The 72,089-nt window shown below is 39.4% G+C and overlaps 1 pseudogene; it reads right to left on the bottom strand.

Moving 5' to 3' along the window:
• Positions 1-13,455: 13,455 nt before the first annotated feature.
• LOC133784965 (peroxidase N1-like) lies at positions 13,456-70,182 on the bottom strand (annotated as a pseudogene).
• Between the last annotated feature and the right edge of the window lie 1,907 nt (positions 70,183-72,089).

The raw sequence follows: 72,089 nt of genomic DNA, 5'->3' as shown, positions 1-72,089 counted from the left end.
GATTGATTTCTCTCAATCAATCTTGGGAAAAATTGACTTCTCTTCTCAAAGAAATTTTTTCACTGTGTAGTAAATATCTTTACTTTGCATTCATTTGCTCGTGTTTGTTTGATTCACTCTAGAGACTCATCGATGTTAGTTATGCTCAACAATAGAGTTTCCTACTCGACTAGTGATACATGCTCCACTGACCAGGGAAGTTGTATCTCTCCTGACCAGGAAAACGTTGCACCTGATCAGCTAAACCTTGTACCTTGCCAGTAGTTTACTCTTTTTTGTTGTGAAGACAATTGTTGCTTAGCAGCTTTGATATCTTTCTCGTACAACCGAGCTGTTGGCATTTATACTTTACTTTTCTTTGTTAATTTAAAACATTCTAAGTCTTTTTTAGACTTAAAAAGTTATAAGTTTTTTGAGAATAGTAAAGTCACTCTGATGTATGCCTTATATTTTCGCATGAGTACTTAGTTTACTAACTTAGAAACTCTAGACATTTCATAAGTCCATACTAAGTATACTTTCTCACACTCTTATTGTTCTAACATTTTATGAGCATAATGTTTATTTTCATACAAATATCTGCTCCTAACTTGAAATTTAAAAAAATTCCAAGTTACTTAAGCTTTGTCAAACAAGTTAGCTTAATGGCCTTTTTGGACTTCGAAAATTTACAAGTCAACCTAAAAACAGATAATATTAACTCGTGCTCTTATTGCCTATGTTAAATTATATACCAGTATACCCCATGTGCCCCCCAGGTGATCGAGGGTTGAAAGATTCTAGTCACTTGCTATTTGACCGAATCTATTCGAGCAATTAATTGCTCGTGAAATACATAGAATATATGGAAAATATTCGAGCAGTTGAACACTACTTGAACGTATCGACCAGTTGAACACTGTCCGATTTTACCGACCAGTTGAACACTGCTCGGATAACTAACACACATGCATATTTGTAGCAAGAATCGACCACGATGCATGTAGTCTCTTTTATTACTCGTAAATTAAAAAAGACAAAACATGTCTAATAACGAGTCTTAAACAACCAAAATTGTTCAAAAATAAAATGACTGGTTAGCAAATAACCAGCTCATAAACCAAACTTAAAGTATAAGTCAAACAACTCGAAATCAAGCTACCACTCTGAAAGCGGTATTTAGAAATAATATATCCTTCGGTGCTCGCCACTCCAGTGGTTTCTGATCCTAGCACTCCCGCTCAGCATACTTCTCCTTTGCTTCGTTGCTTTCCTCAGCCAAGTGTGGACCTCCACATATAGTGTCTAAGGTAAAGTCCACAGGTCCGGGCTGCAAGGGTGGAGATCTTTGTCACTGGAAACCAGAGTTGCTGCTACCTCCTTCTCCTTGGGGTGTCTCTGCCCGGTACTTCCTCAACTTGCCCGACCGGAGAAGAAATTCTATCTCGTCCTTGAGGTGATTGCATTCATTCGTGTCATGACTATAATCTCCATAGAAACGACAAAACTTATTCATATCTCTCTTCCTCATCTCTTTCCTGATGGGTGGAGGCTTCTTGTAGGGAACCTCTTCATGACTAGCAAGATATATCTCTGCTCGGCTGGTTGAGAGAGTGGTGTAGTTAGTGAATTGAGGCTCATACTTGGTTGGCTTTTCACTTGAACTCAACTTTGCTTTCTTTTCTTCATGGTGGTCAGACCCGTTATTTCCACGTTTCCTTCCACCAGAGTCACTTAATCCACCCGGATTGTTTATGTCATTCTCCTCTTTCTCTATTGCATCATCCAATTTCATATACTTGTCCGCCCGGTCAAGAAATTGTTGAAGTGTTGAAATTGGATTCCTATGTATACTGTCCCACAAAGGGCTCCGATAAGTTATCCCAGCAGATATGGCAACCATCTTCCCCTCGTCTCCTATAGCAGTTGATCTATTGGCTTCTCTCATGAATCTCTGTAAATAGTTCTTTAGAGACTTATCTTTTCCTTGTTTGATATCTGCCGAGTGGTTGGCATAAACTGGTGGAGTCCGGGCAGTGCTGAATTGTCTACAAAAATCCTTCCTGAATGCTTCCCAAGAGGTAATGGAGTTTGGATTGAACTTCCAATACCATTCCTGGGCAGTATCCGTCAAGGTAGTCGGGAAAACTCTACACCGATAATCGTCACTTACTCCAAGCAGCTCCATCTGATCTTCGAATTTCCCTATGTGCCTTATCGGGTCTGCCTTTTCTATATATACTGGCAGTACCAGTGCTTTGTACTTTATTGGTGGCTGGGCTGCTCTAATTCGAGCACAGAACGGGTTGCCACTACTGTGGTCTACTGGATCGATCGCAGACCTTAAAACCGATGTTGTTAGCATATCAAGCTGGGCTTGGATGGCTAGTGCAACTGATGAGGTTCCAAGGTCTTGACCGCCTGGTCGGGCATTACCATCTTGCGCGCCATCGTCAAGTATTTCTACTTGACTGGCAGGGCGCTCCAGATTTTGCCCTTCGACCGGGATAGTCCTCCTCTTGTTGGTGATAACATCCCTTAGATCCTTCCGAGAAGCATGCTCTCCTGCCCGATCGAACATCGTACTCTTCGATTTCCCAGAGGGCTTACTACGCGGGACTTCCTCTCTCCTACTACGTTGCTGGTCGGGGTGCAGTGGAGGCCTTTTGGTATGTCCTGGGTAGTCTTTCCTTCCTTGTTGGTCGTTGCCCCCCTTTTCCTTTGACTAGTCGGTGTGATGACTATTAGCCTCATCGCGACCATGCCCATCTTTGAATTGTGAAGTCCTCTTCTCTCAAGGAGCTTTATTTTGCTCCTACCCAAGTGGAGTCTTCTTACTACCCAATCAGTGACTTCCTAACCTCGAAGTTTCTAATTGGTGGCTCCTAAAGGGGGTTCTAGAGTGCTCCCTTTGCGTTGAGGCAGTTCTGGACCGGTCCCCATCATCTTCCCGACGAGGGAGGTTACTCCTGCTTCTGTCCGGTCCACGAGAATTGCCTCTGTCAGTGGTCCTCCGACCAGCATCATTATTTCTTGCTCCTGGGGTGGTTGCTCCTCGTGCTGCAGCTTGGGCATTGGCTTGGGCCAATTGGGTAGCCACTTCTAGAGCAAGTGCTACTTCACGATGTCTCTGGTTGACCTCCTCCTGTTGTTGTCTGAGCTCTTCGCTTCTGGCCTCCATATCGCGCCTTTGCTGCTCTGACGCGGCTTTCTGCCTGGCCATCTCTTCAGCGAACGCCTCCTGTCTGGCGTTGAACTGTGCCATCTCCTCCTGGAAGGTGCTCATGGCTTCCTGGAGCTCTTCAACTTCTTGAGTCACATCCTCGAGCACGACTCTAGGCTCAGTTTCACGGTCTTGAAGGCTAGGACCTTCTGATCTGGCAGGCTCTTTAGAGGAGCCTGTCTTCTTGGAGGCCGCATTGATGTTCTTAGGTTCCATAATACTTCAGGGAACATCTGTCTTTCTCTTCAGGCTCTCAATGAAAGCACCAAAATGTTGACCGCATTTTTGGCCAACGACGTGAGAACATCAAAAACGACAAAAACCTTCAAGAGAAATAAACGACACAGACGATTTTGAAAAGAAAGTAATTTTTATAGTGGTTCAGCCCTAATATGTTGGTAATAGCCTAATCCACTTAGAGTTGTGATTATAGATCTGCACTCAAGATCAGATGAACCCGAGTCAACTAAGTTTCTTCAGTACAGATTACAAGAATACAAGAATTCCCTCAAATGCAAATACTTTCTCTCTAGAAAATAAGAATTCAATCAAAAGTCCAGAAGCCCATTTTATGATGCCATAAGCCTTGTATTTATAGGCTCAGGATTGTACAGTTGATATCCCCCATAATCGGGATATTTCATTATCCTCATTATATTTAAATTACATTAATATTCAAAATGCAACAATACACTAAATCTGTGGGATAAATTGAGAGATTCTCGTGTATGCCAAGACCGATTCTTGTTGAAGTCGTTTTGGGAATCTTGACGTAGTCCTCCTCTATCTGGTCGACCCATATTTCATGCAAGCTTGGTCGAACACACCTTCACTGGGCAGTCACGCACTTGGCTGGGTATACATGCACTTAATTGGGCAGACATGCACTTGACTGGGCAGACAGGTCATGACTGGTCGGACATGGTCATGACTGGTCGGACAAGGTCATGTCTGGGCAGACAAGGTCATTCCTGGGCAGACAAACACATGACTGGTCGGACAAGGTCATGCCTGGTCGGTCATGACACTTCTCAAGCCACTCAAAATTCTTCAATGGCCTACTGGGCTACTCCTAAGCCAGATTACTTTATCACAACTCTGAGGAGCCAATATATTTATTGACTATTAATGTATCTTTTATGGACCATGTACTGCCACTTGTCACCTCTATTGCCACGTCATCGATCTCCAATTTTTGGGGATAACACATATATTGACTCATTTTGTGTAGTGAACCAAAGAAAATTGGAGAGACTCTAGCAAAGAAAATGTAGAGAGTAAGAAAAGAATGCAAGTTTACTTACCCTGGGAGACTTTCAAAAAAGAAAGAACTTTGAAAATACATTATTTTTTCTGTTTGTTCTTTTTTTTCTTATGTTTCTCTCTCTCTTGTTTTCTCTTGTTTGCCAAAAATCAATCTCTCCCCCTATTTCTATACTTCTTCGTTGCTCTTTTATAAGCTGATTTGTTTTATTTATTTATTGTTTTTTATTATTCTCAACCACTTTAACGTAAAAGTGAGGAGAAGTGGGAAAGTGGATAGAATATTTCCTCATCTTTCTCTCATTTTGACGGACTCTTATTATTATTTTTTTTTAAAAATTATTTCTTTTTATTTTGTTTTGTACGTTTTACAGAATAAAATAATAATTTATTTATATATTTTTTTGTTCAACATATACATAAAATAAACTAAAAATATACTCAATTATTATTTTTCATTAATCTCAGTCTCATTAATAACTCTACAAAATAGAGTTATTTTGCCACATTTTGTAAGCTAATTGTTGCTTAGTTCTTGAGTTTTTAATTAATTTGTTAAGTTTTTTAGTCATTTTGAATTTATTAGGTTTATTTTATTTTTATAGAATTTTGTGTGTTTTTATAGTTATTTTGTTGTAGAATGTTGTAATTTAATTATTTGAATTGTTGTGGTGTGATTAGTGGTCAAAATGCACATTTATTGATCTTAAATGTCAAATTAAATTGAGTCTTAATTAATATTTTCAAGAAATTATTGGAATAAATTTTACAATTGAAAATATTTAGTTTATATTTAATTTGATTTATTTTTGTAGGAATTATGTTGCATTTTGAAAAGAAAGAGAGAAATAATTAAAACTAAAAAATGAAGTGAAAATTTGGTATTTTTGCAAGCCACCAGCCTAGAGAAGCAAGGCCCACCTCTCCAGACCCAGAATGGGCTGCCTGTCCTTTGCAGCCAGCACACCACCTGGCGCGCTCTCCTCCTGACACGCGTCCTCCGGCAGCCCCAGCCGACCTGTGCCTAACCCAGCCGAGACCCGACCCGCTCTGCCTAACACCCGCTTGCCAGCCGCATGACGCGCCAACTGTTGTCCCCTGCCTCGCGCTTCGTGCATGCATGCAAGAACTTACCCTTCACGTCTCTCACCTGGAATAAACAAAAGGAAGCACACATTTATATATAGGGTCATATATATATATAGGATGTTTATATATAGAAAAGGAGAAAGACACAATAATTATGATAATATAATAATAATATTAATGACAAAAGTATATATAATGGTGAAAAAAAAAGGCAGGGATTTAAGAGTTGTCATTTATATTATTATTATTATTTAATTCTTTTAATTATGTTTTAGTCTTTTTTCTTTTGTAACTCTTTAGTTTTATATTTTATGTTTTAGCCTATTTCTCTTTCTATAAATAGGATTATAACTTCACTAATTCACGACACATTCTCTTAGACCATTTTCAAAACCCTCTATTCTATTTATCTTTTTCTTCTTTTTGGTCATTTTTTATGAATTTTTAAAGGAAAAATTTGGGGGTTTCTCCTTCAAATTTTCTTATTTATGTTTGTAATTTTTTTGTTTGTATTTTCTATTATAGTTATAAGTTTCTAATCTTTTTAAGATTATTAAGGTGATGATGAAACAATATGTAACTAGATAGTGTTTATTTTGTATGTTGATTTCCTATTTTGTACAATAAAGTTTATGGATTTTCTTCTTCAAATATTTTCTTTCATCTTAAATATCATGTATTTTGGATTGTTAGCACATATTTACACTTTGTTCTTCATTAGTGCAAAAAAATATAATATTCTTTGTGTAAGATGTGTCATTAAATTGTACACATCCAATGCTTAGAAGAAAAATATTATGTTTTGCCTTATAAATAATGTTATTTGATTTTTTGTTGTTTCATTAGGTTGATTCACATTAAATACTTTGAAATTATACATTTTGAAAAGTAAAGAAAAATCATATCTTTTTAGAAGTAATTTGTGCTTAAAATTATAAATCTATTTGGAAAATGATAGTTAGATTTATTTTAACTATCACTAAAACTTGGGAATCAATGTACTTATAAATATTATTGAACTTATGTTTTGTGGATTCGAATACCTTAATAATCTTCTTTTACCATCTTGATTTCTACTATTAATTTATTTTTATATATTGTCTTTAATTTCTTTATTATTGTCTCTTATTTTATTTTTTTGTCACAAATTCTTATCAATATTTGGAGCTAGGTTATAATTTATTAATTTTTGTTTAATATAGTTTTCTTTTCGATTTTAGACAACTCATTTGGGTTCGACATTCTTGCTTACACGATCACTATTCTATATGAACGATTCGTGCGCTTGCAATTTATAAATATTTAAAAGGGAAATTTGCGGCATAAATACCCATTTTGTTCATTTTGTTGCTAATAAGTACCCAATTTTTAAAAATTGCGGCATAAATACCCATTTTGTTCATTTTGTTGCTAATAAGTACCCAATTTTTAAAAATTGCTGCATTAATACTCAAAATTCCACTTTTTAGACTCTGTCGTTGGTACCCACTTAACAGATTTACTATTAAGGACATGTGTACTGTCCTGATAATTCTTCTTTTTTTTCACCTAATTAATTAAGAAAATACAATAAGTACCATCAATAATGTGTCTAGCTTTATTTTTAGCCCGATAAAAAGTCCAAGAGGAAACTTTAGAGTACTTACTATCAGATGTCATCTCTCTGTAAGACTTTAGAGTACTAATTCAATAAAAGCTTGATAATTGATTTTTTTTAGAATAAATAGCATTTTTGCCCCCCGAACTATTAGCACTATCTGATTGTGCTCCCTAAATAATTCGCGATATTTTAAATTCCCCCCAAACTATTCCCGTTACTGAGTTGTGGGACTTCTGATACTTTCTGTCCTATGTGGCTAACATAGAGCAGATTTGGTATTTTTTGGCACTGACGTAACAGTGCCACGTGTATAATTAAAATTTTAAAAATATTTAATTTATAAAATTAAAAATCAATTTTACTAAAAAAAATGCTATTTATTCATTAAAAATATAATAAACATATCAAAAATAAAAAAACATTTTAAAAAACAATCAAAACCTATTTTTTTTTATTACTTTCTTCTTCTTCTTCTTCTCTCCACTGTCGATTCTCCCTGTGGATGCAAGCATCTGTCGATGGGTGCCAGGAAGCTCAGGCGACATCTGGGTTGAGAAAGGTGATATGGCCCGTAGTTGGATTCAGGAGCAGATCACGTGGTCAGAGATTCGGATTGCAGCAGGCGAAGGTTGGGCCAAAGAAGAATCTGTAGCGATTGGTTGAGGGACTCACGACAACCGACGACTATTGGCTGAGGGATTGCGAGAAGCTTGGGCCGACGACGAATCTACGGCAACCACTTCAGACTACAGAGGCAAGCAATAGCGAGAGGCACGACGAGTTGAGGATGGGCACTGGAGTGATAGATCTGTTCATTATTTAACCCATCTTTGAAATCTTGATATGTTTAAGAATCATTTTTAAACTATTGTTCAAATCTGGTTTGCAGATGCTTTTTATTTGATATAAATCAATCACCAAATCCAAGTTGGTTTTTTTGTTTTTGATTAAGATCTGAATATTGATTGGGGATCAGTTGTTGAGGGCTATAAAACTGAGGCAAGGCTTGAATTCAGTTGTATTTTAGTATGAAATTTGTTTCCGTAAATTGTAAAGCGGCTGCCCTCTCTTTCTCAATGAACATATCTGATGACCAAAAACTTTATATTCAATCTGAGATTATTTTTTCTTTGTATATGTTTGTATAATTTTTTTATAGGTGAGATGTAATTTTGAATGAAAAGGTTTGTATAATTTTGGAAGAGACCTAGTTTGAATTTCTTCTGGTCTAATGATATAAATATATATATAAATATAATTTGTGATTTGGATTCATAATTGAATAAGAAATCCGAGTTTGGGCTAAAGAAGATAACAGTAAACACATTACATAATTTAGCTATTTATATTTGATTTTGGGGGAAATATCGAAGGTGAGTAGGATGAATAAGAAAATTGATTTTCAATTAATTATTTAATTTAAATTAAATTTTTTAGTAAAATTGATTTTTAATTTTTTAAATTAAATATTTTTAAAATTTTAATTATACACATGTCACTGTTATGTCAGTGCCAAAAATGCCAAATCTGATCTCTGTTAGCCACATAGGACATAAAGTAACAGAAGTCCCACAACTCAATAACGGGAATAGTTCAGGGGGAATTTAAAACATCGCGAATTATTTCGGGGGTACAATCAGACAGTGCTAATAGTTCGGAGGTAAAAATGTTATTTATTCTTTTTTATATAAAAAAAATTATTGGTGTTTAATGATTATTTTATATTTTTAATGAATAATAATTAAATGGAAAATTAATCAATTTTTTAAAACATAGCTCTCACTCTTCTCTCAGCTTGTGCTGGCGCCATGGCGGGGAGACCGAGGGTTTCGAAGAAGAAAGTCACAGTGAAGAAGAAGAAAGGTCCATCATCCTCAGATCCAGTAAAGAAACAGAAATCTATGAATGAAATTCTTGGAGTGGAGGCCATAGATTTCAACCTGGACTCGGCAGAGGAGGCAGAGGATGAGATTGCCGATATCGCTGCATCTGAAGCTCCAGCCCGCAGCGAAACGCCTGACTCGGAGAAGATCCTGGAACAGCATTCAGAGGTGAGATCGACGCTGAAAGATTGGGTTAGTGCGTTGAAAGGGGCTTCCGTTCCATCTAATGATACAGGTAAACCCAAGCTCATCCCGATTCTGAATCTTGATTCAGAGGATCAGATTGGAAAATCAGGGGAAGTTGTTGATTGTGTGCAAATTGAGCCAGAGGACATAGAGGATGAGATCCTATACTGGAGTACAGCAATAGTTTGCTATGTGTTGGGTTCTAATCCTCCTATTTCAGTAATGGAGGGATTCTTTAGAAGAATTTGGAGGGGGAAAGGAGTGGAAAAAGTTGGTTTATTAGCACCAGGTGTGTTCATGGTGAGGTTCAATACTCTGGAGGAAAAAGATGAGATCATGAATGGAGGCTATCATTTTTTTGATAAAAAAACCATTTATAATGAAGAACTGGGATCCGAATACTAGATTTACTAGAGAGGTTGTTCTGAATGTGCCACTTTGGGTTCAATTATGTAATTTGGACTTAAATTTTTGGGGAGAGAAGGCTATGACAAAAATTGTGAACTCTGTGGGTAAGTATATTCGGCAAGATAGAGCAACTTTGGCTAGAAAAAAATTACAATATGCTAGGGTGTTGATTGAAGTAAATATCTCTCAGGAGCTACCGAATGTGATTAAATTTAGAGATGAAAATGGAGAAGCAGTGTATGTAGACCTTTATTTTGAATGGAAGCCAGACCGGTGTGCTAGCTGCAAAGGATTTGGGCATAAGCAAGAGGTATGTAAGAAGAAGAAACAAAACGTTCCTGATAAAGTCTGGAAGCCAAAAGTCATACCAGATGCTAGTACAATGCCAGTTCAGTTTACAAAGGAAGAAGGATCGCAAAGAGGGGGGAAGGATAAAGTGATTGATGCAGAGGGTTTTGAGAAAGCCAAAGGTAAAAGAGTTCAGATTGGTAGCATACCACCAGTGATCGTTGGTAATTCTTTCAATCTTTTGAAAGATGAGGCTCATAGGCAGGGGCAGGAACATGGTGAAGATCAGGAGGAAAGGGACACTACTAGTGGAGGGGGAGCTCCTCTAGTAGTAGATGGATAAGTTGTTGGGGTGGAATGTTAGGGGACTTAACAAAGTCAATAAACAACGAGAAGTTATGAAAATGATTTCTAATTATCATGGGGGCTTTGTTAGTCTCCTAGAAACAAGGGTTAAGGCTGCCAAAATGGGAGCCTTATACCTCCATATGTTTCAAGGGTGGTGTTTCACTACTAATTTGATGAATCATCCAAATGGCAGAATTATTGTGGCTTGGAATCCTAGAAGTTTTGATGTGAGTATTCAAGGAAGCTCAAGTCAATGGATGCATTGTATTGTGGAAGCCAAAACTGGTGAGAAGTTTGAACTCACTTCAGTGTATGCATTCAATGATGTTAAAGGAAGAGAGAGCTTATGGAGTGATTTGAAAAAAATTAAGCTTGAAGTTAAATTCCATTGGCTTGTGTTGGGGGACTTTAATGCTATCTTGTCAGCTGAAGATAGACTTCGTTACACTGGAGATGGCTCGGATTTATTTCCTTTTCAGAACTGTGTTCAGTATTGTGGCCTTGAAGATGTTAAGTTTTCTGGTTCCTTTTTTACTTGGAACAATAAACAAGAAGGAAAAGCTAGAGTTTATGCAAAGATTGATTGGGTTTTAGCTAATGATCACTGGCGTGAGCTGTTTGAGGCTGCTGAAGTGAGTTTCTTGCTGGAGGGAGATTTTGATCACTGTCCATTTGTGGTAGCAGTCTATCCTCAGCAGGAAGTTAGGAAACCGTTTAGGTACTTTAATTTCTGGAGTACTTATACAGATTTCCATCAGAAAGTAGCTCAAAGTTGGGAGGAAGAGGTTCATGGGAACCCAATGTATAGGCTGGTTGTGAAATTGAAGAGGTTAAGAGCTGTTTTGAGATTGATTAATAAAGAAGGGAAAGGTGATGTGTTTGTTAAAGAGACAGAGTCCTTTGCTGAGTTGATCAAAGCTCAAGAGAAGATTAGAGAGCACCCAGGTGACATCTCCTTTATCCATGAAGAGATTACAGCCAGGAAAAAGTATGTTGAGGCTCATGAGGATATGTTACAATTTCTTAAGCAGAAAGTGAAAATTCAGTGGTTGAAAGAAGGGGATCAAAACACGAAACTGTTTCATAATAGTATTAGAAGCAGAAGAATTCAAAATGCAATCTATTCTACTTGGGATCTTCAAGGGAATCGCCATGATACTCAAGATGGAGTGAGCCTTGCTTTTCAAGAGTATTATTCTGACTTGTTGGGAATGAAAGTGGCGAGCAGGAAGTCTGTGATTGCTAGTATTGTTCAAGAAGGGCAGGTTATTTCGGAGAGTCAAGCTGAGTTCTTGGTAAAGAGATTTACCGAAGATGAGGTCAAGGCTACAGTGTACTCGATTCCAAATGATAAGGCTCTAGGACCTGATGGGTACAGCAGCGCTTTTTTCAAGCATACTTGGGATATTACAGGTGAGGATTTGGTTAAAGCAGTTCTTTCTTTTCTTCACTCGGGGAAAATTTTAAAAGAAATCAACTCTACTACTATCACTCTCATCCCTAAGATGAAATGTCCTCAAAATGTGAGTGATTATAGGCCGATTGCCTGCTGTAATGTAGTGTATAAAGTGGCCACTAAGATGATTTATGCTAGGCTGAGAGAGGTTCTGCCATCCATCATCTCAGAAAATCAAAGTGGCTTTGTTAAAGGGAGGTTTATAGCTCACAACATCATGATTTGCCAAGATTTAGTGAGACATTATGGAAGGAAGAGTGCGCGTCCTGCTTGTTTGATGAAAATTGATCTTCAAAAGGCTTATGATACCCTTGACTGGGACTTTTTACAAGAAATGTTAATGGCGTTTAAATTTCCCAGCAAGTTTATAGAGCTAATCATGGCTTGTGTGACAACTCCTTGGTTTTCCTTCATGATAAATGGATCCATTAATGGTTATTTGGCTTCTAAGAGGGGGTTACGTCAAGGGGATCCAATGTCTCCTCTGCTTTTTGTTATTGGGATGGAGTATCTTTCAAGAATCCTTGTCAAAGTGACTGAGCAATAGAGATTTAAGTTCCACCCAAGATGTGAGGGGTTGAGACTTACTCACCTTTGTTTTGCTGATGATCTATTATTGTTCAGCAAAGGAGATTTTGATTCAGCTCTTTTACTGTTAAAAGGTTTTCAACTTTTTTCAGATAGCTCTGGCTTATTGCAAACAAAGGTAAATCAGCTATATATGGAACAATGATGCAAGAGGAGACTTGGGTTAGATTGACTGGAATGACTGGGTTCAAAAGAGGTCTCTTACCATTTAATTATTTGGGAATGAAGATCAGCAACAAGCGTATCACAAAGGCGGATTGTGAATGCTTGGTGGACAAAATGATGCTAAGAATTCGCACTTGGAGCACTCGAAACCTTTCGTTTGCTGGCAGGTGTGTTTTAATTAACTCAGTCCTTTTTTCTATTAATACCTACTGGTCTTTAATAGTTATTCTTCCGAAGGCTGTTGTGAAAAGAATAAATCAGCTTTGCCGTGCTTTCCTTTGGAAAGGTACAGCTGATTATGATGGGCCTGGTCAAGTGGCTTGGGAGGAGACTTGTAAGCCTAAAAAGAATGGAGGTCTTGGCTTTAGAGATGTTGGTTTATGGAATAAGTGTGCAGTTGGTAAATTTGTTTGGGCGATTGAAAAAAAAGAAGATAATTTGTCGGTCAAATGGATTCACAATGTGTATTTGAAAGAGGAGTGGTGGAGCTATTTGCCTCCCCCTACAAGCAGCTGGTATTGGTCTAAAATAGTTAGAATCAAGGAGGAATTTCGAGCAGGTTTGGTTGTAGCTGAATTCCGAAAGAATACCTTTAGTATAGCTGCCTTGTATAGTAGATTGAAGAGCTTGAATGAGACCAGATGGAACTTCACTCTTATATGGGATAGGATGAGTATTCCCAAGCATAAGTTCATAGCTTGGCTTGCTCTCAAGAAGAGATTACAAACAAAGACAGATTGCTTCGTTTTGGTTTCAATATTGATACTTGCTGTGTGTTGTGTGGGCAGGTTACTGAATCTCATGAGCACTTGTTTTATGGCTGTGCCTTTAGTACTAGGTGCATTCATGAGGTGTTGAATTGGCTGGGTATTGGGACTAATTTGTGCCAGCTTAGGGGAATAGTGAACTGGGTTAGGCGTTGTGGTCATTCCAAATGTCGAAGGCGGGTGTACTTATGTGCGATAAATGCAAGTGTATATCATATTTGGTGCTCAAGGAATGATGCTTTATGGAACTCTAAATCTCCAATAGTCACAAATGTAATTAGAACTTTAAAAAGAGAAATCTGTAATAGATTTACTTTCATAGATACAAAAGGAATTAGCAAAAAGGATATAGATTGGGTGGGGCAATTACTTTGTAATTAACTGATTGGTGTTTGTATTTGGTTTTGTGCATAATACAATTTTGAGCTGATTTACCAAAAAAAATAAAATAATAATAATAATAATAATTAAATGTTTTAGCTATTAAACACTTGCATGAGTTAGCTCAATAGTTGAGTGGGCCTGATCTTTCCTCATTTCATGGGTTTGAACCTCAGTACTCTTTTTTGAGCCTATACACACATCGCCATGTGGTTCCGTCCCTGCATGGTATTGTTCTACCATAACTAAGGACAATTAAACGAGGGATAAATTATTATACACTTGAGAGGCAAATGACGGTGTCATATATATATAATATATAATAGAAGTATAGATAGTTTGGGTAGTGATAATAAAGACAAAAAATTTCATTATATTCATATCTACGAATATGGTCTTACATCATAAAATATACATTGGTGATTTGACTTTTCCACTCATTGCTTATTTTTATTTTGTCATTGATTTTCCTTTCTATATTTATGACACCTATAAATAATAATGTCATTATATTAAATAATTAATATTTATATTTATTAAACCTTTAAACTTACTAAACCAATCAACTAAGTTACCCATTCTTATCATTTCCCCTTTTTTATATATTATATTGAGTAATGATATGTTCACTCAAAATATGCACCCAAATATTACACACAGTGACGTGTCACTGCTTTTTAAAACAGTGCGTCCTAGTTTTAATAAATATGATTGGCTAGTCCAAACTGACACATCACTGTGTGTAATGTTTTGGTGTATATTTTGGGTGCACATATCATTACTCATATTATATTACATACCTTAACATGTAAGCAATCGAATATGATATAATTTCCACGACATTTCTCATAAACATTACTTTCTTATATTCTCTTCTCTCCTTCTCTCAAGTTATCTATATTTGGTTTTCCTTTTCTTTATTGCTTTTCATTCCATTTGTTTTATGTGTCCTTCATTATTGAGATTAAACATTTGCTTGCTGCTGTATCTTCAAAATCTAAGTTAATTTTATAATTATTTGCTATTTAATTACACTATGTTGCATTTATAGCATCTTAATAGAGATCATTGTTCTATCTACATAATATTCATTTTATGTTGAATTGCTGATAATTTTTTGTTTAATGTGTATTGTGTAAGTTTTTGTATTATTGGAGTCATTCGTATCATTTATTGTTAGGTTAAACAAAAAATAATTATTAGCTTGATAGATTGTATCTTGATTGAATCAATTAGATGTTGATGAAAAGATAACTTAGGAAGCATTTTTTATATAAAAAAAAAATTAATAGAATCTCGAAGAATTAGTATTGAAACAGGATAATAAAACTTTTATTTAATTGTCGTAGATGAAGAACAATGGTGAAGAATACACCGGATCATAGTTTTTCAAATTTACGTAATACTACAAACATTAGGACTTCACATAATAAAAGTGATAAGTCAAGTTCTTAAAAAATACAATTTAAAAAAAAATATGATAAAGAGGCATATAAAAGAAAAAGGCTAAGTATGAGTGAAGCTGAAAAAAAAAAACTATATAAAAAAAAACAGAAAGAATATTATGCTAAGAGAAAGAAATTGCTTGTGATACAAAAAAAAATTCTTTTAGATAGCCTTAAAATGCCCAATAAAATTAATCACAATGTTAATGATAAAGTTATATTATCTGAAAGTAATATTCCTTATGAGAAATATGAAATTCTAACTAAACTAACTGAACATAGAATAATCTCTAGTTCAAATATTCATAATAAAACAAAGTACAAGAAATATTATTATAAAAAAACAACAAAATATGACTGAAATAGAAAAAGAACTTGTGCGGAAAAAAAAAAGAGGGAATATTATGCTATGAAAAAAATAGGCCAAATACAAAATGTTAGCATTGGAAAACACCGTGAAGGCATATGTGTGATCTCCTATTATTTTTATTCGTATAGGGTTTTTCATTCGTATTGAGTTTATTAGAGGATTAATAGATCACTCTAGATAAATAGACAGGTGTAATATTTTACATTTTTACTTTATTTAAATAAATACAATTCCATAGCTGATCGTAGTTGGAGGGGGGATGATATCCCTTCGGAACTTGCTTATGTAATTTGCAAGGATTTATTCTAATGAAGTTATGTTTTTGTGTAAAAAAAAAAAAATACAATTCAATTAATTAATATCTTTACGGGTGTAAGTTTTTATATTAGACAACATGACAATCAAATAGAAAGAGATAAAGACATGATTTATTTTTATAAAAAAATAAATTATATATATTATATTTATTAGCATTTAAGGAATCGTATATCGTATAATTTCCTGCCATTTTTCATCTTCATTAATTTTCTATATTCTCATCCCTCCTTCTCTCATCGGATTATAGAGAACTTGGGAAGAATTAGTATTGAAACAATACAATAAAACTATTATTTGATTGTGGTAGATGAAGAACAATGATGAAGAATGCATCGGCTGTTGAAATTTATTAAGTGATAGTACAAATATTATGTTCTCACATAATAAATGTGATGAACCGAGTTCTTAAAAAAAACATAGAAAAAAAAGGCTAAATATGAGTTAAAGCTGAAAAAGAGCTATATGAAAAAAACAGAGTCAATATTATGCTAAGGAACAAATTGATTATGATAAAAAAAAAATGCTTACACAATGTTGATGATGAAGTTACATTATCTGAAATTAATATTCTTAATGAAAAAGATGAGAAATTCCAACTAAACTAACTAAAAATCAAATTATCGCAAGTTCAAATATTGTTAATAAGAAAAGAACTTGTACAAAAGATTAAAAAAGCAGGAAATATTCACTACAATAAAATAGAGGTTTTATGACTTTAATTGGAGACATTGGAAGTCTACAATGTCTCCCACTTAGTGAGACGTTGTTGCTAGGGTCATTGTAGGTATATATCCCACGCGTTGACTTTCCACCTCTCCCATTGGGAGACGTGGGAAGTGAGGCACGTCTCCCAATGGGAGACGTGGGAAGTCCCTAGGAGACATCCCAAGTCTCCCATTGGGAGAGGTGAGTCATGATAACTCTAGAAATTAGAGTTATTTTATCACATTTTTTAAGTTAAAAATGATTTAGTTCTTAAGTTTTTAATTAAATTATTAAGTTTTAATTACTTTTTGAATTTATTAGTTTCATTTTAATTTTTATAGATTTTTATGTCTTTTTATAATTATTTTGTTGCAAAATTTTATATAAATAAATGAGTATTGTTGAACTTAAATGTTAAATTAAGTTATAATATTTTCAAAGAATTTATATAAATTATTTATAATTGAAAATATTTTATCATGACTTAATTTATATTTATTTTGTAGGGAAAATAATGCATTTTTGCTATTGAGGAGAAAGAAAATGAAGGAAATGTGATATTTTTAAGGAAAGAAAGCAAAAGAAGTGGCATTTCTGATAAGCACCTGCCCAAGCTCCATTCGGTCCAAGAGGCCCAGGCCCAACTCCTGCCAGCCGAAGTCCACGCCTGGCATCACAATCAACCTGCTTCCAGCTACTCCATTCAGCCTTCACGCCCGAAGTCACAAGCTGCCCACTCCTTCAGCAAACCACCTTCGGCCAGCATCTTTTCAGCTCCTGAAGCCACTCAGGCCCAAGCTCACATCTGAAGCACACCACACCGAAGCCTCCTTCAGCATATATCAATTTCCTTCTGCCTCTGCACCAGGCCCGGCCCGCCGGCCTCCAAAGCCCAACCCAGCAGCTGCCTTCATTCAACCTCTCCACCTCCACGTGCCTTCTCTGCAGCCTCCAAACATCAACCTGCTTGCTTCAGCCATCAAATTGCCCACGCCTACTGCTTTCCAAAGCAGTCTCCAGCCAGCCCTTCACCTCATTTGGGCCCAAAGTCACCCAAGCTCATGCCATCAACACAACATTCAACCACCAAAAAGCCAAAAAGTCACATTTTTCTTCCTAATATTTTTTTCTTTTCACTCAAATATCAATTCACTATTCCCTATTTTTCTCACCTAAATAAACATTCTTAATTTATTTTTTTTACCCTAGCTTTTCACTAATCTTTTACCCAACCAAACATTTCATCTTTCCAATACTCTTACACTTACTCTATTTATCCTACCACTTCCCAACACAATTAAATTAATCAATTTATTTATTTTAATTTGATTAATTTAATCTCCATATTTTGCCTATAAATAGAGTCTTGTAAGACCACTTGGGGAGCTCTTCTTCTTCATCTTTTTTTTCAACCTCTTCTACACTCCATATTTCTCTCTTCTTTTCACTATTTTCTATCTACCATTTTTCATCTTTTGAAGAGCATGTCAAGTATGTTATTTTGTAATTTTTATTTCAATCTAGTTATGAGCTTCTAATCTTTTTCAAAGGTTATTAAGATGATGATGAAGCAAAATGTAACTAGATAGTATTTTTTATTGTATGTTGATTTCCCATTTGTACAACATTGTTTATGGATTTTTCTATCAAAGATATGCATTTTTCATCTAGTGTTGATTGTTAAAGCATATTACACTTAGTTCTTCATTATGCAAAAATATAATATTCTTTGATTAAATGTTTTTCATTAAATTGTTCACATCTAATTCTTAGAGCATAAGTATCATATTTTGCCTAAACATAATATCTTTGATTTCTTGTAGTTTCATTAGGTTGTAACACAACTAATGCTTAGAAATTATATATTTTATAAGTGAAGAAAAATCCTACATTTTTTAAAGTAACTTGTGCTTGAATAGAAAATGTATCTTGAAAAAAAAATATAGTGTGATTTATTTCAACTATATCTAAATTTGGGAATCAATATACTTATAAATACTATTGAACTTGCATTTTGTGGATTCTAACATCTTAATAATCTTATTTTGCATATCTCATTTGAAAACTATTTTTATCATTAATATTTTTATTACTTGTCTTTTATTTTTCTAAAACAAAATCTCATCAAATATTTGGAACTAGGTTAGAATATTCTTGCTTTGTTTGAAATAGTTTCTTTTGATGTTAGTCAACTCTCATCGGTTCGACCTCGTACTTACATGAACATTATATTCCGAAACGATTCGTGCACTTGCGAGTTTAATTATTAAAACACCCTCTTTTGGGATCAACAAGTCACTTCCCACGTCTCCCAATGGGAGACATTGAAAGTCTCCCACATTTAAAAAAAATAAATTAAATAAATTTATAATTAATATTATTTTAATTTGATTTAATAATTAATTAAATTGAAATAATATTAATTTAAATTGAAATTATTTTAATTTAAATTGAAATTATTTTAATCTAAATTTAAATTAATTTAATAATCAATTAAATTGAAATAATATTAATTTAAATTGAAATTATTTTAATCTAAATTTAAATTAATTTAATAATCAATTAAATTGAAAGAAAAAAATATATTTGTTAGATATATACAAGAAATACAATATTTGTTAGAAATATTCAAAATGAACAAATATTGCATTGTGTATGAAGAAAGAGTTAAATGAAATATAATTAATAAAATATACCTTCATTATGTCCCATATTTTATTTTTATCCACCACACTAACATCTTTCCAACTATTAATGTTGATGGACACAGTTGCTCGAACAACTGATCCAAGCTGTGATGAAACATTACTTCTAGATTCACCCACTAGTTGACCATACTCATTGTATTCAACAGGAGTAAGATGTCCTTCACTCCTTTTTTTGGTGTTTCTAGACATCCATGTACGTCCTCTCACAGATTTATTTTCTTGTTCCACTGACTGAGAATGAGGGCGTTGCTCCCCCTCATCAGAACTACCACCAAAAGGATCAGCCTCCATCTGTGAAACATAAATATCATTATTATAACAATTTTGGACACTCATAATCAAAAGATGAAACAAATTGATGAAACCAAAAGATGAAACTAAGAATTTCACATATCATAAACATATGAAACCTATTAAATGGTACCTCAAGACCCATTTTCATCAACCCATAATCCTTCACCGTTTTCGCGGAAACAAATACAATCATCATCAACTTCGTCATTATCTTCTATTGCGGTGAATGTGACAAGTTCTTCTTCGAGAGGTATATCATGTAAATCACCATCTTTAATGTTCCATTCTCTTGTTTGCGTTGGAAGAACAATTGACCATTGGTTGTCTGACGGATCATTCACATAAAATACTTGTTTCGCTTGTGAAGCTAATATAAATCGATTAGATTTGTGCCCAATTCGATTTAGATTAACTAATGTGAAACCAAAATCTTCATATATTATGCCGCTGTCACTTTTCACCCACTCACAAAAGAAAACAGGTACTCGAGTTGTGATATAATCTAACTCCCAAATTTCATTAACTACTCCATAAAAAGTCATATCACATTGAACTGGATTTTTATCTTTTGTACTAAAGACTTGCACAGTTTTAGCAACAAGGCTAACACCACTGTTTTGTGTGTTTCTGTTGTTATCGCGCTCCCTAGTGTTAAATAGAGTACCGTTAATCATGTATGATGAAAACTTGATGACATTAACCGAAGGTCCTCGAGAAATCCACTTAACAATGTCTGAAACATTATTTGATGTGTTTTGTAATTCTGACACAACCTATCAAATCAACATACCAAAAACAACCAAAAATGTCATCTTGTAATTAAGTACTAATTAATGACAACTTTCAATAATCAACACAATTTACCTTTTGTTCAATCCAAGTACTAAAAGTTCGATAATGTTCGTCTTGTAACCATTTTGAGTTCCTTGACTTGGATGGAAATTTGGTCTTTATCCAATTAAAATGTTCCCTTCAATTATAAATATGCTATTAAGCAATTGAATATATGAAATTACACAACTTAAACTTAATGTATTATATGAATATAACTCACTCGATATAAGGTTGAATTTCATTTATATTCTGCAACACAAGACGATGCGCTTCATCTAGAAGATCTCGACTTACTGTGCATACAACGCTACCACGACGACTCTGAATCTCAACATTTTCAACATCATTTAACCCAATTTTCTGTACACCAGTCATGTATTCAGAACAAAATTCAACTGCCTCTTCTGCAATATAGCATTCGACGATGCATCCTTCCGCCACTGGGAGACGTGCCATGTGTCCCACGTCTCTCAGTGGGAGACGTTGGATGTACCTATAATCACTACCCCAACCTATTTCCAACGTCTTCCACCATTTTTAATGTCTTCTAATTGTAGCCATTAATATACACTTTCAATGTCTTACACCATTAGACATTTAAAACCCCTGATAAGTTTTAATATCTTACACCATTGGTGTAAGACATTGTAGGGAGTCATTGTATATCAAATTTGTTGTAGTGATTATGCTATGAATAAAAAAATGTGCATAATTTAAGTGTGTCTTAATTATTACTCTTTTAAATATAATATCATTTATGCTTTAATATGTGTATATCCCATGGAAAATGTGTATGTGTTAAAATATTGGGAACAAAAAGTTAATATGAATTCTCTATTATATTGTAATTAAAGATAAAATAATTTTACTTAAAAAAGAAAAAATACTTATAAATATATCTAACAATTAATTAAAAAAGGAAAATGACTAAAAATTCTCAAGTAAAGTGAATAATAATTAAAAAAGTCAAAATATAGCTTTACAAATAAAAAATTATTTATACATATAATAACAGCAATAATCTACATTTTATAGGGTTTTGGTAATAAATATTTTGTTGATCATTTGGATTTAATATTATTTTAAGGACTTCTAAATATATAAAATATGTTGTTCAATCCACGGGTTCGTGGCTTAGCCACGAATAATAAAACTAGTATAAATATTTATATATATATAAGAGAATTCTCCTATAGGGGCTTCACTTTAAGCTCTACCAGTGGGGCTCTCAGTGTTCTCGACCCGTGAACAGTTTTCGGCGCGATTTTTTTATGACTGTATATATTGTAGCTATTTAGAGCATCCTACAAATTTTTAGAAAATTCTGAATAGTTTACAATGCCGAAAACTAAGTTCAAACATGTTGTTGCACGTGTGACTAATTTTTTTTTATGCGCGTGGAAAACAACATGTTTGAACCTAGTTTTTGGTACTGTAAACTATTCAGAATTTTCTGAAAAATTGCAGGATGCTCTAAATAGCTACAATAAACACTATCATAAATAAAATCGTGCCGAAAACTGTTCACGAGACAAGAAACACTGAGAGCCCCACCGGTAAGGCTTAAAGTGAAGCTCCTATAGAAGAATTATCATATATATATATATATATATATATAGATTTTCTTAGATAAGGGCATCACTTTTGCGTCCACCGCAGGAGTATTTTTTATTTTTGACACTTATGTGAAATTATAACTTAATTTTTTTTGCATGGTGATGTACATTATAGTTATAACAGACATCCCACTAATTTTTTAAAAAATTTGAATAATTTTACAGTGCCGAAATCAAAGTTCAAACAGTTAGTTGCACTCGTGCCTATTTTTTTATACACATGGAAAATAAAATATTTGAACTCTGATTTCGGTACTGTAAATTATTTAGAATTTCCTGAAAAATCAGTGGGCATGACTATTATAACTATCATGTAGGCTGTCATAAAAAAAATGGGTTATAATTTTATCAATACAAAAATTAAAAAACGTCCCTACATTAGGGGCAAAATTTATCCCCTACCTAAGAAGCTGCATATATATATATATATATATATATGTTTACCTAAAAAATGACCTTGATGACGTTGCAGGATTGACTTACACGTGGCGACTTTAAGTGAATATATCTTGCTCGACCATCTACCAGAAAGTGATGGGTTTATCAAGGATCATGGTTATGCGCGACCAGCCTGGTCGTATACTTTCATTTACTTCCATTATTTACGCAGTTCTATAATTACGCATGAATTGTAATTTCTTTTATGACCTAGAGTTCTATAATTACGCATGAATTGTAATTTTTTTTATGACCTAGATACGAGAATCTTAATGATAATTATGGCCCATCGGCCCATGTACTCTTCTTGAGCCTATAAATAAGAATCAAAGGGCTCAAGGAAGGGATTTTTTTTTAAACTTTTAATCTTTGTACTCTGGGAGAAGAATATAGTGTGTTTATTGACTGAAATTGTAATCTTCTCAAGGCTTGTGAAACTCGTGAACCCTAGTTCATTTATCATAGTGTTGGGATTCAATATCAATAAGAACACTAAGTGGACGTAGGTCATTACCATCCAATTGGGGCCGAACCACTATAAATCGTTTGTGTCATTTGCTTTCCATTTGAATTTCTTCATGTTTTCTTCTCATTTTCTATCATTTATCTGACTCCGTGTCGTTGACCAATTTTAGGGTCAACATTTTGGTTCTTTCATTGAGAGACTAATTCTAGACTTCAAGAAGATCAAATGGCTAAGACATCCAGGAAGACGGGGCAGACTTCTGGCACGGCATCCACCTAGCCTCCTCCACCAAATGTGGCTGAAGATGAGCCACAGTTGGATTTTAAAGATGAGGAAATGGATTCTGAAACCCTGAGGACAACACTGAGTGTGTTGCAAGAAGAGTTCGCCAATCTGAGGGCCAATCAAGAGAATACGGCTGAGACGTCGGTGCCAAGAGCTGAATGAGCAGCAGGCAGACATGGACCGCCGGCAGAGAGACACCATTGCCTCCCTAGAAGCAACCATTCAGTTGGCCCGGGGGCAAGCTGCGGCGACTTCACAATCGGATCAGACACCAAGTGCACCACCACAACGGGCCCCAAACCCAAGTCCTCCGCTCCATCCGGTGAGCCCTCAAAGGCCAGAGCAACCACCTGCTGTTCAACAGGATATCCCAATTCAGGATCCTGAGCAACAACCACCTTCTCACGCTGGTCGAGATAATCCCCAGCGTCAAAGGTAGAATAGGGCCGGCCAGCCTCCCCGATGCCCTAGACGCCCAATGGCTGATGAGCCAAATCCACCGAGCAGGGGACAACGTCCTTCTGCTAACAGAAGGCATGCTAAGTCAGGCTTTGTGGTTAGGGGACCCCCACGTCATAATAATGCCCAGGGACCCACCAACCAACGTAGGCCTCCCACTGACGTTCGGGAGGTGCCAGCTAAGGGGGGAACAGTGCGACCAGCCGCTCGCGCCATAGTCGGTCGCAGTTCAAGGACGACCATGACTATAATGAAGCTGACTCCGATAGGAGGAATGCTGGTTGAGGGCAAGAAGAAAGAGGTGGAGAAAGGAATCCCCCACCAAGAGAAAATAGGCCTGCGAGCCAGAACACTGGGGGCAGCCTAGGCAGGCTCACGTCTTTGATCGGTTGGGAGCTAGCGAGCAAAGGCACATAGATGATGACCTAAGGGACGTGCTCAACGACAGGCATACGATGAGTACGCTCCTCCAGCACCAGTCGCCCCAGCAATCTCGGACGTCGTCCAGGCTCAGATCGATGCACTAAACCAAGCTGTCCAGCAGCTGGTGGGAAGCCGGACATCCCACATCGAGTACGATCAGAGAAGAGGTACTCCGTTCATACAGAGAATAGTTGTGGCGGAAACCCCCAGCAAACTCAAGGTGCCAGTACTGCCAAACTTCGATGGGTATGGGGACCCAGTATCTTACGTGAATAAGTTTGAGATACAGATGGACATACAGAAGGTGTCGGATGATGCTCACTGCAGGATCTTTCTGGCCACCCTATCTGACACTGCTCAGGAGTGGTTCTTTAAATTCCCTCCTACTAGCATAGTACCATGGGAAATGTTCGTGAAGGAATTCTACGGACAATTCTATGCTAGTCGTGTGCACTCGACTGAAGCCAACCAATTGGTCGAGATACGTCAGAAGAAAGGAGAATCCTTAAAGGAGTATGTCCAGCGTTTCATGCGAGCAGCTGCTGGGGCTAAAACAATTGGTGATGAAGGGAAAATGATGGCCCTTACTGCTGGAGTAAGGCGCCATTCCCCCCTCTGGAACAGCTTAAGAAAGAATGGGGTGAAGAGTACTCAGGAGTTTCTTGATCGAGCAGACCGATACATTAAGCTCGAGGATGCCATTGCCAATGAGGGGAAATCGCCTGTGAAAGACAAGGGACCAAAAGAAGATCCCGCTAAAGCCGCCAACGGGTCAGATAAACCCAATGGCAACGACAAAGGCAACAGGAACAGTAAAAACGATGGAAAAGGGGCAAACACTGAGTCGTCGACTTCCGAGAATAAACACCCTAAGGGCAATAGGTACGAGCCAAGGTTCACCAATTATGCGACCCTCATCGAGAGCATAGCGGAGGTTTACCAGGCAACCAGCTCCAATGTCCCTTACAAGCGACCAATGCCTATAAGGAAGGATATCTCCAAGAGAGATACAAAAAAGTTTTGTTGTTTTCACAACGACTATGGTCATGACACTAATGAGTGTAATTAGCTGAAAGATGAGATTGAGTTCCTTATCAGACAAGGATACCTGAGGAGATACGTACGAGCCACGGGAGGTTCTCAGCGAGAGCCTCAAAGAGGCAACGAGAAGGCGCCTGTATGCCAACGCTCGCCACCTTTACAGCCAACTCATGTGGCAGGTACGTTTCTCACCATCTGTGGCAGCCCACACCTTGCATGAGATAGTGGGAAGGCAAGGGAGCGATATGCTTGGACCATACGCCATGACCAGGACATCGAGATACTGAATGTGGAGGAGCGAGCACCCAAAAAAGCTCAAACAGAGGAAGAGTTAATAACTTTCTCTGAGCTTGATGCTCAGCATGTCCGATTCCCTCATTCGGACCCTCTGGTCGTGGACGTCCATATAGCCAACATGATGGTTAAAAGGGTGTTAGTTGACACAGGGAGCTCAGTAAACATCTTGCACAAGTCTTCACTAGAGAGAATGAAGTTATCCGTGAAGGACCTGGAGTCGTGCAACCAAACCATTTATGGTTTTTTTGGCGAAGGGCTCGCACCAACATGGTCGATTAGGCTTCCGGTTACAGCAGGAACTGCGCCCGCGAACAAGAAATTACTCACTACTTTTATAGTAGTTGATTGTCCTTCCGCGTACAATGCTGTAATTGGAAGGCCTATTCTGGTCGATCTGCAAGCTGTAACCTCGGTTTGGCACCTTGCCATGAAATTCCCAACTGACGCAAAGGTAGGATGTGTGTCGGGAAACCAACAAGAAGCGAGGGAATGCTATAATTCCTCGATTTCTAAGGCAAAGATAGGTGGATCATGGGAAGACGTCGGAAAAGAGTTGCAGTCAACTAATGAAATACAAGCCCAATCAGGTGAGTGTGTCACCAAATAGGGTGTTGCCCAAAGGAGGATAGGGATTTGGATCCTCGCTTTGGGGATTTTGATGAACAAGTAGGACCAATCGAGGACCTTGGAGAGGTCTAACTCAATGAAGCAGATCCAACCAGGGTTGTGAAAGTCGGTAAAAACTTCGAGACAACGATCAAACAAAAGCTAGTGGAATTTTTGAAGAATAACCAGGAAGTCTTTGCCTGATCGCATAAAGACATGGTTGGAATTGGCCTAACAGTTATCAGCCATGTCCTGAACATATATAAAAGCTTTCCACCAGTGCAACAAAAAAAAAGGTTGCTCGACAAAAATAGATCGAAAGCTTTAAAGGAAGAAGTTGAGAAGCTAAAGGAGAACAGATTCATCAGGGTAGCGTTTTATCCATCGTGGGTCTCTAATCCCGTACTAGTACTCAAGCCGAATGGCAAGTGGAGAACATGCGTAGATTTCACAGACCATAATAAAGCCTGCCCGAAAGATTGTTTCCCACTCCTGAGGATCAACCAGTTAGTCGATGCCACTTCAGGACACGAGATCCTATCATGTATGGATGCATACTCTGGGTATAATCAAATCGGTATGCACCCACCTAATGAGGATCACTCTAGCTTTTGGACCAATACAGGGATTTACTGTTACAAAGTAATGCCCTTCGGTTTGAAAAATGTTGGTGCGACTTACCAGCGATTATTCAATCACATTTTCAAGGAGCTGATCGGTACATACATGGAAGTATATGTTGATGACATGCTGGTTAAGTCAAAGAAGGCAGAAGAACACATAGGGGACCTGCAAGAATGCTTCAACGTCTTGAACAAGTATCAGATGAAGCTGAACCCCCTCAAGTGTTCCTTCGAAGTTGGATCAGGGAAATTTTTGGGATTTATAGTGAACTCACGAGGTATTGAAGCTAATCCTGAAAAGATTAAGGCCCTGGTCGATATGAAATCACCAAGAAAGATAAAAGATGTTCAAAGTTTAACCAGGAGAATCGCTGCTCTAAGTAGATTTATCTCCAAGTCGACGAATAAGTGCATCCCATTTTTTAATCTATTTAGAGGCAATAAAAAATCCGAGTGGACGGAGGAGTGCGAGCAGGATTTTCAGGCTTTAAAGTCTCATATGTCGCAACCACCGATTCTATCTAAGCCGGTTGAAAAAGAAACTCTGTTCATCTACTTGGCGATCATAGAATATGCTGCTAGTGCTGTCCTGGTAAGAGAGGAGGAAAATGTGCAAAAAGTTGTATACTATGTAAGCAAAAGGCTAATAGGAGCAGAACTGTGATATCCGCCCATTGAAAAATTAGCCTACTGCTTGATTATAGCCTCCAGAAAGTTGTGGTCGTACTTTCAAGCTCACCCTATCACAGTACTAACCGACCAACCCCTACGGCAAATGCTGTAGAAGCCAGAAGCCGCTAGCCAATTATTGAAATGGGCAGTTGAAGTTGGGCAGTTTGAAATTTCTTACTTACCACGAGCAGCGATAAAAGGACAAGCTTTAGCCGACTTCGTCACAGAACTCACTGGGCTTCCAGACAGTGAGCAGACAGAAGAGCCTAAACCTCAAAGCCAAACTCCCTATTGGAAGTTGTTTACAGATGGTTCTTCTAATGAACATCACGCTAGAGGTGGAGTGATTTTAATAACGCCTGAAGGACATCGATTCCACTGTGCAATCAGATTCGACTTCACAGCGTCCAATAACGAAGCCGAGTATGAAGTACTGCTTGTCGGTTTACGATTAACCAGAGACATGAACATAAAGTCACTTAAAATCTATAGTGACTCTCAGTTGGTGGTTAATCAGATTACTGGAGAATATCAAGCCCGAGGTCTGAAGATGGTTTCTTACTTGAACAAAGCAAAGGATTTTTTGGTGCAATTTGAAAAGTATACACTCCAGCAAGTACCTCGCGACCAGAACTCAAACGCTGATGCTTTGGCCAAATTAGCAAGTGCAAAGGATGCTGACACCCTGAATATAGTGTTGGTTGAACGACTAGCCGCACCAAGCATCAAAGCAAAGAAAACCTATCTGGTAATTCAGGCAGCAGATACATGGATGGCACCCTATATTGAGTACTTGACGCACGGAGCGCTGCCGGCAGATAGAAACAAAGCAAGGGACCTCCAGAGGCATTCTGATCGATTTATCCTGGTCGACAGAATTTTGTACAGAAGGGGGTACTCAATGCCACTCCTAAGGTGTGTCTCAAAAGAAAAGGCCAACGAATTAATGCGAGAATTTCATGAAGGTTTCTGCGGGGATCACGCTGGGGGCAGAGTTTATAAGAAAAGATCCTAAGGCAAGGATACTTTTGGCCAACAATGAATGAAGAGTATATGGATTTTGTTCGAAACTGTGACAAGTGTCAGAGATTCTCCAAGATATCGCGAGCAGCCCCTAATGAGCTAAAGCAGATGCAAAGTCCGTGGCCATTCGCAGTATGGGGAATAGACTTAATCGAGTCTTTTCCCACAGGAAAAGGCGGCGTTAAATATGTCGTGGTGGCTGTTGATTACTTCACGAAGTGGACTGAAGCTGAGCCGCTTGCAACCATAACGACCAAAAAAGTGCTGGAATTTGTGGTCAAAAACATAGGCCATATACTCCAGGCCATATACTCCATCGCATCAAAGGATGGCGTACGATCAAGGCGCTAATAGCCAGTTATTAATGGAATCTTTGGATTTGGTCAATGAAAGGCGCGAGCAAGTCCAACTCCGAGTAGCAGCTTACCAGCAAAAGGTCGCCCAGTATTTCAACTCTAAAGTACGTGAAAGAAAATTTAATGTGGGAGATCTGGTACTTAGAAGAGTTTTCCTTAACACCCGCGATCAAGCTGCAGGAGTACTCGGACCTAACTGGGAAGGACCATACCAAATCGAAAAAGTCCTCCATCCAGGCACTTATAAACTTGCTCGCTTAAATGGAGATCTCATTCCTCGCTATTGGAATGGAGATCACCTGCGCAAGTACTATCAATAAAAAATTCTTCTTAAAGAATTGACTTGTATTAATTTTACTTTTTACAAGTTTATGAACAAGGGTTAGTCAATCTTGTGACTGATCGCTTAAAAGTGTAAGATCATATTTCTGATCACTCATACAGACACGATTGTCCATTTATTATGAGAAATAAAAGGGATTGTGCGTAGCCAATCAATCTTGCCAATTATTGTATTTATTACAAGTATTTGCTCATTACGTGTGTTGTTTTGCTATATTATCATTTTTAAATCTCTATTACAAGCAATAATGTTCGAGCAGGTCTTTGTAAAGGCAAGTGACCGAGGACCTAAAGCTCCTCAATCACTTGGGGGGCATATAAGGTATCTAGTAAGCAAAGCATATCGATAGTTATATGTAAACACACGAGCAAAATAAGTGAAAGCATACTACGGTACTTAGAGTATTTTTCAAAGTTTTGTTTAAATTTTGTTAAATTAAACCAAAGTGCTATGCTAAGTTCGGTCATACGAACATATGTTATAATAAAATAAAAATATTATAATGTCAAAAGAGAAACCCTTTACACCGCGAGCAATTACTGCTCGGATGTAATTGTCTGTTAAAAGGAAAAGCTGCCCGGGCAGCAATAAAAATATAAATTGTCTCAACACTACGCACTGAGGTCCTTGTGTCCCAAATTACAAAGATAAATAAAAACAACAAAAATTATGAAGCAGGAGGGTCTTGAGGAGTTTACTGGTCGACGGAGGCCCCAACTTCCTCTTCCGTGCCGTCAATGCCCGTAGCCAAGGAGATTTCTAGGGAGGCTGGGACTTTCGCTCTCTCCTCTTCCTCAAAATGAGCAAGGCACCGGTTATTTCAGTTTGCCTCATGCGCTCAGAAAGATAGCTAAAGTCTTCCTTGCGGTTGTGCTTCTAGAACGCGTAGAAGCAGTTGAAGGTGGCTCCCTTATACCTCTCCAAGTTGCTAGCATTGGTCTCCTCGAGCTCTTTGATGCACTCCTCCAGCCCCTTGGTCTTCTTTCTGCTGATGACCAAATCATCTTGGAGCTTAGTGGCCTCCCTGAAGTTCAACAAGGAAGCATCCTTGTACTTTTTTTTGTCTTCAATGGCTTTGGTTAAGGTAGCCTGGAATTGCTTTAGCTCTTCGGTCAGCTTGGTGTTTTGATCGAGCAGTGCTGCATTTTTCTTCTTGGCTACTTTGACCTGCTCGATATATTTGGCCTCAGTCATCTTGGACTCCTCAGCATGCTTGGCCTCGAAGGCTTTGAGTTGGGTAATCAAAGCCCCCGAGCGGCGCCAGCTAGCGGTCATAGTTAGCATTCCCTGCGATCAGAGATAAAGATAAGCTGATGGAAAACAATGATAAGATAAATAAATAAAGCTCATCAATAGATATCAACTTACACTGGAAATTTCGTTCAGCGCGCGGTTAATTATTTGGTCAACCTCCATGGAATCGGTGTTGAGGATGGCCTCTCGGCTGCGTCGGTGTGTAATGCCCCGGATTTCCTATTATGGTTTAATGGCCGGATTAGTGGGCCGGGAGGGCCATAACTGTTTAATTATGCCATTAAATGTGTTTATGCATGTTTATGAGAATTATATTATAATATGATGTTAAATGCATGCATGTGTGTCCACATTCGGTTACAGGGATATTATGGTAACTTGGCCCGTTGAGGGTATAATTGAATACTTGTTTGTATGTTAATGATATATTGTGAGACCACATTATAATGTGGGTTGGTTTGAGTATTTCGACATGAGACGATCTTTAAACATGATTTATCGGTTTGGTCATAACAGGTTTGAGCTCGGGGCTCGGGGTGAGTCTCGGGGTGTTATTGGTGGTTATAGCGTTACCGGGGATTTTAGGGTAACGGGTTATGAATTATTGGTGGTTGAGGATTTTGAGATTAGCGGGAATTGGGAAGCGTTAATTATAATTAACGGGTTTAGCGGAATGTACCAATTTTGCCTTGGAATGGCTATAGAGGCTTAAGATGACATAAGGGGTATTTTGGTCTTTTTGGAAGGATATATGTGACTTAAGTGACTTAGAAGGCTGTGGAATAAACAGAGTAAAATAGGGGTTTGCCTTCTTCTCTTCCCGTACCTTCTCATAGCTTGATCTTCACCATTGCCTTCTTTGAGAGTTTTGAGATCTAGGTGGGATATCAAGCTAAGGAACTTCAAGGCTGAGTTAGTAGACTTGGTTCTGCTTGTGTGGGAAGTTCAAAGCAGGTTTTAAGGTAAGTTTTGGTCATTGAACTCAAGTTATGCTCTGTTTTCGTTTCAGTTTTTGGTTCATGGATTTTGATGTGGGGAGTGAGAATTAAAGGGAGTTTTTATGTTGTTTTGATTGAGGTTTGATGAGGGTGAGCTATGGGTGTTATTTGGGGGTTTAATTGTGTTTTTGGAGGAGGTTTAGAGAGGGTTTAAAGGGCTGGTTTGAGAGGAAAGAGCTCAGGGAAAAAGATTGGTTCGTGTGGCCGACTTAGCCATTCTGGGCTGAGCACCGCGGCGCAGTAGGGGAGCGCCGCGGCCCTTGGCGTCTGGCAGATGGGGAGGCTCTCTGTTTGGAGGCGCGCCACGGCGCAACAGAGGGGGGGCCGCGGCCCTTAAGGCCAATTTTGCTAAAATGTGGTTTTTAGCTTAGGGATTCAAACCATAGGCCTCGGGGTTGAACCTAGTACCCGGTTGGGTAGTATTTGAGGTCTCGGGGGCTGGGATTTGGTTTGGGAACCCTCGGTTATCATTTTTATTAATAAATTCTATAATTTGGTTATGACCAGGTGACCGTCAAGGATTTTAAAGGTTGATCGTTCTCAGGGGTCGTTCATATAATATTCTCACTTGAACCAGAGGTAAGAAAACGGTGAATGAATACAGTTGCACCCTGTATAGGTATATGGCATGCATGGTTTGATATTGAGGCATGTTGGTTGATTTATGTGGACGTGGATTGCATGTTAAATGCTAGTGAACGCTGATTACCTGTTTGAGACACTGACTAGTCAGGGACCGACTCTAAAGTCGATGACCACGCATTGAATGGCTCTATGGCATTAATGTGGGACCGACCCTAGGGTCGAAGAACTTATAAGCGCTTGCCTGGTCTACGACCAGATGATTATAGCCAAGGTATATGACCCCGGTGACTGTTTGTCACAAGGCTAAGGGACGTTGTCCATAGTTTCGACTCTAGAGTCGTGAGGAAGGTTATGTTGGTGACCAATCACCATGCACCTGTCCTGAGCGAACTTATGAAAGAATCACCTATCAGTTAAGCCCTGGTGACCCTATCGTTACATGGCTAGAGGGAGCGATGCTCATTATTGTGACTTTTGGCTATTGTCACCTATTTGTTGGACTGATGGTCCTGTATGGTTATTATGATCGTTGTTGATATTATATCATGTTTTATTCTGTTTTCTTGCTGGGCCTTGGCTCATGGGTGCTATGTGGTGCAGGTAAAGGAAAGGAAAAGCTTGGCCAGCCTTGAGTGGAGAGCTTGGGCGATGTGATGTACATACAGGGCCGCTTTACCGCCACGGTCAAGGAGTTCTCAGAGGGACTAGGGGTTTACCCTATTTTTGCCGCTTAGGCCGACGGGGATTGTAAATTTGGAACTGTAGCAACTCTTTTGTATTACGAACATCTTGTAAATATTTTTAAAGGCTCATGAGCAGTTTATTTACTTAATGAAATGTACCCTTTCCTTTTTACTGGTTTTCACCTTAACCTGATAAAGATACTTAGATCATGTTTTTAACCAAAGGACTCGGGTAGCGGGTCAAATTTCTGGTTCACCATTCACCGTAACTGTTCTGGAATAACCAGAGCGTTACAACTTGGTATCAGAGCTGTGCCAAGGTTAGGGTTCCTGTAGACTGGCTGGGTATGTACACACATCACCGAAGACAAGCTCGACTCACGGGTTGGTAACTATTTACGTGGTTACATGTATTTTTGTTAAAATGTAATATATATGCTTTACCTGTGTGTGTGAGATACTGTGTTGAGCCTGTGCCCTGAAATATCATATCTTCAGCAAATGTGTACTGATTAGTACTGAGATTGCTGGCACCTGATTATTAGTATGGTTGTGTACAAATTATTATGTGATACATGCTGAGTGCTGAGTGCCATGAACATGTATCTGATTGTGAATATTGAATGACTGTGGAATGTGATAATTGTCTGTTGTTCTTGGACCGTAAGGCGGCAAGAGGTTTAGTTATTACTACCTGACTGGCCGTATTGATTATTGTTTCAGTAAGGTATCAGTGACAGAATGAACCCAGAACAGACAGGCACCTCAGCTGGCCATAATGGTCAGGGTCAGAATAATGACAATAGTCAGGGTCAAGTGAATGACCAATCTCAGGTTCCACAGCAAGCACCTGCAAACTGTCAGCAAATGTTTAACGATTTGCAGGCTATAGTGATAAAACAGGGGGAGGAGCTTCGTCTCCTAAGACAGCAGCAAGTGCCTGTGGTGGCCAGTGTTGCAGATGCACCTTCTGTGCCGGTGCCAGTTATTGGGCCACTGCCTGGGGTTGAAAACAGATTGGAACCTCTTTATGAGCGGTTCAGGAAACAGCAACCTCCTGTGTTTAAAGGCAGTGCTGATCCCACCAAAGCTGAACAATGGATGAGCATGATTACCACTGTTCTTGACTTTATGAAGGTAGTTGGTACTGAGAGGGTGGCCTGTGCGGCCTATATGTTTCGGGAAGATGCCCAGATTTGGTGGGAAGTGGTTGGTCAGACCAAGGATGTTAATCTCCTGAGCTGGGAGGAATTTCAGACCTTGTTCAATGAAAAGTATTACAATGACGCCATTAGAGCGGCGAAGGCTGATGAATTTATGAGGCTACTTCAGGGAAACTTATCAGTAACCGAGTATGCCTTAAGGTTTGACCGTTTGGCAAAGTTTGCCAAGGAGTTGGTGCCCACTGATGGGACCAGGAGAGAGCGTTTCTTACAGGGGCTACAGCCCAGGTTAGCCCGAGATGTGCGCATCACCGCTGTGGCAGGAGTGACTACTTACGCACAGGTGGTGGAGAAGGCACTTACAGCTGAAACTGCAGAGATTAAGATCTAGCGTGAAAATGCAGCCAGAAGGGATTTCAGGAGGCCAGGTCCTCCATTTGTGGGTTCTGGTAAGGGTGTTGGCCCCAGTGAACAGAAGAGGAAGGTTCCTGACACCTTCCCAGTTCCAGGTCCTGACAGGAGACCTCGTGGTGTTACAATAGGTCGTCCTGGGGGCAGTGAAGCCTGGAAGTCCTATCCCGAGTGTCCTAGATGCAAGAGGCATCACTTGGGAGAGTGTAAGGCAAGGGCCTGCTTCTCTTGTGGAGCAGTGGGTCATCTCAAGAAGGATTGCCCTAAGGCAAGAATGGAAGAGCCCAGGAAGGCAGACTGCTCGGCCCCAGCGCGAGTGTTTGCATTGACTCAGGCAGAAGCTGAGGCTTCCCCCTCAGTTGTTACAGGTCAGCTTCTTAGTGCAGGAACTGCTTATAATGTATTGATTGACTCTGGTGCTACACATTCCTTTGTTGCTAGTAGTGTTATTGATAGATTGTGTAGACCTTGTGATTTCCATGCTGTGGGGTTTGGTACTTTGTTACGCACTGAGGAGCTGGTTGTATCCAGGAGGTGGGTCAGATCTTTGCCAGTGATAGTAGAGGGCAGAGAGTTGTCAGTGGATCTTATAGAGTTGGTTATGACTGACTTTGATATGATACTGGGTATGGACTGGTTAGCCAAGTATGGGGCAACCATTGACTGCAGAAGGAAGATGGTCACCTTTGAGCCTGAGGGTGAGGATCTTTTTGTATTTGTTGGTACTGTGCATGGACCCCATATTCCTATGATTTCTGCATTGAGGGCTAGGGATTTATTGCAAGGGGGTTGCATTGGATTCTTAGCCAGTGTGGTTGATACCACCAAGGTCGTGCCAGTGGGACCAAAGGATACTAGACTGGTGTGTGAGTTTCTGGACGTGTTTCCAGAGGATCTGCCAGGGTTGCCACCACACAGAGAGATTGAGTTCGTTATAGAACTGGCCCCAGGGACGGAGCCAGTGTCTAGAGCACCATACAGGATGGCCCCAGCTGAGTTGAAAGAATTAAAGGTATAGTTGCAAGAGCTGTTGGATTTGGGTTTTATCAGACCTAGCTTTTCACCTTGGGGTGCGCCAGTTCTGTTTGTAAAGAAGAAAGATGGTTCTCTGAGGATGTGTATAGATTACAGGGAACTGAATAAGCTGACAATTAAGAACCGGTATCCTTTGCCAAGGATAGACGATTTGTTTGATCAATTGCAGGGTAAGACGGTATTCTCTATGGTCGATCTTCGTTCTGGTTATCATCAGTTGAAGGTCAAGGAGGGAGACATACCGAAGACCGCTTTTCGCACTAGGTATGGGCATTATGAGTTTTTAGTTATGTCATTTGGGTTAACTAATGCCCCTGCTGCTTTCATGGATATGATGAACCGGGTGTTCAAGGATTATTTAGACCAGTTTGTGATCGTCTTTATCGATGATATTCTGGTGTATTCTCAGACTGAGTCAGAGCATGAGCATCATCTGAGGTTGGTTCTGCAGAGGTTGAGAGAACACAGATTGTTTGCAAAGTTCAAGAAGTGTGAGTTCTGGTTGCCTCAGGTGTCCTTCCTTGGGCACATTGTCAGTAAGGAGGGGATTAAGGTGGATCCATCGAAGATTGAAGCGGTCAGAGATTGGCCAAGGCCAAAGAATGCTTCTGAGGTTATAAGTTTCCTTGGATTGGCAGGGTATTACAGGCGTTTTGTGGAAGGGTTCTCAAAGATTACTACTTCGTTGACTGAGCTGACACGCAAAGGTCAGAAGTTTGTGTGGTCAGACAAGTGTGAGAACAGCTTCCAAGAGTTGAAACAGAGGTTGATAACAGCTCCAGTTCTGAGTCTTCCTACAGACCAGGAGAAGTTTGTGATATACTGTGATGCTTCTCATCAGGGTTTGGGCTGTGTTTTGATGCAATCAGAGAGGGTTATAGCTTATGCTTCTCGCCAGCTGAAGGAGTATGAGAAGAGGTATCCTACTCATGACTTAGAATTGGCAGCGGTGGTTTTTGCTTTAAAGATATTGAGGCACTATCTCTATGGAGAGAAGTGTGAGATTTATACAGACCACAAGAGCCTGAAGTACTTCTTCACCCAAAAGGACTTGAACATGAGGCAAAGGCGTTGGTTGGAATTAGTAAAAGATTATGATTGTGAGATTCTGTATCACCCAGGGAAAGCCAACGTGGTAGCTGATGCTTTAAGCCGGAAGGATCCGGGACAGATTCATGGTATTAGGCTGATAGCCAGAGAGTTAGCTGATGATATGACCAGAGCTGGTATAGAGTTACTGGTGGGCCAGTTAGCCAATATTACGCTACAGTCTACGCTGCTAGAGAGGATTAAAGAGGGTCAGTTGGGTGATCCACCGCTGATCAAGATTAGAGAGGATGTCTTGGCTGGAGCATCCAGGGATTATACAGTGTCTGATTTGGGGTTGCTGAGGTACAAGGGGCGGATATGTGTTCCGTTAGACACTGCCTTGAGGCGGGAGATTCTGGATGAATCTCATACTACACCGTACTCTTTGCATCCAGGCACCACGAAGATGTACCAGGATGTAAGATCATTGTATTGGTGGCCAGGGATGAAGAGGGATGTAGTAGAGTATGTGGCTAAGTGCTTGACATGTCAGCAGGTCAAGGCTGAGCATTAGAGGCCGGCAGGGTTACTGCAGCCTCTGGATATCCCAGAATGGAAGTGGGAAGACATCACAATGGACTTTGTGGTGGGCTTGCCCAGGACAGTTGGTCAGCACGATTCCATTTGGGTGATAGTGGATCGCTATACCAAGTCAGCTCACTTTTTACCAGTAAGGACTACTTATACTGTTGACCAGTATGCAGATCTCTATGTGAGAGAGATCGTGCACCTCCATGGAGCTCCTAGGTCGATCGTGTCAGATCGGGACCCTACATTCACTTCCAAGTTTTGGAAGAGTTTACAGACGGCCATGGGTACACGACTGAAGTTCAATATAGCTTATCATCCTCAGACAAATGGGCAATTTGAGAGGACGATCCAGATATTAGAAGACATGCTACAGGCATGTGTGCTAGACTTTGGTGGTTCGTGGAGTAAGTATCTGCCTTTGATAGAATTCTCCTATAATAACAGTTATCAGTCTACCATTGGTGTTGCACCTTATGAGATGCTATATGGTAGGAAGTGTAGATCTCCCATTCATTGGGATGAGACAGGTGAAAGGAGATACTTAGGTCCTGAGGCGGTTCAGAGGACCAGTGAGGCTATTGATAAGATTAGAGCTCGGATGCTTACTTCTTAGAGTAGACAGAAGAGCTATGCAGATCCCAAACGCAGGAACGTGAAGTTCCAGGTAGGAGACTATGTTTTCCTTAGGGTCTCGCCATGAAAAGAGGTGAGAAGGTTTGGAAAGAAAGGCAAGCTGAGTCCCAGGTTTGTAGGTCCATTTGAAATCCTGGAGAGGATTGGTCAAGTGGCTTACAGGCTAGCTTTGCCTCTGGCGTTGTCGGCTGTGCATAATGTATTTCATGTGTCCGCTCTTCGGAGGTATGTATCTGATGAGAGTCATGTTTTGAGTTATGAAGATCTGGCGCTTGAGCCAGATCTCTCCTTTGAGGAGCAACCTGCTCAGATACTTGATCAGAAGGATAAAGTCCTCAGGAACAAGACAATACCTTTAGTTAAGGTATTGTGGAGGAACAGCAAGGTCGAGGAGGCGACCTGGGAGCTGGAGTCTGATATGCGGAGTCAGTATCCCGAGCTGTTCAGGTAAATTTCGAGGACGAAATTTCTGTAAGGAGGGGATAGTTGTAATGCCCCGGATTTCCTATTATGGTTTAATGGCCGGATTAGTGGGCCGGGAGGGCCATAACTGTTTAATTACGCCATTAAATGTGTTTATGCATGTTTATGAGAATTATATTATAATATGATGTTAAATGCATGCATGTGTGTCCACATTCGGTTACAGGGATATTATGGTAACTTGGCCCGTTGAGGGTATAATTGAATACTTGTTTGTATGTTAATGATATATTGTGAGACCACATTATAATGTGGGTTGGTTTGAGTATTTCGACATGAGACGATCTTTAAACATGATTTATCGGTTTGGTCATAACAGGTTTGAGCTCGGGGCTCGGGGTGAGTCTCGGGGTGTTATTGGTGGTTATAGCGTTACCAGGGATTTTAGGGTAACGGGTTATGAATTATTGGTGGTTGAGGATTTTGAGATTAGCGGGAATTGGGAAGCGTTAATTATAATTAACGGGTTTAGCGAAATGTACCAATTTTGCCTTGGAATGGTTTTAGAGGCTTAAGATGACATAAGGGATATTTTGGTCTTTTTGGAAGGATATATGTGACTTAAGTGACTTAGAAGGCTGTGGAATAAACAGAGTAAAACAGGGGTTTGCCTTCTTCTCTTCCCATACCTTCTCATAGCTTGTCTTCACCATTGCCTTCTTTGAGAGTTTTGAGATCTAGGTGGGATATCAAGCTAAGGAACTTCAAGGCTGAGTTAGTAGACTTGGTTCTGCTTGTGTGGGAAGTTCAAAGCAGGTTTTAAGGTAAGCTTTGGTCATTGAACTCAAGTTATGCTCTGTTTTCGTTTCAGTTTTTGGTTCATGGATTTTGATGTGGGGAGTGAGAATTAAAGGGAGTTTTTATGTTGTTTTGATTGGGGTTTGATGAGGGTGAGCTATGGGTGTTATTTGGGGGTTTAATTGTGTGTTTGGAGGAGGTTTAGAGAGGGTTTAAAGGGCTGGTTTGAGAGGAAAAAGCTCAGGGAAAAAGATTGGTTCATGTGGCCGACTTAGCCATTCTGGGCTGAGCGCCGCGTCGCAGCAGGGGAGCGTCGCGGCCCTTGGCGTCTGGCAGATGGGGAGGCTCTCTGTTTGGAGGCACGCCGCGGCGCAGCAGAGGGGGGGCCGCGGCCCTTAAGGCCAATTTTGCTAAAATGTGGTTTTTAGCTTAGGGATTCAAACCATAGGCCTCGGGGTTGAACCTAGTACCCGGTTGGGTAGTATTTGAGGTCTCGGGGGCTGGGATTTGGTTTGGGAACCCTCGGTTATCATTTTTATTAATAAATTCTATAATTTGGTTATGACCAGGTGACCGTCAAGGATTTTAAAGGTTGATCGTTCTCAGGGGTCGTTCATATAATATTCTCACTTGAACCAGAGGTAAGAAAACGGTGAATGAATACAGTTGCACCCTGTATAGGTATATGGCATGCATGGTTTGATATTGAGGCATGTTGGTTGATTTATGTGGACGTGGATTGCATGTTAAATGCTAGTGAACGCTGATTACCTGTTTGAGACACTGACTAGTCAGGGACCGACTCTAAAGTCGATGACCACGCATTGAATGGCTCTATGGCATTAATGTGGGACCGACCCTAGGGTCGAAGAACTTATAAGCGCTTGCCTGGTCTACGACCAGATGATTATAGCCAAGGTATATGACCCCGGTGACTGTTTGTCACAAGGCTAAGGGACGTTGTCCATAGTTTCGACTCTAGAGTCGTGAGGAAGGTTATGTTGGTGACCAATCACCATGCACCTGTCCTGAGCGAACTTATGAAAGAATCACCTATCAGTTAAGCCCTGGTGACCCTATCGTTACATGGCTAGAGGGAGCGATGCTCATTATTGTGACTTTTGGCTATTGTCACCTATTTGTTGGACTGATGGTCCTGTATGGTTATTATGATCGTTGTTGATATTATATCATGTTTTATTCTGTTTTCTTGCTGGGCCTTGGCTCATGGGTGCTATGTGGTGCAGGTAAAGGAAAGGAAAAGCTTGGCCAGCCTTGAGTGGAGAGCTTGGGCGATGTGATGTACATACAGGGCCGCTTTACCGCCACGGTCAAGGAGTTCTCAGAGGGACTAGGGGTTTACCCTATTTTTGCCGCTTAGGCCGGCGGGGATTGTAAATTTGGAACTGTAGCAACTCTTTTGTATTACGAACATCTTGTAAATATTTTTAAAGGCTCATGAGCAGTTTATTTACTTAATGAAATGTACCCTTTCCTTTTTACTGGTTTTCACCTTAACCTGATAAAGATACTTAGATCATGTTTTTAACCAAAGGACTCGGGTAGCGGGTCAAATTTCTGGTTCACCGTTCACCGTAACTGTTCTGGAATAACCAGAGCGTTACACGGTGCTTCGATAGTTTGGTCATTCTCTCCTTGGCCGAGCTGAGCACGACATTCGTTAGGGCATCTCCAGTTTGTTCGGGTGGTGTCTGGTCAGCAGGTGATGAAGGAGGAGGGTTCTAGTCGGTGGGCACTGGGGGAGAAGTCTAGTCGATAGGAGCCGGAGGAGGTGTTGTTTCCTTCAAAGGAACTGGTGCTGGAGGGTTACCTAATAGTCACTCCCGTTGTCCTCCTCGAAGGCTATGACACGTCGTGGTGCTGCTAGGGAAATTCTTCGCTAGTAGCACTCCCCGCAGTCGATTCCCTCACATCCTGGTGAGGGGCCAAATGGCCAACCAACCTTAGATTGTTTTCCGTGACCAGCTCTTTGACACTTTTTTCTATAACAGTCATGCTGGCCAGGGAGGCTGCTCATATCTCCACTTCTGGAGTAGGAGCTGGTCGGTGCGACGGACCTGAATGACACTAAAATTCTAAGGAATGTGCCGAAAAGCTAAAAGAAAGTAAGCGACCAGAGAATAAAGAAATTACCTCCTTGAGTAAAGGCTAGATTGTTGGTGGCCAAGCCTAGTGTTAAAAAGTACTCCTGGAAGTACTTTCCCACATTAGACTTGTGGGTGATCTCGCTCAGGAAAGTGCAAGCAGATTCCTAGTGATAAAGGTGGAAGAACCCCGTGTTGTTGTGATTGGGGTTGGACTTAAGATCAAATAAGTAATTAATCTCGTGCGGCGTAGGCACAGGCCACTTCTTGTGGTTGTATAGGATATAGAGAGCAGAGAGCACTCTATATCCATTTGGGGTGATTTAGAAGGTGGCGACCTCGAAATAGTTGGCCACCCCATGGAAGAATGGATGAAGAGGCAAGGCTGCCCTTGCCTCAATGTGGTATCTCGACCAGGCGTTGTAGGCGCCCCTAGGCAGGTTTGCCCGCTGGTCGATGGAAGGTTTGATTAGGGTTATCCCAGAAAGTCCATACTTCTTGAGATAGTTCCCTACCATCCTAGCGGTGATGTTGCTAGGAGGTACCATGTACCATTCAACCTTTGGTCGAAGGACGTCTCGAGGTTGGGCTTTTGTTTGGATTCCTGGCTGAGGAGTGTTTTCAGCTTGTGGGTTGGTCGAAGGATTTTCTGCCCGAGGAGCAAGCTATTTGGCAGGAGGAGTGGTTGTTTTCTTTCTTTTTTGGGCAATGGATTTTACTTGACCCATGTTTCTTGGGCTGGTTTAAGGTCTATTAGAAGGGTTATGAGAAAAAGGAATTTCTGGGATTAGCAACGACGGCGGTTCCTGATCTTCGAGCAGCTGGGCAAGCAAGTCGTCGTCGATCGGCCTCTCACCTCCCCATGGGTCGTGCATGAAAATCTGCGAGCAGAGAAGGGGAGATGAGAGTCTACGGCCAAAAGACCAAGAAGTGTAAAAGTTGGAATAACGTTGATCGTGTATAAAAGTTAAGCTTTTATACGACCAACAACATTCTAACAACAACACAAAATTCTATGCGAACAGTTTGGAAAATGGATTAAAAAGCATAAGTGAAAAGTTTTTCAGAAAAAACTTTTCGACTCTGAAAGGGCGGGAAAAACCCAGTTTTTTCTACATGCCTAAAAATCGAATTTTACTTCAATTTTACGCCCTAAATTAATAATCCTAACTCCCAAGCCGATTCCTAAGCCTCGTATAGTGTTTTTTCCTTATCCTATCGTGCTAATTTCTACATGCTCATTTATCCCCAAATTGGTTTTTCAAGAACGTTCAGAAACTCAAAGCCCGAAATAAACCATAAATTAAATAGCATGGCATCTCAACGACGGAGAAGTTCGAGAAACTTACTTGAATGAATATTAGAGAAAATTTCTGAAGTGCTAAGTGGATGAGCAGAAATTCCGTGAGTCGTCGAGATCGTTCGAATTTCTGGGTTTTTTACGCTCTGTTCTTCAGTGTTCTTGAGAACAAAGTAAAAAGTAAAAAGTAAAAGAAATGATTTTGAGAGGTTATTTATATTAGTCGTAGTGCAGTTACCAAGGTAATGATGAGGGGTTATTTTTCGAGGCATGGGAAAGTGTGATAGTTGTTAGACTACTTTTTGGGAAATTGCAATGATATGATTGGTTGCCTTTTTCAAGAAGGCATGGACGACTCTGACGCATTTGATAAGGCATATGAAAGGTCAGTTGCCTAAGTTTACTTTATGCTGGTCGCAGTAAAATAAACTTGGGGGGCAAATGTTTACCTAAAAAACTGCCTTGATGACGTGGCAGGATTGACTTGCACGTGGCTGGCACGTGGCGACTTTAAGTGAATATATCCTGCTCGACCATCTACCAGAAAGTGATGGGTTTATCAAGGATCATGGTTATGCACGACCAGCCTGGTCGTATACTTTCATTTACTTCCATTATTTACGCAGTTCTATAATTACGCATGAATTGTAATTTCTTTTATGACCTAGATACGAGAATCTTAATGATAATTATGGCCCATCGGCCCATGTACTCTTTTTGAGCCTGTAAATAAGAATCAAATGGCTCAAGGGAGGGACTTTTTTTTTAACTTTTGATCTTTGTACTCTGGGAGAAGAATATAGTGTGTTTATTGACCAAAATTGTAATCTTCCAAAGGCTTGTGAAACTAATGAACCCTAGTTCATTGATCACAGTGTTGGGATTCAATATCAATAAGAACACTAAGTGGACGTAGGTCATTACCATCCAATTGGGGCCGAACCACTATAAATCGTTTGTGTCGTTTGCTTTCCATTTGAATTTCTTCTTGTTTTCTTCTCATTTTCTATCGTTTATCTGACTCCGTGTCATTGACCAATTTGAGGGTCAACAATATATATATAAATATATATATATATAAAGCAGTGCAAAGCCTTTGAATTTCACCTTCAGTGCCAGTCTTGCACCAATGTTACTCATCTTCACCATCGACTTTCCAAATTTGACGTTGAGGTTCAAGCTTTGCAATCCTCTCTCTCCCAAGAATCTTTGGACGAAGAGCTTGGTGGAGGCATCGATCCATAACTTATGATTTGACTCTAGACCTCCACGACCGTTTCTCAAGTTTCTGAAGAAAGTACATAGCGTCAAAAGTGGTTGCGCTGCGAGTGTCCAGATCGACTCACTTGGCCTTGTCGCCATTCTCCAGGCAGAGAGCTCTGAGTTGAGGAAGGAAGGAAGGGTCGATGGTGGGATTGGCACCGTTTCCTATGGTGGTGGTGAAGTTGTAGAGTTTGTATAAGAAAAGTTTGCATACCGTGGTACCAATGGTGTATCACCAACTAGGGTGACAAGATCTTGAGTGTTGAGGCTCTTCGCTGCAAATGTATCATTTTGCACATCAATGGACATTGTAAAGCTAGGCAAGTTGTTAGTATCATTTGCCAATGAAACTCGCCCATCTCTACGCCCAGTAGGCACTTTCCAACTGAAACCTTTAGTTTGTAAAATAAGCTTATAAATATCAAACGATGTTATTAGTTTTCTAAACCCTTTAATAACCAGAAAGATGAGAACAATACTATATATAAGTGCTTACCAAGACAACAGAGTCACGTGCAGCAAGTGCCACAATATCTGCATAAGAAACCACACCACAACATGCAGCTTTGAGTTGTTTCTTAGTGTCGTCTATGACCTAGTAGCCGGGTATCACTACAACAAAAATGGTATTTAGGGGCAACGAATGTCACCACTAATAATGCTGAAAGTCGTTGCTGATTGTCATCAGGGGCAACAGGTCGTCGTTAATGAGTCGTTGTTAATAATTCGACGCTAGTATTGATTATTAGCGGCGACAAAAAGTCATCCCTAATAAGCAACATTAGCGACGATAATTCGTCCCTAATAAATTGAGAGTCGCCCCTAATAATCTTGCTACCTAAATCAAATTTCATCCTTAATAATAAAAAGATTTTTGTAATTAAAAAAATATTTAATAAAATCTAATATTAGCAGCTATGTTTATATTATTATGGGCAACTTTTGAGATATTGAATATGCATAAAAAATAATAATATCAACATTAAATATGCATAAAAATAATAATTTGTTCAGATTACACAACTAATACAATATTATCCAAACTAAATATACATACAATAATATATTAATTATAAGTTATATTTTAATACAATAATACATATAATATCTCAAACCTCGACATCGTCTGTACCGTCCCCTTCTTGTGCCTGCAGTGGCTGCGGTGCCTGCGAAGTCTGTGGTGGCTGTAGTGTGTGCGGAGGCATCGACTATGGATATTGTGGAAGTAACGATGATCCTCCAGGTGTTGAAAAAAATTAGAGTACGCAGGGGAATAGGCATGGTGGGCCCAGTGTGTACAACAACAAATATTTTCCATCACTCATATAAACAGTTTATATGATCAATAAAACATCGAGACAGAAACATTTCATGTAGCATATATATAAATATACAATATATTTATATATCATATAAACATATACATAAATATTCAAGAACATGAGTATTTACCTCTTGAAGCCTATCAAGTTTCCTTGAGTCTTTTTGTATATATATTGACCTTCCTATCTAACGCTTTGAGTACTTAAATCACGATCTTCCGGAGTGTTCTCTACACCTCAAGATGTGTGTGGGCACATAGAGAACATGAGTTTGTAATTTAGGAATCACAAGTATTTCTCAACACATGAGAACTTGGATTATGGTCTGAGAAATGTTAGAATAAAGAAGAAGAAGATAATCTTTTGTCTGACAAAAATTCTGAATTCCTACTAACTTGTGTATTGCTTTTCTCTTGTATCTTTCTCTCATGTTCTTCTTCTTATTTTATATCATATATATATATATATATTATAGGGAATATACTCATTTGGTACCCTATGTTTTTGCAAAGTATCATTTTGGTACCCTCTGTTTTCAATAATGCTCATATGGTACCCTGTATTTTAAAATCGTACATATTTGATACCCTAAACTCAGATTTGATAGATAAAATTTTGTCAATTTAATCAAACTGCTGTCAATTATGTAAGTTACAAATTTAAATTTAATTACATAATTACATATAACTGGTGACAGTTTGATCATATTGACAAAATTTTATCTATCAAATCTGAATTTAGGGTACCAAATATGTACGATTTTAAATTACAGGGTACCATATGAGCATTATTGAAAACAGAGGGTACCAAAATGATACTTTGCAAAAACATAGGATACCAAATGAGTATATTCCCATTATTATATTACCTTATTATTCCTAATAATAATAGTAATATAATAATAATATCATAATGATGATAGGAATTGATTTATGTAAATATCTAACTTGCCAAATTTGAAAATATCTATTTTCAAATTATTAATTAATCAAATAAATAAAATAAAAACAACATTGATACAATATCAGTTTAGTGCTACACGCATGGCACAGTCCCTGGACTGTGCCATGCGTGAACTGCCACTTTCCATTTTCAGGGATATTGCATTTTTCTTTTATTTATTTATTTATTTAACTTCATTCTTCTACAAACTAAGATATTTATATTTTTAAGGAAAAGATGACAACCATATTTCAAAATTTAAATTTTAAATTCAAAATTTTAATTGATGATCATCATTATCATTATCTTTTAAAATTCAATAAATCAAAAACGATTTTTGACTTACGAATTTTATTTTCTCCCCCTCAAATAAAATAATTAATTAAAAAATTAATTTATTTATTTATATGTATGAATTTTGAAATTATATATCTAAATTAATAAATATATTTTTGAAAATTTAATAATTAATTCGAAATTAATTATTTAACATTAATTATCATATAATTGTATACTTGATCCGAAGAATAAAATTCTTCTCGAATTTTTAAATTATAGTTTTACTCTTGTATCAACTCTTAAATTGATATGGTGTTGATAGAACCATCTTGGGGACCTATGGACCTATAATATCTAGCTCCAATAAATATTAGATTATTAACCAAAGCTATTTGATTAAATAATCATATTTATTAATCTCATGATTACTCCACTATAAATATGAGATTGAACTCTCGATAATTATAGACATATATATATCGAGTACTTTATTAAAGAATAAAGTGTTCATTGATATAATCATTACATACAACGTAAATCCTCTATTAATGGTTCATAATTAAAAAGAATAAAATTACCGTTTTACCCTTTTAGCTATATCTTGTTCCTAAAGTACCATTGACTTTACTAGTGAAGGTTGTGTCACGACAAGTTTGTGACGTGAGCGCTCATAACCTTTTCAGTTCCAAAAGTCAACCCAATAGGGAACCATTATTCAATCTATAAGAAAGTATAAAATCCACATCTGTTAAACTATGTCCCCAGCCATATATATCATTAAGTCCCCAAAACAATTGTTCTTAGCCTGATCATTCTGACAAACCTTAATGCATGAATCAAAGGATCATGTGACATATATAGGAGTTCATAGCAACCTCAGGATTAAGATCATCGTTTGATGCATTTGATTAATACTATGAAATAGTATTTAAACAAGTATTAACAAATCACATCTGGTCCAGTTCTATATATCACTATATATAAAGTGCCTTCACTAAAGTGTCCTATTACACTAGTGATACGGATCTAGGTCACTTGTATTCATAATACTAGCGAACCGTACTAGCAGTAATTAATTTAAAAATTCCATGATTTTATTTTACTATGAACAGTTTTAAGTTTACTATTTTAATCTCGATCCTCTCATACCAATATGAGATTAAGATCACATAGATAAACTTTGGAATTTTCTTATATTTACATAATATTATCAACATAATATTGGATATAGTCTATACGCCCTGATATTCAGCCTGGGTCTTTTATGCAGCTCGAGTATAGCTGGCTAGCTAAGAATAGTACTAAAGGACCCACAAGTTGATATTTCTTCTGCGAAGGCAGTGCGACTCCCCAGGTAATAACACGAGCTGAGGAATACGAAGCATTAAGGTAAGAGCTGGAGATGGAGATAAAACACAACATCCTGGGCACGAGCTGGCGTTATGTTCAGGTTGTGGTACCCTGACAATCTACCATATCTAGGAGTCTTTATAAACCTGGATACGTTATTTAGGAATGTGCATGGTCAGACATTACATGTCTGTTACTCCTGAATTCTCAGACATGCAACATAAACGTGCATGATCAAGCATCACATGTCCAATTATGCCAGACGACCCATGATCAATTTTACCTAATGATTAGACCATACCTTAATATATATTGTAATATTCATTATTTGTGAAAGAAAGGTCACAAATAATTATGGGTATTCACGTGATGACCCCTACACCTATCCTGGGATGGTTCTTCTATAAATACCAAGACCTGGGATAGAAAAGGGGGGGTTTTTCTGGGTGTAATGCAAATACTCTGTCAAAATATAGAGAGATATACAGTAATAATATTGACTCGTGGACTAGGGGATTTTAGCTTCAGAACCACGTAAAAAAGGAACGAGTGTTCTTAATATATCATTCTAAGCATCCTTAAGAGTTATTATTCTTATTACGGTTTGTCCTTAAGCACTAGTTTATTCCAGCTAATTACGTAATACATTGTTGGCGAAAAATCGTGTCAACATAGTCTATATATAATAATTCCATTCAATTATTTATTTCATTTAAAATATTTGTCAACTACAATTGCTTTAAGGGCACTATTCCCAACACCAGGTCCATACATATATGGATAAGGATAGGGTGGAGGTTGAGACGACGGTCCACTCATATGAGGAGGCAAAGGTTTGGATGAAGGTCCACTCATATGAGAGCGATAAGCTTGAGGGTACAGAGGCATCAGCCATTGATACATATATGGGTGGATCGTAGGTTGAGACGACCACAATGGTCCAGGCATGTCAGGATGGCCTAGTGAAGGCTGAGAAGTTGAATCTTGAGACGAGTGTTGTGTCTAAAGTTCAAGAGACGAACCTACATACTTCTTGTAAAACCGCTGACATGTATTCTGCATCTCCACATTTGTTGTCGGACATTTTTTACGTGGAAGCTGTTGTTACACGTACTAAAGCTACTCATTCACGGTCGTCAACCAATTCACGTATATCCTCAGTCGACTGGTTAGGTGGTGCCTGAGACTGAGTGTTTTGAGAGGGACGGGTTGACGTTTTACCCTTTAATTTGCGGCCACTTAATATACACCAGTATAAGATACCTCCAATATCTCTTCAAGTTGTCCATAATAGTTAAAATCTTTTGTCCTATCAACAGACACTCCACTATTTTGTGTAATACAATTTTGATCTCAATTGTATGTAACATATCGAACCCCATTCACTATACATGCTTGATATGAGTATGCCAAAAGATCGGACCCAGATGCTAAAGCTAACAACTCATCACCATTCTCTAATGACTCGAGCTGATGCAAGTTATATATCTAAATATAACAAAATATATTATAATAAGAAACGTCAAATTCATATTCCTGGAACTCATATTGACAAGTTTTAATATGAAGCATTGACACCATATAATTATTCAAGCTAAGATAGGATAGTAAGTTATTCAATAGTCCTAATGACTTAGAAATTAACTTACTATGAAATGTTGGTCCACATCAACATCATGGGACTAAACAACAAATCCATCCATCATTTGGGTAAAAATCATTTACTACCTTGGTACCTCACCCTTTTACTACATTATTTGGTTACCACGAATCAACAAGGATAACTCGTCACACACAGCCTGCGTCCAAAGACTACAAGCCACTAGGGATCTATCCCTAATGAATGTATGACATCGAAAGTGTCGAAAGGCTCAGAGGTAACAATACTTGCAACTGATATCATCTTATTCTATGAACCAAAAACTAATAATTTTGTGAGGAATGATTGCATTCTATATACATAACTTTTTTCATATGAAGATATTCCATTTTAAAAGTAAATTTAAAATATTTGGTGACACACTCAGAGGTATTTAAACTCGGTGCTCTGATACCATTTTTCTATCATGCCCCGAGCACTAGGGCATGCCAGAAGTATAATATCCATAACTTGGGTGATCAACAGTCAAACTTTGACCATTGTTGGAAAATAATTCTTATAGTAATCATTTAGTTTATACCATAAACTAAAACAATTATAAGTCCAAAAATAATGGAATAACTCGTATAATTATATAGAAAATCATAGTAGTAAAATTATGATCATTTTCCTCGTATATATGATTAAAAGTAATATTCCCACAGTTATGTGATCACCAAATACTTAAATTTAATAAGTTATAAATCATAAAAATATACCACTACAAGAAAAACTCCCTTTAGCGGCAACAGTATTAGCGGCGACCAAAAGTCTATCTCTTTATGTGGTGGCAACCCTGGTAAATCCTCTGGAAACATATCCAGGAACTCATAACTAATCTATTCTCTTCTGGTCCCATTGGCACGACTTGAGTGGTATCTACCACACTGGCTAGGAATCTTATGCAACCACCTCACAGTAGGTCTCTAGCCCTCAATGGTGATATCATAGGCACACAGGGTCCATGCATAGTGCCAACAAATACAAAGAGATCCTCACCCTCAGGCTCAAAGGTTACCATATTCTTCATGCAGTCTATGGTTGCTCCATACTTTACTAACAAGTCCATACTCAAAATCATGTCAAGGTCATTCATAACCAACTCAATCAGATCAACTGAAAATTCGATACCATCCACTATCACTACAATGATCTTATCCATCTCCTAGAGACTACTAACTCCCCAATGAGCAGTAGAGTAGTATAATAATCACATGGACTACACAGTCTATCAGTTATCCTTCTAGAAACAAAAGAGTGTGTAGCACCAGAATCAATTAAAACAGTATAAGAGGTTCCAACACTAGAAAGATGACATGTCACTACTAAAGGACTAGCCTCAGCCTCTACCTGCGTCAATGCGAACACTCGAGATGGAGTCAAGTTGTCCGCCTTCCTTGGTTCTTCCTTTCTTGCTCTCAGGCAATATTTCTTCAAATGTCCCACTATCCCGCATAGAAAGTCGGTCTTTGATGGACACTCTCCCACATGACACCTTTTACATCTAGCGCACTCTGGGTAGGTCCTCCAGACCTCATTGCTACTCTAGTGGCCTATCTGTATACCCCTTGGCCTCCTGTCGGGACCTAAAGTTGAAAAGGTGTTTGGAGCCTTCCTTTTCTGGTCACTAGGGCCTCCAACCCTACCAGAACCCATAAATGGAGATCCCATCCTCCTAGTGTCTCTCCTTGCTGCGTTCTAGCACCAGATTTTGTTCTCTGCACCCTCAGTAGTAAGGGCTTTCTCTACCACCTGAGCATATGTTGTCACCCTAGGCACGGTAGTAATACGAACATCCCAGGCTATCATAGATTGTAGCCTCTGAATGAACATTTCCTTCATTGTCCCACCAGTGGGTACCAAGTCTGCAGCAAACTTGGTTAGTCTATCAAATCTCAATGCATACTTTGTCAGTGACATGTTCTCCTGTAACAACTTACTGAACTATTTTGCCTTTGCAACCCTAACTACATCGTTGTCATACTTCTCACTGAACATAGTTTTAAACTCTTCCCAATCCAGGGTATTGACGTTCATGGTCTGGGATATCACTTCCCACTAAATTCGGGCATCCTCCTGAAACATGTATGTGGCACAGGCCACCTTTTCATTTCCAACTACCATCATGAAATCCAGGATAGTGGTAACCATACTCATCCACTGTTTGGCCTTGGCCGAATCTGCACTGCTCGCAAAAACTAGAGGGTGCTACTTTTTGAACCTTTCATAGAGAGGTTCCCATCTGTTCCCAGCCTCTGACGACTGTACTACTATCAGCACCAACACGGGTGGCACCTCTGGCTTAATGTTTCCTGCAGGAACCTGTTGTTATCTCAAGAGGCGGATCTCTTCTTCTTGTCTCTGTAATCTGGCTGGCATATCTTGCTGCCAGTTCTCAGAAGCTGGTGGAGGGGTTTGACCCTGATTATCATTCTTGGTCTGTATTCCTTGGGCGGCTTGCATACCTGACTTCCCTGGAAGCATACTTCGAAGCTTATACCTTGTTGCAATAATCAATTCGGTTAATTAGGTAGTAATAACAATACCTCTTGCCGCCTTATGGTCAAAGACCGAATAAACAAACATTCACACTCAACAATCATGCTGTTGACCCAGATTTTGGCCAACTGACACGAAGTCAAAATACGCTTGACGTGGAAGATTATGTTGAAAAGAATGTGATGACGAAAATAATAAGGACACAAGATTTTATAGTGGTTCGGCCCCAGGATCTGGTAATAACCTACGTCCACTTAGATTGTTATTGATATAAGATCCAAAGGAGCGATCAAAGAACTAGGTGCAATGCCCCGGATTCCCTAATATGGTTAATGGCTGGATTAGTAGGCCGGGAGGGCCATAACTGTTTAATTATGACATTAAATGTGTTTATGCATGTTTATGATAATTATATTATAATATGATGTTAAATGCATGCATGTGGGTCCACATTTGTTTACAGGGGTGTTTTGGTAATTTGGCCCGCTGAGGGCATAATTGTATACTTGTTTGCATGTCAATGATATATTGTGGGACCACATTATAATGTGGATTGGTTTGAGTATTTCGGTATGAGAATATCTTTAAATATGATTTATCGGTTTGGTCATAACAGGTTTGAGCTCGGGGCTCGGGGTGAGTCTCGGGGCATTTTTAATGATTAGAACGTTACCGGGGATTTTAGGGTAATGGGATATGAATTATTGGTGTTTGAGAATGTTGAGATTAGCGGGAATTGGGAAGGGTTAATTATGATTAACGGTGTAAGTGGAAAGTACCAATTTTACCATTTGAATGGTTTTAGAAGCCTTAAATGACTTAAGGGTATTTTAGTCATTTGGATGGATTTATATAACTCTTTAGTTGGCTGTGGAAGGATATAGAATTAACAGAACCAAAACAGGGGTTTTCTTATCCAACCCGTACACCATCCTTCACCATTTCTTCTTTGGAGTTTTTGAGCTCAAGGTGGGGTTTCAAGCTAGGAAATCCAAGGGCTGGGTTTGTGGACTTGGTTCAACCATTGAAGGAGGTTCAAATCTGGTTTTGAGGTGAGTTTAGCCATGACTTTCTGGTTTGTACTCTGTTTTTCCTTTAGTTTTTCAGCTTATGGATTCTTGTTGATAGTTTGGATTTGAAGAGGTTTTGATTGAAGTTTAGCTTGGGTTTTGGTGAGGGTGATGTTTAGGGGTTAAATTGAGTGTTTGGAGGAGGTTTGGAGCTGGTTAGAGGGCTTGGTTCCAAGGGAAAACGCATGGGAGAAATTGGTGTTGCGTGCTGTCATTTTGGCTGGTCTGGGCTGGGCGCCGCGGCATGGCTGTGGTGTGCTGCGGCCCTTGGCGTCTGGCAGAGAGGGCTGCCTCTGTTAGAGGGGCGCGCTGCGGCCCTTAGGGTCATTTTGGCCAGAATGGTGTTTTTAGCTTGGGGATTCAAGCCTTAGGTCTCGGGGTTGAACCTAGTACTCGGTTGAGTAATGTTTGATGTCTCGGAGGCTAGATTTTGGTTTGGGAACCCTTTGTTATCATTTTTATTGATGGATCCTATATTTTGGTTATGACCAGGTGACCGTCAAGGAATTTAAAGATTGATCGTTCTCAGGGGTCGTTCTTATAATAATTTTCACTTGAACCAGAGGTAAGAAAACAGTGTATGGATATAGTTGCACCCTGTATATGTATATGACATGCATGGTTTGTTATTGAAGCATGTTGGTTGATGTATGTGGACATGGATTGCATATTAAATGCTAGCGGATGTTGATTACTTGTTTATGGCACTGACTAGTCAGGGACCGACCCTAAAGTCGATGAACATGCATTGAATGGCTCTATGGCATTAATGCTGGACCGACCCTAAGGTCGAAGAACTTATAAGCGCTTGCCTGGTCTAAGACCAGATGTTCATAGCTAGGGCATATGGCCCCGATGACTGTTTGTCACATGGCTAGGGGACGCTGTCCATAGTTACGACTCTAGAGTCGGGAGGAAGGTTATGTTGGTGACCAATCACCATGCACCTACCCTGATCAAACCTATGAAAGAATCACTTATCAGTTAAGCCCTGGTGACCTTATCGTGACATGGCCAAAGGGAGCTGTACCCACTTTTGTGACTTTTGCTACTGTCACCTATCTGTTATGGACTGATAGTCCGGGATGGTTATTATGATCATTGTTGATATTATGCCATGCTTTATTGTGTTTTCTTGCTAGGCCTTGGCTCATGGGTGCTATGTGGTGCAGGTAAAGGGAAAGAGAAGATCACCCAACCTTGAGTGGAGAGCTTGGGCGATGTTGTGTACATATTGGGCCGCTTGACCACCACGGTCAGGGAGTTCTCAGAGGGACTAGGGGTTTACCCTATTTTTGCCGCTTAGGCCGGCGGGGATTGTAAATTTGAAACTATAGCAACTCTTTTGCATTGTAAACAACTTGTATACGTTTTGAAAGGCTCATGAGCAGTTTATTTACTTAATTAAATGTATTCTTTCCTTTTTACTGGTTTTTACACCTTAGCCTGTTAATAACACTTAGATCACGTTTTTAACCAAAGGACTCGGGTAACGAGTCAAATTTTGGGTTCACTGTTCACTGTAACTGTTCTGGGGTAGCCAGGGCGTTACACTAGGGTTCAATGAGTTTCACCAACCTTTGAAGAACAAGACAATATCTCAAATAGAATCACTCTAGTCTCGAATAATTCGAAAGCCAAAAGTCCCCTCCTTGAGCTATCTTTCTCTATTTATAGGCTCAAGGGGGGATTACATGAATTCGTTACAAATATTCTTTCCTAAATAATCGGATACTCAGGAAATTGTGGGAGTTAATTTCGAGATTTACAAAGATCTTTACAAAAATATCATGAAGCATGCGGAACCTGCGACCATACTGGTCGCGGGTAAATTTCAGCTGCCTACTGCTTGTAATTTGTCTTCTGGTCGATACCCTAGCAGAGTTCTACCAAGTGTCAGCCACGTGTCCGAGAATCATTTGCTGCGTCATTCGTACCAGTTTTTTGGATAACACATGCCAATAAGCATGTCGATTCATATCCATACCCAAACATGGTGCTAATATGCACTTCGTGACATTTATAAGCAAATAACGATCCTAATAAGCATTTTCTGGCATTTATAGACAAATATCGATGCTAATAAGAATTTCATTAACATTTACTAGTATTAATAGTCCTCATAAGCATGTCTTTATCAATCATTCAACAGTCAAAGGCCAGGCCCTATCAGAATATCTCATGCTCCCTAATAAGGCACGCATATAAGGCATTTATATCCTATTTAAGCAATTAAACACATAACCATATAAATAGTTACCAAACCCTGAGTCGAGCTTGTCTTTAGTGGTGAGTGTACATGCCCATCTAGTTTTTAGGAACCCTTAACCTTGGCACGCTCTGATACCAAGTTGTAACGTCTTGATAGCCAAGAGTTACACTATGTGTTTTAAATAGTGTTAGACTCTCTAAACGAGTCTCTTGGCCATAAACGTGTAATTAAACGTGATTGACAATTTAGGGTTAAAATTTTTGGTAAAAAGGGATAACCATTTCATTAAAACATTTAATTCAATACATGAGATCCCAAAATAACATTTAAAAGGTTAATTACAATTCAAAAGTTACAACAAGTCGACCTAAGTGACCAAATAGGGCTTGACCCTAGTTTTTTTTAGAAACCCTGGTCGTGGTGGTCGAGCAACCGCATATGTACACGTTGCCACCGAAGCTCTCCAACTCATGGCTGGTTCACTTTCCCTTTCCCCTTACCTACACCACAAAGCACCCGTGAGCCGAGGCTAAGAAAGAAAACTTAACATGCTCATAAGCAGTTAATAACATATTATAGAATCATAACAGGCATGCCTAGCAGTAATAACCGTACTCATGCATGCATTCTATTAAGATAAGTGACTACAGTGTCACACTGGGTCCCATTGCCCTGCATACATGACCATAGAGTCACACTGGGGCCGCTTCCCTAAATAAATACTATAAAGTCGTATCGGGGCCCGTTGTCCTAGAATATAGGACTATAGAGTCACCCCGGGGCCCACTGCCCTATCCTATGTATAACCAGCCTTAGAGCTGGCCCAGCGTACCTGGCACTTTAATTTTCCAACGACCATAGTGTCTATCAAGCGTATTTCACGCTCCTGATTAGGCCTAACCATATCGACCAGCGCTCAGGACGCTATTGCTGCCCTTGACTTATAAGTCAATGGTTATGACCAGCGTTCTGTGCACTATTGTTGTCCTTGACTTATAAGTTAAGCCTTTTAAGTCAGATAATGCAAACAAGCATACATCATTTAACAACTATCTAGATATAGAGCATTCAAGTATACTTAAACAAGCATTCACAGGCATAATCATAATCATGCTCATTCACAGGGGCCCGAGCCCTAATCATATATGCATTTAACAATCGGGCCAAGCCCTAATAACATATATCACGTATTGGGTGCAATTTTATTACCTCTAGTCCAACGACCTCCGAGCACGATCTTGTCCTGAGCCCTAGCGGTACCCTAGTCACAACCATAATAAATTTCATCCATCAATATTGAGTAAATAAAGGCTTTTGGACCGAGTCCTAGCCTCCGGGACTTCAAACTCTACTAAATCGGGTAGTAGAACCTTTCTCGAGCCCTTAGGTTTGAGTCCTCGTACTCACAAACCTCTTATGGTGAATTTCCCAACTAGCATCGCGGCTCACCCCTACAAGGCTGCGCTGTGCCTTAAGTCAGAGAACCCCCCACCCTATACTCCCAAGGACACGTGCTGCAGTGTAGCCCACCAGGCGTCGTGATGCCAAGACGATTTAGGGAACCACCCTAGACTCTGGGTTCATGCGGGTCGTGCCGCTCCAAGAACAGCGCCGCGGAGCAACCCCGTGAACCCAGTTTTTAACATTTTCCTCCAAATCAAATATCCCCAAAACTCACCCCAAATGTGAACCAATGCAAAATTTGAATCCCAATACTAATTTAACATACTTAAAACAACAAAATAACTCCACAACCTCAACCAAATCCCACTTAAAAATCAAAATCAGCACTTTGAGCCTCAATGCTAAAAATCACCAAAAATGAAAAAACGGAACTCAGAAATCACAGGACCAAAACGTTACCTCAGATGGAACTCCACCTCCTAGCTGCACCTTAATTCAATCCCCAACTCTATATCCCTTCGAAACTCACCAAATCGAAGCTTTAACTTCAAAATTTCCAAAGAGCTCCAAGGCACACCAGGGAGGAAGAAGGAAACGTGAGAGAGAGTTGAGTGTTATGTTTCTCTTTGGTTCTATTAGGTTCTGAGTTGGCTGAGTATATAATTCCTTTAGGCAAGTAAATGACTAAAATTCTTCTTACCCATTAGCTTACTCTCTAATGCCCATAAGGGCAATATCGTCATTTGCCACATTTCCCGCTAATCTCAATTAACAATTCATAATTTCCCGTTAACTCAAATATCCTCAAATAGTTACCAAATAATCTTCCCATTACCCGGCTCAGCCCGAGCCGGGTATTTAACCCCGTTATGACTAAACCGCTAACTTGCTCCCTAGGATCACCTCGTGCCGAATAACTCAAATACATCCACATAATAATGTGGTCTCAATCATATAACACACACACACACACATATATATATATTCAAATATGCCATCAACGGGTCAAAATTATTAAAATGTCCTTCTAATAAGAAACGAGCCCACATGCATGCTTAATACACCTAAACATGCAAATACAGTCATATTATAATATAACTCACATAATTCATATAATCACAACACATGTACATAATATTCAATTATTGCCCTCCTGACTCCCTAATCAAGGCACTAAGCCTTATTAGAGAAATTGGGATGTTAAAACATTCCACATCTCCTTGTGACGGTGATGGGTCTTGAAAATAGTGATTATATTCATACTTATATGATGGTAGCATGCACCATGGTAGGCATCAGGGAAAACAACCTCAAGAGAATGAATAATGCTAGCATGCATGTTTGATACAAAATCTAGATTATCAACATCCCCAATGGCTTCCTTCAATTTCATCATGAAATATTTCCAAGAATTGTGATTCTCACTGTCCACCAACACGAACGCAATTGGATAAATGTGGCTATTCGCATCCAATGCCACAACACACAACATGTGGCCACTATACCTCATCTTCAAGAAAGTGCCATCCACACATATCACTGGACGGCATTGTAATGCCCTGGTTACCCCAAGACAGTTACTGTGAACTTTGAACTGTGATTTAACTCGCAAATCGAGTTCTTTGGTTAAAAACGTGCTTCTAGGTGTTATTATTAGGTTAAGGTGTGAAACCAATAAAAAGGAAATGATATATTTTATTTAAAACATAAAAATGTTCATGGGCCCATAAAAACGTTTACAAGTTATTTACGATACAAAAGGGTCATTACAGTATAAAATTTACAACCTGCCGATCTAAGCGGCAAAAATAGGGTAAACCCCCCCTAGTTCCCTTGAGAACTCCTTGGCCGTGGTGGTCAAGCGGCCGCATATGTACACATCGCCACCTAAGCTCTCCACTCAAGGTTGGGTGAGCTTTTCTTTCCCTATACCTGCACCACATAGCACCCATATGCCAAAGCCCAGTAAGAAAACTCAATGCTGCATGAATATAATATCAAACGATGATCATAATAACCATCCAGGAATTTCAGTCCAAAATAGAGAAGTGACAATCGTAAAGTCACTAAGGTGGGTTTCGTACCCTTTACAGATAAATGATCCTTTCACTCGCTTAAAAAAGATAGGTATCTGATGAAATAGTCACCAACATAACCCTATTGAGTGACCATAGAGTCACAACTGTGGGATTCTGTTCCCTTAGCCATGTGACAAACAGTCACCTAGGCCTTTGGCCCTGGCTCTGAGTAACTAGTCATAGACTACACATGCCCTTATAATTTTCATTGAACTTAGGGCCGCTCTAGCATTAATGCTCCATATGAGTCATTCAATACAGATATCGATTAGATCTAATCTTTTATCGGCTCTGCGTTCATGACGCTTATGCTGTTTCTGACTCTTAGGTCAGTAACACGCGACCAGTCCCGATTCTGATTAGTCAGTGCCATACACAAGTAAGCAAGATTTTCTAAGCATTTAATATGCAATCAATGTCCACATTTAACAACAACCATGCCTCTATAATAACCACGCATGTCATATACATAGGGTGCAGTTTTCTTACCTTCGGTTCAAGCGAGAAATAATAAAAGAACGACCCTTGAGAATGATCTGTCTTTTAGTTCCTTAGCGGCCACCTAGTCATAACCAATTGGAATCCATCAATAAGGTAAATCAATAAGAGGTTCGCAAACTAAAACCTCACTCTCAGGACCAATCCTGCACTCTTGGGACTCCCAATCCACTCAAACAGGGTAAAGGAACCCAGCCCCGAGCCTTAAACGTCATCCTGATCCCTAAAATAGGCTTGATGGAAAATGGACTAGCGCTGGGGCACTGCTGGGTAGCGCTGGGGCGCTATCCTAAGTCAGAGAGGCCCAACTCTCTGCTTCAGCCTAGCGCTGGGGCACCACCTGCAGGACCAAGTTTTTCCTGGTTTCCTCCCGTGCGATTTCCCCTAAAAACAAACCCTTAAACCAGCCCCAAACATCACCCAAATATGCTATTCAACCCCTAAACTTCATCTATACCCCAACCTCATCAAAACCCAAGCAACCTTACTCAAAAACTTCCTTTGATTCCCAACTAAACACTTCAAATTCCTCAACTGAAAAAGCATAAGAAAAACAGAGTACAACTAAAATTCATGGATGAATTCTTACCTTAAGTTGGATTTAAGTCCTCTTCAATGGATGAACTAAGCCTCTAAGCTCCAAACTTTGATTTCCCTAGCTTAGTTCTTCAAATTGGGATCAGAACTCCAAAGGAGGAAGGAGAAAGGTGATGATCGTGAGAAGGGAAAACTTGCTCTGTTTTGCTTCAGTTCTTTCTACAGCTTACTAGAATCCCATATAACACTTTCCAAATGACCATATTGCCCCTAGGTTAAATAAAACTATATAAAGGCTAGTAAGGGCAAAAATGGCATTTATCCTCTAAACCCGCTAATCATAATTAACGCTCTCCAATTCCTGTTATTCTCGATACACTCAAATACCAATAATTCATATCCCGTTACCCTTTAATTCCCGGCAACGCTCTAATCATTAAATCACCCCGAGACTCACCCCGAGCCTCGAACTTAATCCCATTATGACTAAACCGCTAATTTGCACTCAAAGATCGTCTCATGTCGAATAGCTCGAACAAATCCACATTATAATGTGGCCTCAACAATTTATCACCGACATGCATACAAATATACAATTACACCCTCAAAGGGCCAAATTACTAAAATACCCCTGTGATAAAATGTGGACCCACATGCATGCATTTAACATCATATTATAATATAATTCACATAAGCATTCATATAATAGTTTAATAGCATAATAAATCAATTATGGCCCTCCCAACCTACTAATCCAACCATTAAACCACATTAGGGATTTTGGGGCATTACAACTATCCCCTCCTTACAGAAATTTCGTCCTCGAAATTTACCTGAACAACTCGGGATGCTTACTCCGCATATCTGACTCCAGCTCCTAGGTCGCTTCCTCGACCTTGCTGTTCCTCCACAATACCTTAACCAAGGTATTCTCTTATTTCTAAGGACCTTGTCCTTTCTGTCAAGTATCTGGACTGGTTGTTCCTCATAAGAGAGATCTGCCTCGAGCTCCAGATCTTCGTAGCTCAAAACATGAGTCACATCAGATACATACCTCGGAAGAGCTGAAACATGAAACACATTATGCACGGCTGAAAATGCCGGAGGCAAGGCTAATCTGTAAGCCACCTGACCAATTATCTCTAGAATCTCAAATGGACCTACAAATCTAGTGCTCAGCTTGCCCTTCTTCCCAAACCTTCTCACCCTTTCCATGGCGAGACTCTAAGGAAGACATAGTCTCCCACTTGGAACTCTACGTTCCTGCGCTTGGGATCTGCATAACTCTTCTGTCTACTCTAAGAAGTGAGCATTCGAGCTCTAATCTTCTCAATGGCCTCACTAGTCCTCTGAACTGCCTCAGGACCCAAGTATCTCCTTTCACCTGTCTCATCCCAATGAATGAGAGATCAACACTTCCTACCTGTAATGACCCGAATTTACTAATAAGGCTTATGGACCTTGATTAGTGTGCCAGGAGGGCGTAACTAGATTATATGTGATTTAAATGACTAAAGCATGTTTATATGACTATTTGGATATCTGTGAAGCATGACTATGTGTATTAGTATGCATGTAGGCCCTGATTAGGTTAGAAGGGCATATTCGTAATTTTGGCCCGTTGAGGGCATAAATGTAAATATCTGTGATAAATTGTTGAGACCACATTATTATGTGGATATTTTCGCAGTTTGTGACGCAAGGTGATTCTAGTGAGCGGTTTAGCGAAAAAGTCATGGAGGGGATTTATACCCGGCTCGGGGCGAGCCTGGGGGTATTTCTGGGAATCTAAGAGGTATATGGGAGGTCATTTGATATTGAGGAATATAATTGGTGATTATTTAGGTCTTGGGAAGTAAGCAGTAAATATTAGAGACATTCGAGGAATTAGCGGGAATTGGGCGTAATGACCAAAATGCCCTTAGAATGATTTAATGGCTTAGGATTTATGGGAGGGCAAATTGGTCATTTGAGTTAAAAGCTGAGATAAGTATCAATTTGCATTTTAGCCTTAGTGGAAAGTTTAGAGGATAGTAAAAACTTAAAGAAATAAAAAGAAAAGAAGGAGGAAAAGGAAAGAAGGAAAAACAAGAGTCTTTTCTTCTCTCTCTCGGTTTGAGGTTTCTTCATCAATTTTTCTGGAATTTGGAGCTAAGATTCAGAGAAGGATTAGGCTAAGGCTCAGCACTAGGGTCCTTAATTTGGCTTGAGGAATTGGCAGAGGTTATTCATCCATTTGAGGTTGATATTCAGTTTCTGGATTTCGGTGTTGAACTGGTTTTCTAAGCTGAGTTTCTGTGGGAATTCTAGGGAATTAAGCCTAAGGATTTGAGGAAGTGAAAGCTAAGGAAGTGTGGAAGAAAACCTAGGTCGAAATCAACCATCAAAGGTAAGAAGTTCTAGCCCTAAGTTCTGAAGTTTCTGCTATGTTCTGCTGAGATTTGAGCTTTAAGCTCAACCATGGTGATTTCTCTATTTTAAGGTGCATGTGATTGAATTTCATATGGTTATGTTGTTTGGGGTGAGTTTTAGGTGTTGGTAGGCTTGCTTTGGGGTATGGTTGAGGTTTGGTTGAGTTTTGGAGAGGTTTGGCTTGGGGAAAATCGAAGGAAGGGGAAAACAGGGTTGGTTGTGCTATGACTAGCGTTGTAGCGCTAGCCTTTGGGCGCTACAGCGCTAGCCCTTATGGTCAGAGGGTTTTTGGGCTCTGTTTGTAGCGTTGTAGCACCCACTTTAGGGCATTGTAGCGCTACCCTATTTCTAGAAGGGGATGTTTAGATTGTTTCCTAGGGTTTTTGCCCGAGGGCTCGGGGTTTGATTCCACCACCCCGTTTGGTGGAATTAGGGCTTCCCGAGGTTAGGTTTTGGAATTGAAGTTTGGTATGGTTCTAACTTGTGGTCATGACTAGGTGTATGCTAGGGCTCGGACGGGATCGTGCTTGAGGTTGATTTGAACAAAGCTATTGGAATCTAAAGGTAAGAAAACTACACCCGGTTATGTGATTATGTTGGGACTAAGAGCTCCCTATATCTGTATGATGTCATAGATGGTATTATGCCATGGGACATGTGATCAACGGCCTAAGAGTGCTGTAAATAATATTTGCAAACAGGGCGCGGCTCTGCCACTGGTAGCTGAGGACAGCTTGATATTCACTGAGCTCGGTTTAAGCGGGCCAGAGTCAGTGGGATAAACAGAGGGTGCGGCCTAAGGGCGTTGACCCTGGTTATCATATGTGAATTGGTTATTAGTATGAAATGATGAACTTGGTATGCTGAATACTTGATTAATGTGAATATTTGGAATGTTGAGTATATGATTATACTGCATGAGTTATCTGGTTGTTTGTTTGATGATTATGTTCTGTTATTGTGTTTTCTTGCTGGGCCTTGGCTCACGGGTGCTACGTGGTGCAGGTAAAGGCAAGGGAAAAGTGGACCAATCCTGAGATGGAGACCTTTGAGGCTAAATGTACATAGTTAGCTGATCGGCTACCACGGCTGAGGAGCAGTACAGGACGGGAAAAAGCCTAAATGTCTGTTTTGCCCTTAGAGTGGCTAGTAGCTGTACTTTTAACCTGAAATTTTGTAAACTGTCTTTTAACGTTATTACTTTTGGGATCCCATGTAAAAATGTTTGATTATCAGAAATGTAGCTTTTGTGGCCAAAATATTTTAACCCTAGTTCAACTACAGTTTTAGTAACACATTTCTAACTAAATTACTTGATTAGCAAGTCTTGCATCTTTATAAACACACAGTGTAACAGTCTTGGCTATCCAGGGCGTTACACTACCATACAACATCTCATAAGTAGCAACTCCAATGGTAGACTGATAACTGTTGTTGTAGGAAAACTCTATCGAAGGTAGATACTTACTCCAGGATCCACCAAAGTCCAGCACACATGCTCCCAGCATGTCTTCCAATATCTGGATCGTCCTCTCAGATTTCCCATCTGTCTGAGGATGATAAGCAGTACTGAACTTCAACTGTGTTCCCATGGCTTTCTGTAGACTCCCCCAGAACTTGGAAGTAAAAGTAGGGTCCCGATCTGACATGATCGACCTTGGCACTCCATGGAGGCGCACGATCTCTCTCACATAGAGATCTGCATACTGATCAATTGTATAGGTAGTCCTCACTGGAAAGAAGTGAGTTGACTTGGTATAGCGATCCACTATAACCCAAATGGAATCATGCTGATCAATAGTCCTGGGTAACCCCACCACGAAATCCATCATGATGTCCTCCCATTTCCACTCTAGGATATCTAGAGGCGGTAATAACCCCACCGGCCTCTGATGCTCAGCCTTGACCTGTTGACATGTCAAGCACTTAGCCACATATTCCACTACATCCCCCTTCATCCCCGGCCACCAATACAACGATCTCACATCCCGATACATCTTCGTGGTGCCTGGATGCAAAAGAGTAAGGTGTAGTATGAGTTTCATCCAAAATCTCTCGCCTCATAACAGTGTCTAACTGAACACATATCCGACCCTTGTATCTCAATAAGCCAAAATCAGACACTGTATAATCTCTGGATGCTCCAGCCAAAACATCGTCTCTGATCTTGATCAGCTGTGGATCACCCAACTGACCCTCCTTGATTCTCTCCAGCAGTGTAGACTGTAGCGTGATATTGGCCAACTGGCCCACCAGTAACTCTATACCAGCTCTGGTCATATCGTCTACTAACTCTCTGGCTATCAGCCTCGCACCATAAATCTGTCCCGAACCCTTCCGACTTAAAGCATTAGCTACCACGTTGGCCTTTCCTGGATGATACAAAATCTCACAATCATAATCTTTTACTAACTCCAGCCAACGTCTTTGTCTCATATTCAAATCTTTCTGCGTGAAGAAGTATTTCAATCTTTTGTGGTTTGTATAGATCTCACACTTCTCCCCATAAAGGTAATGCCTCCATACCTTTAAAGCAAAGACCACAACTGCCAACTCCAAATAATGAGTGAGATATCTCTTTTCATACTCCTTCAGCTGATGTGAGGCATAAGCAATTACTTTCCCTGACTACATCAGAACATAGCCCAAACCCTGATGCGAAGCATCGTAATAAATCACAAACTTCTCCTGATTTGTTGGAAGACTTAGAATCGGAGCTGTAATCAATCTCTGCTTCAGTTCCTGGAAGCTATTCTCACACTTTTTTGACCACACAAACTTTTGATTCTTGCGTGTCAGCTTAGTCAATGAAGTAGAAATCTTTAAGAACCCTTCCACGAATAATAACCCGCCAAACCAAGGAAACTTCTAACCTCAGAAACATTCTTTGGCCTTGGCCAATCTCTGACTACCTCAATCTTTGCTGGATCTACCTTAATCCTCTCCTTACTGACAATGTTCCCAAGAAAAGATACCTAAGATAACCAAAACTCACCTTTCTTGAACTTTGCAAACAGTTTGTGTTCCTTCAATCTCTGTAGAACCAACCTCAGATGTTGCTCATGCCCTGACTCTGACTGAGAATAAACCAGAATATCATCGATGAAGACGATCACAAACTAGTCCAAATAATCCTTGAACACTCTGTTCATCATATCCATAAAAGCAGTTGGGGCATTAGTCAATCCAAAAGACATGACTAAGAACTCATAATGCCCATACCTGGTACGAAAAGCGATCTTCGCTATATCTCCCTCATTGACCCTCAACTGATGATAACCAGAACGAAGGTTGATCTTTGAGAATACCTTTTTACCTTACAACTGATCGAACAGATCATCTATCCTTGGAAAAGGATACCTGTTCTTGATTGTTAACTTATTCAGTTCTCTGTAATCAATGCACATCCTTAGAGAACCATCTTTCTTCTTCACAAACAGAACTGGCGCACCCCAAGGTGAGAAACTAGGTCTGATAAAACCCAAATCTAACAGCTCTTGCTGGGGCCATTCTGTAAGGTGCTCTAGACACTGGCTTCGTCCTTGGTGCCAGTTCTATCACGAACTCAATCTCTCTGTGTGGTGGCAACTCTGGCAAATCTTATGGAAATACATCCAGGAATTCACAGACTAATCTGGTCTCACTGGCATGACCTGAGTGGTGTCAACCACACTGGCTAAGAACCTAATGCAACCTCCTTGCAATAGATCTCTAGCCCTCAAAACAGAAATCATAGGTATGCGAGGTCCATGCACAGTACCAACAAACAAAAAAGGATCGTCACCTTCAGGCTCAAAGGTGACCATCTTCCTTCTGCAATCAATGGTTGCCCCATACTTCACTAACCAGACCATACCAAGAATCATGTCGAAGTCAGTCATAACTAACTCTATCAAGTCCACTGACAACTCTCTGCCCTCCACTGTCACCGGCAAAGATCTGACCCACCTCCTGGATACTACCTACTCCCCAGTGGGTAATAAAGTTCCTAATCCCACAGCATAAAAATCACAGGGTCTACACAGTCTATCAATAATTCTACTAGCAACAAAAGAATGTGTAGCACCAGAATCAATCAATGCATTATAAGGGGTTCCAGCACTAAGAAACTGACTTGTAACTACTGAGGGAGAAGCCTCAGCTTCTGCTTGTGTCAATGCGAACACTCGAGCTGGGGCCAAGCTGTCCGCTTTCCTGGGTTCTTCCTTCCTTGCCTTAGGGCAATCCTTTCTAAGATGACCCACTGCTCCACATGAGAAGGAGGCTCTTGCCCTACACTCTCCCAAATGACGCCTCTTGCATCTAAGGCATTCAGGATAAGACTTCCAGGCCTCATTACCACCTTGATGACCCATTGAAATACCACGAGGTCGCCTATTATAATCTGGAACTGGGAAGGTGTTAGGGACCTTCCTTTTTTGCTCACTGGGGCCTCCACCCCTACCAAAACCCATAAATGGAGATCATGTTCTCCTGAACTCTTTCCTGGCTGTATTCTCTCTCCAGATCTTGTTCTATGTGCTCTCAGCTGTGAGTGTCTTCTCGACCAACTGTGCATAGGTAGTAATCCCTGCCACAGTGGTAATGTGAACATCTCAGGCTAATATAGGTTGTAGCCCCTGGAGAAATCTCTCCCTCCTGGTCAGTGGGCACCAACCCCATGGCAAACTTTGCCAATCGATCAAACATCAGGGCATACTCAGTCATTGATAAGCTTCCCTGAAGTAACCTGTTGAACTCATCAGCTTTTGCTGCCCTGATGGCATCATTGTAGTACTTTTCGTTGAACAGAGTCTGAAACTCTTCCCAACTCAGGGCATTAACGTTTCTAGTTTGGGATATAACCTCCCACCAAATTCGGGCATCCTCCCGAAACATATATATGGCTCAAGCCACCCTCTCATTACCAGTCACCCTCATGAAGTCCAGGATGGTCATCATGCTCATCCACTGTTCTGCTTTAGCAGGATCTGCACTGCCCTAAAAAACTGGAGGTTTTTGTTTCCTGAACCTTTCATAAAGAGGATCCCATTTGTTACCAACCTTTGGTAGCTGCTCAGCTGATGGCACCGATACAGGAGGTGCCTCAGATACACTGGCCACTGCAGGAACATGTTGTTGTCTCAGGAGGCGGAGTTCTTCTCCTTGCCTCAATATTGTAGCCTGCAACTCATTAAATAGTTGCTGCCAATTCGCAGAAGCTGGCTGTGGAATCTATCTCTGGTCATTCTCCTGACCTTGATTATTATTCTGGCCTTGATCACTCTGGCCAACTGATGTATCTGTATGTCCTGGATTCATTCTTATCAACTTATACTATGCTGCAATAGTCAATACGACCAATCAGGTAGTAATAACTAAACCTCTTGCCGCCTTACAGTCCAAGAACAAGCATATAATTATCAAATTCCACAGTCATACAAATATATAAATAGATACATGATCACAACATTTATCACTCAACATGTATCAGATAATAGTTCACAATCAACAATACTAATAAGTACGTGCCAGCAATATCAGTACTAATTAGCACACTATTGCGGTAGATACAATATTCAAGGCACAGCCTTAACATGGTGTCTCATGTATACAGGTAAAGCATTCATAATATATTTAAGCAGTTAAACATATAACCACGTAAATAGTTACCAAACCATGAGTCGAGCTTGACTTCGGTGACAAGTGTACATGCCCAGCCAGTCTACAGGAACCCTAAACCTTGGCACGCTCTGATACCAAGTTGTAACGCCCTGGTTACCCCAAGGCAGTTACTGTGAACTATGAACTATGATTTAACTCGCTAACCGAGTTCTTTGGTTAAAAACATGCTTATAGGTGTTATTAATAGGTTAAGGTCTGGAACCAATCAAAAGGAAATGATATATTTTATTTAAAACATAAAATTGTGCATGGGCCCATAAAAACGTTTACAAGTTATTCACGATACAAAATGGTCATTACAGTATAAAATTTACAACCCGCCGATCTAAGCGGCAAAAATAGGGTAAACCCCCTAGTTCCCCTGAGAACTCATTGCCCGTGGTGGTCAAACGGCCACATATGTACACATCGCCACCTAAGCTCTCCACTCAAGGCTGGGTGAGCTTTTCTTTCCCTTTACCTGCACTACATAGCACCCATGAGCCAAAGCCCAGCAAGAAAACTCAATACTGCATGAATAGAATATCAAACGATGATCATAATAACCATCCAGCACTTTCAGTCCAAAATAGAGAAGTGACAATCGTAAAGTTACTAAGGTGGGTTTCGTACCCTTTTATAGATAAATGATCCTTTCACTAGCTTAAACAAGATAGGTATCTGATGAAATAGTCACCAACATAACCCTATCGAGTGACCATAGAGTCACAACTGTGGGATTCAGTTCCCTTAGCCATGTGACAAACAGTCACCTAGGTCTTTGGCCTTGGCTCTGAGTAACTAGTCATAGACTACACATGCCCTTATAATTTTCATTGAACTTAGGGCCGCTCTAGCATTAATGCTCCATATGAGTCATTCAATACAGATATCGATTAGATCTAATCTTTTATCGGCTCTGCGTTCATGACGCCTATGCTGTTTCTGACTCTTAGGTCAGTAACACGCGACCAGTCCCGATTCTGATTAGTCAGTGCCATACACAAGTAAGCAAGATTTGCTAAGCATTTAATATGCAATCAATATCCACATTTAACAACCAACATGCCTCTATAATAACCACGCATGTCATATACATAGGGTGCAGTTTTCTTACCTTGGGTTCGAGCGAGAAATAATAAAAGAATGACCCTTGAGAACGATCTGTCTTTTAGTTCCTTAGCGGCCACCTAGTCATAACCAATTGGAATCCATCAATAAGGTAAATCAATAAGAGGTTCGCAAACTAAAACCTCACACTCGGGACCAATCCCGCACTCTCGGGACTCCCAATCCACCCAAATGGGGTAAAGGAACCCATCCCCGAGCCTTAAAAGCCATCCCGAGCCCTAAAATAGGCTTGCTGGAAAATGGACGGGCGCTGGGGCACTGTCCCAAGTCAGAGAGGCCCAACTCTCTGCTTCAACCTAGCGCTGGGGCGCTAGGAGTGGCGCTGGGGCGCCACCTGCAGGACCAGGTTTTTCCTAGTTTCCTCCCCTACGATTTCCCCTGAAAAACAAACCTTCAAACCAGCCCCAAACATCACCCAAACATGCCATTCAACCCCTAAACTTCATCTATACCCCAACCTCATCAAAACCCATGCAACCTTACTCAAAAACTTCCATTGATTCCCAACTAAACACTTCAAATTCCTCAACTGAAAAACCATAAGAAAAACAGAGTACAACTAAAATTCATGGATGAATTCTTACCTTAAGTTGGATTCAAGTCCTCTTCAATGGATGAACTAAGGCTCTAAGCTCCAAACTTTGATTTCCCTAGCTTAGTTCTTCAAATTAGGATCAAAACTCCAAAGGAGGAATGAGAAAGGTGATGATCGTGAGAAGGGAAAACTTGCTCTGTTTTGCTTCAGTTCTTTCTACAGCTTACTAGAATCCCATATAACCCTTGCCAAATGACCATATTGCCCCTAGGTTAAATAAAACTATATAAAGGCTAGTAAGGGCAAAAATGGCATTTATCCTCTAAACCCGCTAATCATAATTAACGCTCTCCAATTCCTGTTATTCTCGATACTCTCAAATACCAATAATTCATATCCTGTTACCCTTTAATTCCCGGCAACGCTCTAATCATTAAATCACCCCGAGACTCACCCCGAGCCTCGAACTTAATCCCATTATGACTAAACCGCTAATTTGCACTCAAAGATCGTCTTATGCCGAATAGCTCGAAAAAAATCCACATTATAATGTGGCCTCAACAATAAATCACCGACATGCATACAAATATACAATTACGCCCTCAACGAGCCAAATTACTAAAATACCCCTGTGATAAAATGTGGACCCACATGCATGCATTTAACATCATATTATAATATAATTCACATAAACATGCATTTAATAGTTTAATAGCATAATAAATCAATTATGGCCCTCTCAGCCTACTAATCCAACCATTAACCACATTAGGGATTTTGGGGCATTACAGGCATGATCTAAATCCCCTTCTACAAACCTCAAGTGAGAAGAAGCAATAAAGAAAGAGATCATCCTGTGTTACAAAAATCAGTTGTTTTACCTGGATTATTTTGCTGCAACATGTGCAAGTAAGAAGGTACCTTGGAGTAGGAGTCTTCAGGTGTCCCTCTCACATAATCGAGTGCCTTCTCTCTGCATCTCCATGCCTTTATATAACTCATATTGATCTCAAAATATTTCTTCATATCATCCTTTATGTTGTTTGCTATGTAGCTAGTGCCATCAGTAGCATATTTGCTCTTGATAAGGTGCTCAATGACCCAAGGTGCTGCTTGACAGTGGTTGTTCTGTCGCACTTCTAGTGAGCACATATGTACACTATTGTAAATAGTGATCTCAAACATGGAAGATCGCGCTAGTTTTCCCCCTTAATCTCCAACCATAGTCAGGATCCTTGCAAGTGATATACCACACATCAACATCAGACTTCTTCACCACAAACTCAAAATTATTATTCATTGCGAAGAAAGCCGGTTTGGTTTTCAAATCTACCTTGTTCTCAAAAGTCTTCCCAATGTGTATTTCTCCCAACGGTGCACAAGATGAGGAGGTTTGTGATCGACTAATGACCATAATATCTTCTTTCGTAAACATGAGAGCACTTCATCTTCTATGATCTTTTGTTGAAAATATTGGAACTAGAGCTTGTGATCTGTTATCTTGTGTTCCACCAGGATGATAAGAGCTTGTGCCAGGTGTTCGACGTCCTTGACTTGGTAGGTCTGCCCGTGCAATAGGACGTACTGGTTGTTCTTGTACTTGTTTGACTTGCAAATCACGAGACTTGTCAATCAACACTTCTGCACTATAATACTCCTCTGAATCGTCCCCCAACCCATCATTAAATTCAACTACTAGATTGTCATTCACATAGGGGTCGTACTCATACAGGTTGTCCCTCAAGACACCAATAGGACCTCCAGTTGGGATATCAACACCAACAGTACCCACAAGATCTCTCACAGGAGCTCTTTCTGGAACAAAAGGGCCCACCTCACTATGAAATTTATTAACCCTAGGACCGAGAGTGGAATATGGATCTTCAATGACAATCTTCTTAACAGGAGTGACACACAAGGCAATCCTTTTTTGCGATGTTATTCCTAAGAATGCACGGACACCAAGATCACTTTCAACATGAACGAGTGCAAATGGTTGGTCGCTGCATGTGTAAGGAACCTCCAATTTCAACCCATACATCTCTTTATCAACACAAAGTTCCTTGTGCAATATGTCAAGAAGTTGCAAGTATGTTACATGATTCTCCATCGGTATCACCATGCATTGAGCATCCTTGAAAATCCACTTCCTCCCTTCTATTTCCCAAACACCATTGTAAGATACAAAAATGTAAACAATGGAACCTATGATGAAAAAAAAACCCAAGAAATTGTTAAAAAAATTGTAATTTTTTTTTAGTTTTTACAAAGAACTCTATCGAGTTGTAATTGAACCTATATCGAGCTCACATCGAGCCTCAATCGAATCTAATCGAGCAACATCGAGCAATAAGTTTTTCACCAAAAATGACCCTAACTAAATATTTTCATCGAGCCCCTATCGAGCACTAATCGAGCAACATCTATCGAGCTCTTAACAAAACCTACCATATGCCTATTATCGAGCCTCTATCGAGTTACTATCGAGCACCCATCGAGAAATAAATGGTGTGCCTAACGAGCCATCATTGAGCTACAATCGAGCAACATCGAGCTCATATATAACCCGTCTTCTACTTATTATCGAGCTCCTCTGTCGAGCAAAAATGTTGCAGAAAATTCAGAAAAACGGATATCATGAAATCTCTCTAACAAACCCAAATTAACACACTTTCCTATACCCAGATCTGTTCAAAATAGCAAAAAAAAAAAAATCAATACCCAACAAAAAAAATGAACAATCTTCTTACCCATGATTTTTCTCCTCCAAAATCCTTCAAAATGGATGTTGCCTTTGATATTGAGATCTTTACAACGACAAACCATGGGTTTGGTGAGGGTATCGTCAGAGATAGAAGAGAGAGAAAGAGAAAAGATGTATTTTTGATATAATGAGAAATGTATTTTTAGGAACATAGGGATTCATTAGCATCAAATTGAAAAAATGAATAGTGCTTATAATTTTTTTAAGGAAATTTTTCAAAAATATGATTTTAATACCATCAATGTGCAGAAATATGAGAATTATACTTTTCTTAATTTGTATGAGAAATTTTATTAAAGAAAAAATTAAAGTATGAGACACACAATTAGTAGTTAACTAAAATATGGAAATGCCACATTTTTTTTTATCATAGTTATGTTTTCTTTGATTTTGAAAGTAATTTTATTTTATTTTTTTTCAATTTTTTATTTTTTCCTTTATTTCTTAATTATTTTTTTCAGTTACTTTTTCTTTCTTTTTTTCCTTACTTATTTTTTCTTCCATTTTTTTCTATCAATTTTTTCCTTAATTTTTTTTTCTTTCCATTCTTCTTATTT

This window comes from Humulus lupulus, chromosome 6, assembly GCF_963169125.1.
Source record: "Humulus lupulus chromosome 6, drHumLupu1.1, whole genome shotgun sequence".
NCBI lineage: Eukaryota > Viridiplantae > Streptophyta > Magnoliopsida > Rosales > Cannabaceae > Humulus > Humulus lupulus.
This window is presented reverse-complemented; position numbering and strand designations above follow the sequence as displayed.